This window comes from Giraffa tippelskirchi, chromosome 13 (assembly GCF_054371585.1).
Source record: "Giraffa tippelskirchi isolate mGirTip1 chromosome 13, T2T-mGirTip1v1.2.pri, whole genome shotgun sequence".
NCBI lineage: Eukaryota > Metazoa > Chordata > Mammalia > Artiodactyla > Giraffidae > Giraffa > Giraffa tippelskirchi.
Genome location: NC_137287.1, coordinates 93321292 through 93392479, shown reverse-complemented (window position 1 = coordinate 93392479; position 71188 = coordinate 93321292). Strand labels below are relative to the sequence as shown.

At 46.2% G+C, this 71188-nt stretch overlaps 1 protein-coding gene across 7 annotated transcripts; it reads left to right on the top strand.

The window, feature by feature from the left end:
* The first annotated feature begins 25619 nt into the window (after positions 1 to 25619).
* Positions 25620 to 61622, top strand: SMOX (spermine oxidase). Of its 7 annotated transcripts, none has more exons than XR_014072119.1 (9): positions 25620 to 25803; positions 47643 to 47876; positions 51031 to 51166; positions 51548 to 51774; positions 56835 to 57008; positions 57171 to 57930; positions 58578 to 58738; positions 60450 to 60703; positions 61148 to 61622. XR_014072119.1 is itself a non-coding variant. In XM_081552344.1 (9 exons), the coding sequence occupies exons 3-9, from the start codon at positions 51118 to 51120 to the stop codon at positions 61283 to 61285; spliced, it is 1599 nt and encodes a 532-aa protein (XP_081408470.1). In that variant the 5' UTR covers positions 25620 to 25803; positions 47643 to 47876; positions 51031 to 51117; the 3' UTR covers positions 61286 to 61622. The 7 variants fall into 7 exon arrangements, 5 of the variants coding, with proteins under 5 accessions (XP_081408470.1, XP_081408467.1, XP_081408471.1 ...); XM_081552344.1 differs by having other exon boundaries at positions 60614 to 60703; XR_014072118.1 differs by lacking the exon at positions 51031 to 51166.
* Positions 61623 to 71188: the final 9566 nt, after the last annotated feature.

The following is a 71188-nucleotide window of genomic DNA, read 5'->3' as shown; positions in this document are numbered from 1 at the left end:
AATTTTTTTGGCTGTGCCATGCAGCATGTGGGATCATAGTTCCCCAACTAGGGATCAAACTTGCTCCTCCTGCATTGGAAGCACAGAGTCTTAACTGCTGGACAACTCCAGAAGTCTTGAAAATAATTATTAAAAAATAAAATAATCTCAGGAAAAAAAGTACAAAAACTTGGTGGTATTACCAGACACTGGCATCCCTTGACATTTTAAGATCATATGAGGACTAATTAACTATTTAAGGCTAAATGGAAGAAGCCAATTTGAAATGATTACATACTGTATGGTTCTAACCATATGACATTCTAGAAAAGGCAAAATTATGGAGACAGTAAAATGATCAATTGTTGCCAGGGGCTTGGGAGGAGAAAGGGGTGAATTGGTGTAGCACGGAGATTTGGGGGGCAGTGAAACTATTATTCTGTATGATACCATAATAGTAGATATATTTCATTGTACATTTGTCAAGCCCATAAAATGTACAATGCTGAGAGTGAACCCTAATGTAAACTATGGGCTTTAGTTAATAATGATGCCTCAATATTCAATTATTGGCTCATCAATTATGACAAATGTACCACCAAAATGGAAAATGTTAAAAACTGGGAAAATTAGGAGAAAGGGTGAGGAAGTATAAGACTCTGTTCTTTTTGCTCAATTTTTTTTTCTGTAAACCTAAAACAGTTTTATTTATTTATTTATTTTTGGTTGCACTAGGTCTTATTTGTAGGATTCAGGATCTTTCATTGTGGTGTGCTGGTTCCAGAGTGCGAGAGCTCCGTTGACCCTCAGCATGTGGGGTCTTAGTCTCCTGACCAGTGATTGAACCTTTGTCACCTGCATGGGAAGGTGGATTCTTAACCAATGGACCATCAGGGAGGTCCCTAAAACTATTTTAGAAAGCCTATTAATTTTTTAAAAAGTGATGCAGAAGAGTTGAACTTTAGTTGTGAAGTTTTAGGAGTAATCAATTTTACTTCACTTGAAATTTATTCATAAATTTCACTTGAATACATATAAAGAAAGGATACACATTGAAAGATACACAATAAAAAAGATACATATTACACATTAAAATAGTGATGGTAGTGATAGTTTAATGACCACACATTAAAAAAAAACAAGATACACATTAAAAAATGTGTAAGATACATTTTACACATTAGAAGATACACATTAAAAAAATACAAACCTCTGAATCAGGACACATCTTAAGATAGATGGTATTTTAGATTTGATGAAATATGGTTTGATAAAACATATATGTCTAAATATATCTAAAGGTATTCTTTCAATACATTTAATAAAATAAAATTTAAGATTAGAACATATTGTTCCATAGTTTAATGGGTGCTGTTTTTCTTTTTAAGTGGGGCTTACAGCAGATGATGTCTCAGATTAGGTGAAATATAGTATAGGTGTAATCTATAAAAAGTGGATAAATAATTCATACTTAATTTATCAATTGTTGACTGGTGGTGGGATTAAGAGGGGATTATAATTTGAGTTATAATGTTTTATTTCTTATATTTAAAAATGCTAAAGCAACTGACAAAATATTTATGATGATTAAATCTGAGAAGTAGAAGCATGGTGTTATGTCTTTTCTAGCTATTTTTCATATTTAAAACTTTTAGACAACAAAAATACCCGAAAAACTAAAGTTGAAGGACAACAAAAAGCTCAGAAACTTATTTTATTTACTCTGAAGTATTGGACAATTGGGAATAGTAGAGCTTGAAGGAAAAAGTTGGGCATGCACACACAAATATTGCATGATTTCTCTTAGATATCTGCTGCTGCTGCTAAGATCCTTCAGTCGTGTGTAACTCTTTGTGACCTCATGGACTGAAGCCAGCCCAGCGCTTCTGTCCATGGGGATTCTCCAGGCAAAAATACTGGAGTGAGCTGCCATGCCCTCCTCCAGGGGAAGTTCCTGACTCAGGGATTGAACCCACGTCTTCTGTCTGCATCTCTTGCATTGGCAGGTGGGTTCTTTGCCACTAATGCCCCCTGGGAAGCCCATATCAGATATCTAACAATAGTGAAATTCATAGAAACAGCAGAATAGTGATTACCAGGGCTGAGGCCAGCGTAGGAAGGTGGGGTGGGGGGAAGGGAAGTTTTTACTGAACAGTTTGGGATGATAAAGAAGTTCTGGAAATACATAGTGATGCGGCTGTACAACATAACATATGTATTAATACTTAATGCCACTGAATTGTACACTTAAAGTGGTAAATTTTATGTTCTATGTATTTTCACACCCCCGGCCCTCCCCCCTGACCCCCCTCCCCACACACACTAGTTGGGCAGGGGAAATCAAGAATTTTATTTTAGGCACGTTGAGTTTGAGATGTACAAAGGTAGTTAGACAAAATTCCAGGCACAGGGGAAGTGACCATGGGCTATAGATGCAGATTTAACAGTCAGCATGTTAGAGCCATGGGCTAGAGGGAGTGTAGGGAAGGGAAGATGGTCAGTTCCAAGGCTAGGGCCCTTCATTATTCAGGAGGCACATCCAGTGAGGGAGGTGGAGAACCAGAAGAGGGTGGGACCAAAGAAATCTAGAGTCAAAAATCTTCTCAGCAGGATGCTGGGAATGAGGGAGTGGTTGGGGATTCAGCAGAGTGTGAAGGAAGGAAGGCAGACTAAAGTGGATTGAGAAGGGAGGAAGTAGTGATGGGAACCATCCATCATATTTTGAAGAAGATATTTAAAAAAAATTATTTATATTTACTTATTTGGCTGACCCAGGTCTTAGTGGCAACACGTGGAATCTTTGATCTTTATTGCATCTTGCAGGATTTTTAGCGGCCTCATGGGGGATCTAGTTTCCTGACCAGGGATCGGAACTAGGCCTTCTGCACTGGGAGCTCAGACTCTTACCACTGGACCACCAGAGAAGTCCCTTGAAGAAGTTTTGCTTTCAATATTAGGTGAGGAATAGGGTGGTACCCAGAGGCAGATATGGAGGTCTAGGGAAACTCTTCACCTCTTTTTTTTCTTTAAAGATGAGAAATGCTGGAAGATGTTTGTATGCTTGTGGTAATGATCCAGTATTCTCATAAGAGAGAAAGTAAGGGAAGAAATAGGGAAAGAGGGAGAATGAAAAGAGGAGGGACATGAGTGATGTGAATGTTTTTGATGGACACAGGGTCTCCTCTGTCTCTGAGCAGGGTGGGCAGAGAGAATAGGCCCTGAGGAGGTGGGTCTGATGATTTAATGGTGGGAAGAGGATGGCATCTGTTTCCTCAATAAAGAGTGAAGCCATGGAGAGGATGGTGTGTGTTTCCTCACTAGCTGGGCTGGACACATGAAGAGATTTGAAGACAGAGAAGATGTGAGCCAGTCACGGCAAAGAGTGGGAGAGGCAACACCCACAGGAAGTGCAGTGTGCCCAGCAGGCGACACAGAGAGCCCTGTAGTCCAGGATATAAAGAGACCAGTGCTTAGATTGAGTGACTCTCCCTGAAGCACTAGTTTTCCAAGTTTTCTGGGGTTTGTGCAGAGAGTGCTAGCAGGCACAGCTAACTCAATCAGTTATTCTTAAAGTGCACCTTACCACTCAGCAGAGTGAGACTCACCTGGGAACCTGTTGAAAATGCAAACAATTGGGTACTACCCCAAACCTATTGAATCAGAAACTCTGGGGTTCAGCCCAGCCATCTCTGTTTTTCACAGGCTTTTCAGTTTATTCAGAAAGTTTGAGAGGCTCTCAACTAGAGTTGGGGCTTCCCAGGTGGCTCCAGTGGTAAGGAACCTGCCTGCCAATGTAGGAGACTTAAGAGATGTAAGTTCAATCCCAGGTTCAGGAAGATTCCCTGGAGCAGAGCATGGCAATCTACTCCAGTATTTTTACCTGGAGAATCCCATGCACAGAGGACCCTGGCAGGCTCCAGTCCATAGCATCGCAAAGAGTAGAACACGACTGAAATGACTTAGCAGCAGCAGCGAACTAGAGTTGAGGGCACGACGGATGATCTGCAACTTGCAGGTGAGAACTACCATTCTCTGGGGCAGAAGTTCCTGGTGGTATGAGCTCTAGAGTGCATGTGTTTGTGCTCAGTCATGTCCAACTCTTTGGGACCCTATGTACTGTAGCTCGCCAGGTTCCTCTGTCCATGGAATTCTCCAGGCAAGAATACTGGAGTGGGTTGCCATGCCTCTTCTAGGGGAACTTCCCATCCCAGGGGTGGAAGCTGCATCTCCTCTGCCGCCTGCATTGAAGGCAGATTCTTTACCCACTGAGCCACCTGGGAAGCCCAAGCTCCAGAGTGTCTTCTTTCTTAACTAGTGACAGATCTATAAGCAAACCTTGGAAATTGCCAAGAACAGAATGCTATTTAAAGTTAAGAGCTCTGATCTTTATGATGAAAGATTATTTCACAAGGCAAACATATCCTTCAAATACACTTTTTATTTTTCTGAGTCTGAATTTGAGTGAGTTTTTATATCTTGATTTTTGCTCCTGGCATGGTATTTTGAAAGGACTCCAGACTCTGCTTTCTCTCCCCAGGTCATGTCTTCCAGGGTTGTCACAGGGACGCTCTTGAAGCCTTCTCCGTCTTTCCTTATGACTCAAATCCAGCTTTCAAGTCTGTGGAGAAACAACGATGAACTGGCCATTTTCCTTTGTATGAGGACTTTTCCTTCTCCACTGAAATATAAAGACAAGGATGAGTCAGCCTCTGCCAACCTCCAGAATCTCCCAGTCTTCCCGGTGACTCAGAGGATGGTCTGTTTAATGGGTAAGTGCTCCTCCCAGGAAGTTGGCAGTTCCAGCCTCCCTCTACCTGAGTCACCAGCCTTGAATGCTCCTATTAAGACACAATTACCACTGAGACCCAGGGTTGATGCTGCTTAGTCGCTTCAGTTGTGTCCGACTCTGTGTGACCCCATGGACTGTAGCCCAATGGGCTCCTCTGTCTATGGGGATTCTCCAGGCAAGAATACTGGAGTGGGTTACCATGCCCTCTTCCAAGGGATCTTCCCAACCCAGGGATCGAACCCAAGTCTCCCACATTGCAGGCAGATTCTTTTTTTTTTAATTAATTAATTTATTTTAATGGGAGGATAATTACTTTACAATATTGTGGTGGTTGTTGCCATACATCAGCATGAATAAGCCACGTGTGCACATGTATCTCCCCATCGTGAACTCCCCTCCCACCTCCCTTCCCTCCCCATCCCTCTGGGTTGTCCCAGAGCACTGACTTTGAGTGCCCTGCTTCATGTAGGCAGATTCTTCACCATCTCATCAGAGGTGCTCCTATTAAGACACAAATACCTCTGAGATCTAGGGAGGCAAGCCAAGGAAGGTCAAGGATAGTGGAAAAGGATAGAGGATGAGAGATGAAAGGCTAAGATGTAGGAGGCTAAATTTGTTCCGCATTTGCTGGTGACCCTGGATGGATCAACGAAAGATTCACTGTCCCTATACTGAGTATCCTACAATATGAATAGACTCAGTAGAGGGCCCCAAATAAGAGAAGATGAATCTTCCAGGAGTTTATCTGGCTGGAAACAGACACACTTTGGACCTTTTCTGTACAAAATGAGGGGGAGCCCTGGAGATGGCTTATCCTTGAGGATTTCTAGGACAAGCTATAACTTGAGCAGGGCCTGCAGAAAGATAGGGAGGCCTGCATGGAAGGAGGGACAGGAGGTCTGATGGGGGAGGCAGGCCAGAGGCAAGGGAGCTTGACAAGTAGGGGCATCTTTGGGGGCACAGAGCAGCTGGTGAAAACACAGTAGCCCAAGACCTTTGTTTTGGTACTGCCTACAATGCTGGCCCTGGTTTTCTTCTCTCTCTCTCCTTCACTGCTTCCATGTCCATGTTTGTTTTTCTCTATCCATTTCTTCCCTCTTTCCTATAATACAAAGAGTTGTGAAGGTTCCCCTCCCGATGGGTTGAGTGTTTTCTTTCTTGTTTAGATAGTAACTGGTATTTGCTTACCAAGGCAGCAATAAACTCATCCTGTTTACTTATTGACACAGTGGGTTGTGGTCAGCAAGGCTGTCTGCCAGCGAGGGTGGTGTGGGTGTGGGCCAGGATGCTGACACACACAGGTAGACACGCACACTCAGCCATGACCAGGTCAGCCTGCTCCACCAGAGCTACGAGGTCCTGGGCTGTCCCACTCTGATGTCTTGGATCTTGTGAGACAGTCAGCTGGTCTGAGCTTGGTATGGACTCAGAGCTCAAAAAAGATATCCTGACTGAAGTTGAGAGCATAGTGCACAGCTCCTTGGAGGGTAGTGGAGGTCTCAGAAGCCAGAAGGGCAGCACTCAAAGGGGATAATGTAGAAGGCGTCTTGCTCAGAGATCCCACTTCTGCCTGAGGAGGGCATTAAGACCAGAGACAGCAAAGAGCTTGGAGAATGGATCACCCTAAACCATGTCCCCTCTATGCTCTGCCTTTCTTGACTAGTTCATGTGATTTGGTATACACATTTTTGTTTTTCTTGGTTTCCCCAAATCCTATGCCATGGCTAATATACAGGGGTAGATTGGGGATTGACAAGATCTTCAGGTGTTGGTGGTATGAGTGCGGAAAGGGTGGGAGTAAGGCTAGTCACGTAGGGGATAAATTTTTTGTGGAGGCATGGAGGAATCCAGGCCAAAAAGATGGTGCTCTGTTTTCAAGCTGCTTGCCGGGGAACTGACTTGTAAGCTGTGAATGCGAGAGCCCAAGTAGACAAAGTCTGTCAAACCAAATAAAGCCAAGGAACGAATAAAACACATGTAAACTGAGAATCTAGGTGGATGCCCTTTGATACTTTGAGGGGGTTGTCAGAATTCCTGAAGTCATCTGGAGCTTGCCAGGGTCCTTGTCCAGGCCTGATTGCACACCAACTATGATGGTGAAGAACCAGACAGACGTGGGTTCAGGGGTCCAACTCCAACACTCACTACTATGTGAATGGGGCCCATGCTTCCACTAAGAAATGACTCTTTGTCTGAGACTGAGATTGAACTGGGAGTCTTGCTTGATCTGGTAACACTTCCAAATCCTTCAAAAGTCAGCCTCTACCTCCAACCTGAGACAGATCCTGAATTATTTTTAAGTCTGGGATTTCATTGAAAAAACTCACATAAATTTAAGTTAATCTCCATGTTTCTATCCTTCTTTTGATATAAAACATGTATTGAACTATCTGGGTTAGAAAGCAAACATATTCCACTTATTTACATCTGGTTGTGGACTAGTTAAGGCCTTGTTTTCTCCTGCATTGGCAGGCAGATTCTTTACCACTTGAGCCACCTGGGAAGCAAGGCCTTGTCATCTCAATGGCCAATTTTTCAGGTGGACAGAAGAAGACCCTGGGCTGCATGTGGGGCCCTGGAATTCTTTGCACCAGGCACCAGTGAACTAGGAAAGGAAGAGCAGGAGAGTGGGACTTTCACAAGGTCACATTAGTTCAGTTTTAAGGACTTCATTTTTGTCTTCCTATTTTACCTTTTTGATAAATGGTTAATTGTCTATTCTTTCACAAAATGGGAATTATTTTAGTTGAAAAATATCATATTCTCTTACTTGGTAAAATAAAGGATAGTCAGGCAAGCAGAGAGCCAGAGCCTCCAGAAAACAGGGAGGAGGCAAGAAGTCACAACCCCCCTGGAAACAGCAGAGGGTGCTTTCAGAGCAGTGGCTATACATTGGAATAGCCAGGATGCCCAAGAGGCATCCCAGACCTTCTGCATCAAAACCTTTAGGAGTGGGACCCAGGGGTGGTTAATGTTTTTAAAGCTTCTTAGGTTATTGTGCAGCTAAGATTGTGCAACCAAGGTTGATACCCTTGCTTTGGAGCTTTGCTACTCAAAGTCTGGCCTGGAGATCAGAGGCATCAGTTTCACCTGGTAGATGGTTAGAAATGAAGAATCTCAGGTGCCATCCCAGACCTGCTGAACCAGAATATGCACTTAACATAGTTCCTGGGTGCTTTGTATGGAGTCTGAGAGGACCAGCTTTAGTGGATCTGTCAGGAGCCTCGTCTTGACGGGGTGGTCTTGGCAGCAGCTGGCCTCCTTCAATGGGAACCTGAAAGCCATGGGTGCTGATCCCTCCATCAGTCCGCTCAGTATCTCCTGCTCTTGGGCGTACAAAGTTGAAGACTTAAGTAATGGAACTTATGTTTGTCTGGGTCTGTTAGTGTCTTTTCATTAATGCATCACTATTCCATCAGAATAACCATACAGTGACCAAGGATGTTGGCTGAAGATCAGGGAATCCTGTCCTGGAGGAGAAACCTAAGGATTCCAAGTCAGGGTGTGTGGGGAGGACAGGCGAAGGATACAGTTTGGTTTTGACTTCAGATGCAGTGTTCATTTACTGCATGCCTGGTGCTGAGCCAAGTAATCTCTTATTTTCTAACTCTTTCTTCAATCAGGGGGAATGGACATCACTTGGGCTTCCCAGGTGGCACAGTGGTAACGAATCTGCCTGCCAATGCAAGAGATACAGGTTTGATCCCTGAGTCGGGAAGATACCCTGGAGTAGGAAACCCACTACAGTATTCTTGCCTGGAAAATTCCATGGACAGTGGTGGGCTATAATCCATGGGTTCGCAAAGAATAGGACACAACTGAGCACTTACAAAAGGCTAGGGGGAATGAGGATACTGTTTATTTGTCCTTCTGTTATCAGTAGCTATTGCCATAATAGTGCTGTGTAACAACCATGAAACCTCAGTGGCATATAACAACTAATACTTATTTCTCATGTGTATGTGGGTTGACTGAGGTTACTTTGCTGATCTCATGTATCTACAAATTGGCTGGGTGCTGGGGGATCTAAACTTGCATCAGACAGGCACTTCAAGATGATGGCCTTAGTGAGCTGGGCTTTAAGTGCTGGGCTGAGCTCTGGTTTGCTTCTCTTGTCTTCACTCTGCGGCCCCAGGCTGAAGGGCAGTAATTATCCAGGGGAGAATTTCTAGTGGAGATGGTGAAAGCATAAGAAAAGTAGAAACATGCAGAAACTCTTAAGACTGAAGCTCAAAACTGACACACTACTACTTCTATATGATTTCATTGACCAGAGAAAGTCATATGGTCAAGTCCAATATCAGTGGGTGGGAAAATATACTCCACCTCCCTGAGCCCATGGCAATATTATGGGTACACAGTACTACATAGGGAAGTGAAGAATCATGGCCCATACATCAACTCACTGCATCCTCTAACCAGAAAGTATGCTTCCTTGGGAATATGTGACCCATCCCTTCTAGAACTTTATAAATTCTCCCATGGAAGAGATTACTGGCTGTTCACCAAAAATTAATTTCCTACCCTTCCTGGTCTCCTAGCTAGAACACATTTCCCAGCCTTCTTTGTAGTTAGGTGACTATGTGACTCATTTTGATCAATGGTATATGAGTTGAAGTAGTACCATTTGTCAGGCTAAGGCTTTCCTAAGCTGCAGGCTTTGTGTAGATAACTATAGGACTCTAACAGTCGCTGAAGGTGCAAGATAGAATGGGCCTGGATCCCTGAATCACTGTGTGGATGAAGACAATTATGAAACGGGAACACTTCTTTCTCATGTGGGTAAGATATACATTTCTATTATGTTCAAACCACTGTATTCTTGGGTCTCTTTGTTATAGGAGGCAGTATTATTGTTACTAATACACTTATTTATTTTTTATTAATACACTTCTTAGAGTCCTTTCTTTGAGGGCTCTGTTACTTGTTAAAAAGCTTTGTATTTTGTATTGGGGTATAACTGATTAACAAACAATGTTGTGATAGTTTCAGGTGAACAGCAAAAGGACTTGGTCATATACATACATGTATCCATTCTCCCCCAAACTTCCCTCCCATCCAGGCTGCCACATAACACTGAGCAGAGCTCCATGTAGGTCCTTGTTGGTTATCCATTTTAAATATAGCAGTGTGTACGTGTCCATCCCAAACTTCCTCACTATCCCTTCCCCCACATCCTTCCCCCTGACCCCACCACCAGCGCCCAAAAGTTCATTTTCAGTCTGTGAGTCTCTTTCTGTTTTGTAAGTTCATTTGTATAATTTCTTTTTAGATTCCACTATGAGGGATGAGAAATGGAGTATTTCCTGCCATGTCAGTAAACGACTATGTCACAGTCATCGGTTATTCCAGCCCTTCAATGTGAGTTCCTGAGGGCACTCAGGAAGGAGAAGAATACCTGTGATTTAGCAGCCATCAGGCTGCAGTCACGCCCTGCCATGAGCCCTTAAGGACTCAGGATGTGAAAAACATAGGCTACTGGCCCCAGATAATTGAGATACATATGAAAGGAATGATTTCTGTGAGCCCAGACCCTTGCATCTTCCCATACATAGAAAATCACTCAATTCCTTAACTTGGGATATCTAGTTTCCTTTAGGTAACAATAATCTTTTGATGTTCAGGCTATCTGACCTTTGTTGCAAAACTTCTATACTATTGGCTCCTCCCGTCACCTCCTTTGAGCACTTCTCTCAGGTTTACTTGAGATGCTGTCTCCTGGGCTTAAGTCCTAAAAATTCTCACTGAATAAAACATAATTCTCAACTTTTAGGTTGTGACTATTTTTTAAGTCGACAGGGATGTCAAACAATATTTCTCTTTCTCTGTTTGACTTACTTTGCTCAGTATGACTACCTCTAGGTCCACCTATATTGCCACGAATGGCATTATTTCATTCTTTTTAATGGCTTGGTGATATTCCACTGTATATAGGTACCATATCTTCTTTATCTATTCCTCTGTCAGTGGATATTTAAGTTGCTTCCATGTCTTGGCTATTGTAAACAGTGCTACAATGAACACTGGGGTGCATGTATTCTTTTGGGTCATGTTTTTCTCCAGATATATGAAGGACTCTGTTCTCATAAAACAGAGATCTGACTCCCTGTGATGGTGGGTGTGGAAGTGCTTAGTAAACTGTGTAGTTCTCCACACAAATGAAGTCTTATTATGATTAATGTTTACTAGTGCTTTACTAATGTTCAACTCAAAATGTAGTCTAAGTCAGCTGTATTGATGTGATAGAGACTGATGCCAAAATTATGGCCATCTAGAAGGCTTCCCTGATGGCTCTGATGGTAAAGAATCTGCCTGCTATGTGAGAGACTTGGGTTTGATCCCTGAGTCAGAAAAATTCTCTGGAGACGGGAATGGCTATCCACTCCAGTATTCTTGCCTGGAGAATTCCATGGATAGAGGAGCCTGGAGAGCTACTGTCCATAAGGTTGCAAAGAGTTGGACATGACTGAGTGAATAACACACACACAGAGAGAAATCCTGATAGTTTAGACATTAGTTTTTACATACTTTGTTCTTTTAAATTTTCACCCCCATCCTGAGAGACAGTCTTTTATCACTACTCCCATTTAAAGGATGGCAAACGGAAATCTGGCAAACCTGCTCAAGATCTTAAAGAGGGTCAGGTGCCCGAGCCTGACCTTTTCCTCTTGTAGTTCTGGGAGAAAACAATGAGAGAGTGTCTTAGCTCCAGGTCACATTGCACTAATCAGATTCCAAAGTCTCCCTTGAGGGGAGAGAAAAACAGGTTATACCCAAGGCTGATGCGGGTGGCTAGATTTGTAAGGAGCACTTAAATTTCCAGGCTCCAGTTAAAACTGCCTACCCAAAGAATCTGTTCTTGAAGATAAGAGAGAGGTATTTCTTGGAGCTTCTGCTTTGTGGTAGATATCTGCAAAGATGGTTACTAAGGACTCCTGTTCCTATATTGCACATTTGTTATGGATTGAATTATATCCCTCCTAATAGATATCTTGGATATGTTGAAGTCCTAATCCACAGGACCTCAGAATGTGACCTTATTTGGAGGCAGTGTCTTTATAGAGGTAATCAAGTTAAAATGAAGTCATCGGGGAAGGCCCTAGTTAACTGGTGTCTTTATAAGGGGGAATTTGGGCACAGAGATAGGCATAGGCACACTGAGAGGATGCATGTGAAGATAAAGGGATGAAGGCTGCAATTGCCAGAAAGTAGTCAGAAGCCAGGAGAGAAGAATGAAACATATTCTCTCTATCTGATAAAAGGAATCAACCCCCTGACACCTTGATCTCAGACTCTTAACCTCCAGAATTATGAAACAATACATTGATTAAGCCACACAGTTTGTGTGACTTTGTTGCAGCAGCCCTAGCAAACTAGTATAACATTGTAATCCTCCTGTCAAGAGGTAGAGTAAATTTATTCTTCCCTTGAATCTGAGCTGGCTTTGTGACTTTCTGTAGCCAATACAATGTGACAGAAATAATGAACTGGCACTTCTGGGCCTAGGTTTTGTGTTTTTTATCAGCTTTTTCCTGTAGTTGATATCTAATCTTATAGCTTTGTGGTCAGAAAAGATGCTTGAAATGAGTTCAATTTTTAAAAATTTGCCAGGGCTTGACTTGTGGCCCAAGAGGTGATCTATCTTGGAGAATGTTCAATGTGCACTTGAAAAAAAATTGAAATCTATTGTTTTGGGGTGAAATACCTGTAAATATCAACTAGGTCCAACTGGTCCAATATATCATTTAGAGCTTGTGTTTCCCTACGTATTTTCTGTCTGGTTGATCTGTCCATTGGTGTGAATATAGGATTGAAGTCCCCTACCATTATTGTGTTACTGTTGATTTCTCCTTTGATAGCTGTTAGCATTTGCCTTACATATTGTGGTTCTCGTATGTTGAGTGCATATATATTTATAATTGTTATATCTTCTTGAATTGATCCCTTGATCATTATGTAGTGTCCTTCATTGTTTCTTGTTAATAGTCTTTAAGTCTATTTTATCTGATGTGAGAATTGCTACTTCCACTTTTCTTTTGAGTTCCATTTGCATGGAATATCTTTTTCCAGCCCTTCACTTTCAGTCTGCGTGTGTCCCTAGGTCTGAGGTGGTTCTCTTGTAGACAGAATATATGTTTTTGCATCCATTCAGCCAATCTGTGTCTTTTGGTTGGAGCATTTAGCCCATTTACAGAGGGCGGACACACTAAAACTAAAATTACAGAAAACTAGCTAATCTGATCACACGGACCACAGCCTTGTCTATCTCAATGAAACTAAGCCATGCCGTGTGGGGCCACCCAAGATGGATGGGTCATGGTGGAGAGGTCTGACAGGAAGTGGTCCACTGGAGAAGGGCATGGCAAACCACTTCAGCATTCTTGCCTTGAGAACTCCATGAACAGTATGAAAAGGCAAAAGGATAGGACACTGAAAGATGAACTCCCCAGGTCAGTAGGTGCCCAATATGCTAATGGAGATCAGTGGAGAAATAACTCCAGAAAGAATGATGGGATGGAGCCAAAGCAAAAACGATACCCAACTGTGGATGTGACTGGTGATAGACACAAAGTCCGATGCTGTAAAGAGCAATATTGCATAGGAACCTGAAATGTTAGGTCCATGAATCAAGGCAAACTGGAGGTGGTCAAACAGGAGATGGCAAGAGTGAACATCGACATTCTAGGAATCAGCTAACTAAGATGGACTGGAATGGGTGAATTTAACTCAGATGACCATTATATCTACTACTGTGGGCAAGAATCCCTTAGAAGAAATGGAGTAGCCATCATGGTCAACAAAAGAGTCCAAAATGCAGTACTTGGATGCAATCTCAAAAACGACAGAATGATCTCTGTTTGTTTCCAAGGCAAACCATTCAATATCACGGTAATCCAAGTCTATGCCCCGACCAGTAACGTTGAAGAAGCTGAAGTTGAACGGTTCTATGAAGACCTACAAGACCTTCTAGAACTAACACCCAAAAAAGATGCCCTTTTCATTATAGGGGACTGGAATGCAAAAGTAGGAAGTCAAGAAACGCCTGGCGTAACAGGCAAGTTTGGCCTTGGAGTACAGAATGAAGCAGGGCAAAGGCTAATAGAGTTTTACCACGAGAATGCACTGGTAATAGCAAACACCCTATTCCAACAACACAAGAGAAGACTCTACACGTGGACATCACCAGATGGTCAACACCAAAATCAGATTGATTATATTCTTTGCAGCCAAAGATGGAGAAGCTCTATACAGTCAGCAAAAACAAGACCAGGAGCAGACTGTGGCTCAGATCATGAACTGCTTATTGCCAAATTCAGACTTAAATTGAAGAAAGTAGGGAAAACCACTAGACCATTCAGGTATGACCTAGATCAAATCCCTTATGAGTATACAGTGGAAGTGACAAATAGGTTTAAGGGACTAGACCTGATAGACAGAGTGCCTGAAGAACTATGGACAGAGGTTCTTGACATTGTACAGGAGACAGAGATCAAGAAAATCCCCACGGAAAAGAAATGCAAAAAAGCAAAATGGCTGTCTGAGGAGGCCTTACAGATAGCTGGGAAGAGAAGAGAAGCTAAAAGCAAAGGAGAAAAGGAAATATATTCCCATCTCAATGCAGAGTTCCAAAGAATAGCAAGGAGAGATAAGAAAGCCTTCCTCAGCGATCAGTGCAAAGAAATAGAGGAAAACAACAGATTGGGAAAGACCAGAGATCTCTTCAAGAAAATTAGAGATACCAAAGGAACATTTCATGCAAAGATAAGCTCAATAAAGGACAGAAATGGTATGGACCTAACAGAAGCAGAAGATATTAAGAAGAGGTGGCAAGAATACACAGAAGAACTGTACAAAAAAGATCTTCACGACCCAGATAATCACGATGGTGTGATCACTCACCTAGAGCCAGACATCCTGGAATGTGAAGTCAAGTGGGCCTTAGAAAGCATCACTACGAACAAAGCTAGTGGAGGTGATGGAATTCCAGTTGAGCTATTTCAAATCCTCAAAAGTGATGCTGTGAAAGTGCTGCATTCAATATGCCAGCAAATTTGGAAAACTCAGCAGTGGCCACAGGACTGGAAAGGTCAGTTTTCATTCCAATCTCAAAGAAAGGCAATGCCAAAGAATGCTCAAACTACCGCACAATTGCACTCATCTCACATGCTAGTAAAGTAATGCTCAAAATTCTCCAAGACAGGCTTCAGCAATACGTGAACCGTGAACTTCCAGATGTTCAAGCTGGTTTTAGAAAAGGCAGAGGAACCAGAGATCAAATTGCCAATATCTGCTGGATCATCGAAAAAGCAAGAGAGTTCCAGAAAAACATCTATTTCTGCTTTATTGACTATGCCAAAGCCTTTGACTGTGTGGATCACAAGAAACTGTGGAAAATTCTGAAAGAGATGGGAATACCAGACCATCTGACCTGTCTCTTGAGAAACCTGTATGCAGGTCAAGAAGCAACAGTTAGAACTGGACATGGAACAACAGACTGGTTCCAAATAGGAAAAGGAGTCCGTCAAGGCTGTATATTGTCACCCTGCTTATTTAACTTATATGCAGAGTACATCATGAGAAACGCTGGGCTGGAAGAAACACAAGCTGGAATCAAGATTGCCGGGAGAAATATCAATAACCTCAGATATGCGGATGATACCACCCTTATGGCAGAGAGTGAAGAAGAACTAAAGAGCCTCTTGATGAAGGTGAAGGAGGAGAGTGAAAAAGTTGGCTTAAAGCTCAACGTTCAGAAAACTAAGATCATGGCATCTGGTCCCATCACTCCATGGGAAATAGATGGGGAAACAGTGGAGACAGTGTCAGACTTTATTTTTTTGGGCTCCAGAATCACTGCTGATGGTGACTGCAGCCATGAAATTAAGAGACGCTTACTCCTTGGAAGGAAGGTTATGGCCAACCTAGATAGCATATTTAAAAGCAGAGACATTACTTTGCCAACAAAAGTCTGTCTAGTCAAGGCTATGGTTTTTCCAGTGGTCATGTACGGATGTGAGAGTTGGACGGTGAAGAAAGCTGAGTGCTGCAGAATTGATGCTTTTGAACTGTGGTGTTGGAGAAGACTCTTGAGAGTCCCTTGGACTGCAAGGAGATCCAATCAATCCATCCTAAAAGAGATCAATCCTGGGTGTTCATTGGAAGGTCTGATGTTGAAGCTGAAACTCCAATACTTTGGCCACCTCATGCGAAGGGTTGACTCATTGGAAAAGACCCTGATGCTGGGTAGGATTGGGGGTGGGAGGAGAAGGGGACGACAGAGGATGAGATGGTTGGATGGCATCACCGACTTGATGAACATGGGTTTGGGTAGACTCCGGGAGTTGGTGATGGACAGAGAGGCCTGGCGTGCTGCAACTCATGGGGTCGCAAAGAGTCGGACACGAGTGAGCGACTGAGCGACTGAAATGAACTGAACTGAACTGATGATCCTGTTACCATTTACTTTACATTTGGGGTTTGTTTTGTATGCCTTTTCTTTTTGTGTTTCCTGTCTAGAGGTGTACCTTTAGTGTTTGTGTAGATGTGGTTTGGTGGTGCTGAATTCTCTTAACTGTTGCTTGTCTGTGAAGCTTTTGATTTCCCCTTTGAATCTGAATGAGATCCTTGCTGAATAGAGTAATCTTTATTGTAGGCTTTTCCCTTTCAATCTCTTTAACTATATTCTCCCATTTCCTTCTGGCTTGCAGAGTTTTTGTTGAAAGATCAGCTGTTAGCCTTGTTAGCTATTAGCCTTGTAGCTGTTAGGGATCTGCTTGTATGTTATTTGTTGCTTTTCCCTTGCTGCTTTTAATATTTGTTCTTTGTGCTTAATTTTTGTTTGTTTGATTAACACATGTCTGGCAAGTTTCTCCCCGGGTTTATCCTGTATGGGACTCCCAGGGCTTCTTAGACTTGGGTGGCTATTTCCTTTCCTGTTTTATGGAAATTTTCAACTATAATCTCCTCAAATGCTTTCTCATGCCCTTTCATTTGTTTTCTTCCTCTGGGATCCCTATGATTCAAATGTTGGAGCACTTAACATTGTCCCAGAGGTCTCTGAGATTGTTCCCATTACTTTTTATTTTTATTGGGTTCTGTTTCAGTTATTTTCACCATTCTATCTTCCAAGCTCACTTATCTGTTCTTCTCCCTCAGTCACTCTTTTGTTGGTTCCCTGCAGTGTATTTTTAATCTCAGTTATTGTGTTGTTCATTGTCGATTATTTACTCTTTTCTAAGTCCTTGTTAAACATTTCTTGCATCTTTTTGATTCATGCCTCCAGTCTATTTATCTGTGTCTTCATTTTATTTTCAAGATTTTGGATCATCTTTACCATTATTACTCTGACTTCCTTTTCAGGTTGATTGCTTGATTCCTCTTCATTAATTTGGTCTTGCAAGTTTTTATCATATTCCTTCATCCACCGCATTTTCCTTTGTCTTTTCATTTTGTTTAATTTACTGTGTTTTGGGTCTCATTTCTGTAAGGTGGAAGGTCACAGTTCCTCTTAATTATGGAGTCTGTCCCCGTGGGTGGGATTGGGCCAGGGCTTTGAGATGGTTTCCTGGTTGGGAGGACTTGTGCTTTACTCTGGTAGATGGGGCTGGGTCTTGTTTCTCTGGAGGGCAGTGCCCTGTCCAGTAGTGTCTTTTAGGGTGTCTATGAGTTTGGTATGGTTTTGGGTAGCCTGTCTGCCATATGCAGTGTTGTGCCCCTGTTTTGCTGAAGGATTGGCATGGGGCATTGAGCACTGGAGCTTGCTGTCTTTTGGGTGTTGCTTGGCCTTAGTGTTGAGATGGAGGCCTTTGGGAGGGCTCTTGCTTATTAATCTTCCATGGGGCAAGAGTTCTCTGGTGGTCCAGATTCCTGGACTCGAATTCCTTAGAGTAGCATGAAGACTTCACAGGCCATACAGCACATAAAACAAAAATCTCTAGACTAATGGTGAAAAAACTCTAAATAGCCAAGAACTCCCAAAGAGATTCACACACTTATACAGGGAAACAAAGAGGAAGAAGAAGAAAAAGAAAAAAGATGGGTAAGAAAAGGAGTCAGAAGACAGCAATCAAGATTATTATCAAACCCCTAAGTGAAAATTAATACTAAAAATCAGACTCTCAAAGATACAAAATCAGAAACAAAAGATCAAAAAACAAAGATCAAAAACATGGGAATAAATTAGACTCAAAAATACAAAATCAAAACCAAAACATCAAAACCAAAACATCAAAACCAAAAATCAAAAATATGGAATTTATTTTAAAAATAAAGTGTTTTTTTTTTTAAAAAAGGAAGAAGTAGGTCATAAAAAATTAAGGAAGTAATAAAGAAGCATATTAGGACAATATGAGAAAAAAGGGAATGGGGGGAATATATATAGAGCAGTAGTGAGAGGGATGTCCAAGTGATTCTTCCATTTTCCTGCTCCAGTTGATTTGCCTACTCAGAAAGTCCTCCAATATACCTAGGAAGGTCTCTGGATCTGTTGTGGGCAGTGTGGGATCAGTTCAGAATCAGATCTTCCCTTGCTCCAGCTTGTACTTGTTCTCAAAGTCTACAGTTGTCCCTGAAGTGCAGTCTCGGGCTAACTGCAGGAATTTAAACCGTTGGACCTGCCACTTCCAGGATGGTTTCCCTTTCTTTCCTTTGCTTACGCAGCCCTTGGTGTTCTGCTTTGGTTTTGGACCTACCTCTACTTGTAAATCTCTCTCTAGTGTCTGTTCTCTGTCCAGATATGAGGTGGGTGAAGGTAGCTGCTTATAGGGCTCACTTGCTCAGTTGTGCTGGGAAAGGGTAGAAGTACGGCAAATGCTTCTAGGGTGTGTGGGGAGTGCCCGCCACAGTTGGTCTCTGCAGGAGGTTGCCACAGTCTTAGGTGGGTCTTGCATTTCCCTGTGGGAGTTGGTCCTGGGTTGTGACACCCTTGGCAGAGCTGAACCACTTGGGCTCGCAGGAAGACATGGGTAGCAATCCGAAGCAGCTCACAGCTTGGTGGTAATTGTGATTTCTGGGGTTGGGGCCATAGCGCCGCCCTGCCTTCCGCCGCCTCTGGCATTCTCACCAGCTTCTCTGCCTCTGGGGCTGTAGACTGTAGCTGGCTCACCCTGTTTAGGCATTAGCTGGTGCAGGCTCCCTTTGTTCCGTGAGCATGTGGAGTTAGAGTACTGCGTTAAAGCCTTCCTGCAGGAATGATCTTTTGCTCCTTGGGTGGTTTTCCCTGGTCTGTCTCTGCAGTGTCACGTTAGCCCCCTCAGAGTATTTTCATGGCAGTCAACCCTGGTCCTTCCCTATGGACCGACCCCTGAGGCCTGAGCCTCTGGACTCAGCCCCCACTCGCTGTGGGCAGATGCGAGCATGTAAGCTGCTTCTCAGCTGGGAAGTGCCGTTTGGCGTGATCTCTGTGGTGAATTTTCTCTGTTTTGCCTTCAGAGCACCTGTCTCGCTGCGCTCCCCTCTGAGGTTCTGAAGTTCCCCTCTGACCTTGTCTGTGAGTGGGTAGGAAACTAGGAAAGTGTGTGGAAGGTTTTCTTCCTTCACAGCTCCCTCCCTGGGGTGTAGGTCTCTGTCCTGAACCTCTTTGTCTCCCTTGTTTTGTCTTTATCTTTTGCCCTACCTGACTCTGAGGAGATTGGTTTGTTTTTCTGGAAGTCTGGGGTCCTTTGCCAGTGTTTAGATGTTCTGTGGGAATTGTTCCACGTGCAGATGATTTTTTGATATATTTGTGGGGGGGAAGGTGGCCTCCCCATCCTATTCCTCTACCATCTTGCAGGTCCTCCTGGGCCTAGGTCTTAAGATGCCTAGCACATTCCATTTTCACCCTCTGGGAAGTCAAGCTGCCAAGTTGTTAGTATATTCTGTAGAGAGAAGCCATTTGGATTATTTCAACTTCAGACAAGCTTTCAGTTGATGTCCCTGATCAACACTAAATGCAACAGAAAAATTATCTAGCTGAGCCCAGTGAACCCAATGAATTCTGAGGAAGAAATCATTGTTGCTTTAAGCCACTAAGTTTTGGGGTTGGTTTACTACACAGTAATAGACAATTACACCAGGGGCTTCCCTGGTGGCTCAGATGGGTAAAGAATCCACCTGCAGTGTGAGGGACCTCGGTTTGATCCCTGGGTTGGGAAGATTCCCTGGAGGAGGGCAGGGCAACCCACTCCAGCATTCTTGGTTGGAGAATTCCATGGACAGAGGAGCTTAGTGGACTCAGTTCAGGCAGGGCCCAGCTTCCATGGAAGGCTTGACCCCTTGGACGAAGGGTCACTATGAGACTCTGTCACTACCAGGAAGCCCTGGAGATGCTCACAGGATTAAATAGAATGAAATTGTCAAAGACAATCCCTCCTCCCCACCGCCAAAGTAGAGCAGTGAAAGACTACCAGGGAGCAGAATCTCAAGTAGAAAATAAATGAACAAATAACCTCCAAATCTTTGGGGGTTTTTGTTTGTCTTTTTGTTCTTTAAGGAAGAAATGACCCTCACACTTAGAGTTGCTTTGGGTTTTATTAAATTGAGGATGAGGCAGTGGGTACAAGTGAAAAATATTTTCTTACAGAGGCCACCTCCACTCAAGGTTGTGTACTGTGAAGGGACAGGCTCCAGTGATTGGAATGCTCCCCCTCCCACCCCACTTTCCTCTCCTTTCAGTTAAATGTTTGAGATTGATACCATGCAGGGTCCTGTGGGGCTTCTGGACACAAGGCCTTTCTGTGTCCCCCATTTCTTTGACTATAGTAAATAATCTTCATGCAGCCTCCATGACCTTCCCTGAGTTCCAATGGGTAAATTCAAACAGTTGATAATTAGGAAACAGAGGAGGAGTGAGACCAGGGAGAAACAGTCAAGAGCAGCCTTGGGGCAAGGTCTTTTTTCCCCATCAAGGGATTGTTGTTGTTCGGTCATTAAGTTGTGTCCAATTCTTTGTGGCCCCATGGACTTCAGCATGCCAGGCTCCTCTGTCCTCCACCATCTCCCAGGATTTGCTCAAACTCATGTCCATTGAGTTGGTGATGCTATCTAACCATCTCATCCTGGGCAGCCCCCATTTTTCTTTTGCCTTCAATCTTTCCCAGCATGAGGGTCTTTCCCAATGAGTCGGTCCTTTGCATCAGGTGGCCAAAGTATTGGAGCTTCAGCTTCACCGTCAGTACTTCCAATGAATATTCAGGGTTGATTTCCTTTAGGATTGACTGGTTTGATCTCCTTGCATTCCAAGGGACTGTCAAGAGTCTTCTCCAGCACCACCATTGGAAAGCATCAATTCTTTGGTGCTCAGCCTTCTTTATGATCCAACTCCCACATCTGTACATGGCTACTGGAAAAACCATACCCTTGACTGTGTTGTATGCTATGCTATCCTATGCTATGCTAAGTCGCTTCAGTCGTGTCCGACTCTGTGAGACCCCATAGACGGCAGCTCACCAGGCTCTGCCGTCCCTAGGATTCTCCAGGCAAGAATACTGGAGTGGGTTGCCATTTCTTTCTCCAGTGCATGAAAGGGAAAAGTGAAAGTGAAGTCGCTCAGTCGTGTCTGACTCTTAGCGACCCCATGGACTGTAGTCTACCAGGCTCCTCCGTCCATGGGATTTTCCAGGCAAGAGTACTGGAGTGGGGTGCCATTGCCTTCTCCGGACTGTGTTGTAGGGAAGAGCCAATTCTGACTCCATGATGTATCTGTTTCTTTGACTTTAACCTTTGTTTTCATTGTTTTTGCTATTATAATCATACATAATGACCTGCCTTGGGGGCCAATTCTGACTCCATGATGTATCTGTTTCTTTCACTTTAATCTTTGTTTTTCATTGTTTTTGCTATTATAATCATACATAATGACCTGCCTTGGGGAACCCTGCCCCTCTGCCTGAAGAGATTAATACATCCTTGGGCTTCCTTTGTGGCTCAGCTGGTAAAGAATCCACCTGCAATGCAGGAGACCTGGGTTCAATCTGTGGATTGGGAAGATCCCCTGGAGAAGGGAACGGCTACCCATTCCAGTATCCTGCCCTGGAGAATTCCATGGAGTATATAGTCCATGGGATTGCAAAGAATCAGACGCGACTGAGTGACTTTCACTTTCACTTTCCTTGAAGTTGGGGCTTTCCAGGTGGTGCTAGTGGTAAAGAATCCACCTGCCAATGCAGGAGACCAGGTTTGCTCCCTGGGTCAGGAAGATCCCCTGGGGGAGGGCATGGCAACCCACTCCAGTATTCCTGCCTGGAGAATCCCATGGACAGAGGAGCTTTGCAGGCTCTTGTAGCTCCATTGAGTTATAAAGAGTTGGACTCAACTGAAGCAGCTGAGCACCAGCACACACTTCCTGAGGTTGGCCATTCCAGGAGATATTTGAGAGACAATTGTCTTTACTTCAGGTAAGGCTTTCTTATCTCTCCTTACTATTCTTACTCTCCTTACTCTTCTTTGGAACTCTGCATTCAGATGGGATAGCTTTCCTTTGCCCCTTTGCCTTTCGCTTCTCTCTCTCTCTCTCTTTTTTTTTTATCAACTATTTGTATATATTGCATTTCTTTTTCTTGGCGGTGGTTTTGGTCACTGCCTCCTGTACAATGTTATGAACCTCTGTCCATAGTTCTTTGGAACTCTGTCTATCAGACCTAATTCCTTGAATCGGTTTGTCACTTCCACTGTATAATCACAAGGGATTTGATTTAGGTCATACCTGAACGGCCTAGTGGTTTTTCCCTGCTTTCTTCAATTTAAATCTGAGTTTTTCAGTAAGGAGCTCATGATCTGAGCCACAGTCAGCTCCAGGTTTTGTTTTTGTTCATTGTATAGAGCTTCTCCATCTTTGGGGCTGCAAAGAATGTAATCAATCTGATTTCAGTATTGACCATCTGGTGATGTCCATGTGTAGAGTCATCTCTTGTGTTATTGGAAAAGGGTTGTTTGCCATGACCAGTATGTTCTCTAGGCAAAACTCTGTTAGCCTTTGCCCTACTTCATTTTGTACACCAAGGCCAAACTTGTCTGTTACTCCAGGTATCTCTTGACTTCCTACTTTTGCATTCCAATCTCTTATGATGAAAAGGACATCTTTTTTTGGTGTTAGTTCTAGAAGGTCTTGTAGGTCTTCATAGAACTGTTCACCTTCATCTTCTCTGGCATTAGTGGTGGGGGTATAGACTTGGCTTTTACTTCCTCAAATCCTCCCCCATTCTGTCCTATAAAAGAACCTGGAATCCAGACCCCGAAAAGATGGTTATTTTGAGACATTTGTCGACCATTTTTTTCTGTCAACTGGCTTTCCAAATAAAGTCATATTCCTTGTCTCAATAGCTTGTTGCTGGGTTAACTGGCCTGTCATGCTGCAAACAGACCAAGCTTGGAACTGGAAACAAATATATTGACTTTGCTGGCAAAGTGATATCTCTGCTTTTTAATTCACTGTCTAGGTTTGTCATAGCTTTCCTTCCAAGGAGTAAGGCATCTTTTAATTTCATGGCTGCAGTTACCATTTGCAGTGAGTTTGGAGCCCGAGAAAATAAAATTTGTCATTTCTTTTACTTTTACCCCTTCTATTTGCCATGAAGTGATGAGACTAGATGCTGTGATCTTAGTTTTGTTTGTGTTGAGTTTTAAACCAGCTTTTTCAATGTCCTCTTTCACCCTCATCAAGAAGCTCGTTAATTATTCTTCACTTTCTGCTATTAGAGTGGTATCATCTGCATATTTGAGGTTGTTGATATTTCTCCTAGCAATCTTGATTCCATCTTGTGATTCATCCAGCTTGGCATTTTGCATGATGTATTCTGCATATAAGTTTCATAAGAAGAATGACAATATACAGCCTTATTGTACTTATTTCCCAGTTTTTGAACCAGTCAGTTGTTCCATGTCTGGTTCTTCTCAGGAGACAGGCAAGGTGGTCTGGTACCCCAATCTCTTTAAGAATTTTCCACAATTTGTTTTGATCTCCACACAGTCAAAGGCTTTAGTGGAGTCAATGAGTAGCAGCACATGTTTTTCTGGAGATCCTTTGCTTTCTCCATGATCCAACAAATGTTGACCATTTGATCTCTGGTTCCTCTGCCTCTTCGAAATCCAGCTTGTACATCTCACTTCACTTACTGTTGAAGCCTAGCTTGAAGGATTTTGAACATAATCTTGCTAGTGTGTAAAATGAGCACAACTGCCTGGTAATTTGAACATTTTTTGGCATGATCTTCTTTGGAATTGGAATGAAAACTGACCTTTTCCAGTCCCGTGGCTACTGCTGAGCTTTCCAAATTTGCTGTCATATTGAGTGCAGCACTTTAGCAGTATCATCTTTTAGGATTTTAAATACCTCAGCTAGAATTCTGTCATCTCCACTAGCTTTTCTCGTAGCAATGCTTCTTAAGGCCCACTTGACTTCACACTCTAGGACATCTGACTCTAGGTGAGTAACCATACTGTCATGCTTATCTGGGTCATTAAGATCTCTCTTGTATAGTTCTTCTGTTCTTGCCTCCTCTTCTGCTTCTGTTAGGTTCTTTCTGTTTCTGTCCTTTATCGTGCCCATCCTTGCATGGAATGTTCCCTAGATATCCCCAGTTTTCTTGAAGAGATATCTACTCTTTCCCAGTCTATAGTTTTCCTCTATTTCTTTTCATTTAAGAAGGCCCCTTTATCTCTCCTTGCTATTCGAGGGATACACACAACAATGTCTTTGAGATGTTTCACAGATACTGAAACCTGCTCCAGGTGGGGGAAGTTAATGATTAATGACCGTAAGCTCCCACAAGCGTGTAGACCCCAGACCAGTTGGACCTGAAGGTTAATGATGCTGACTCCTGCTTACCTAACCACCAGCCCAGCAGAAGAATGTCCAGGAGCTGATCATGCCCTCTTTAAACAATTAATATAAAACTTCTCATTGCTGCTGCTAAGTCACTTCAGTCGTCTGACTCTGTGCGACCCCATAGATGGCAGCCCACCAGGCTCTGCCGTCTCTGGGATTCTCCAGGCAAGAATACTGGAGTGGGTTTGCCATTTCCTTCTCCAATGTATGAAAGGGAAAAGTGAAAGTGAAGTCGCTCGGTCGTGTCCGACTCTTAGCGACTCCATGGACTGTAGCCTACCAGGCTCTTCTGTCCATGGGATTTTCCAGGCAAGAGTACCGGAGTGGGGCGCCATTGCCTTCGAAACTTCTCACTATCTTCCCCAAATTGGGACACATGGTTTTGAGGGCATGAGCTAGCTGTGGCCTGCTTTGCGGGCAAAGCACTAAAGCTGTCCTCCTTTCCTACTTCACCCAAGACTCTGTCTCTGAGATTTGATTGGCACCAGTGTACAGAGATGCTGAGACTTCCGCACCAGTATTAATGTGAGGTGGCATGGGAGCGGGTGGTGGCGGCTGGGTGCGCAGTGGTGTTGCAGACAATCTGTAGAGGTAGCCCCTTAGGGAACCCCATCCCCCCCTTCCCACCCCCAACTGAGATCCAGTGGATCTGCGGAAGCGAAGGCAGCTCTGGGAGGAGAGAGAGGCTCCTCTTCCTTTCGATGGTAGGGTTTAGAGTTCTGCGGGTAAACTGAGTCCAGGGGCCTAGCTCTGCTTGTTGCCTGGCAGGCAGGTTGGGCTCCACCTTACCCCCAAGCACAGGGCAGACAGGGCTGGACCAACTGCTTTTCTTTTGGGGGACAGGTGGGAATGTTAGGTGCCTAGATTGAGGAGGGGACGTTGGAGCTCAGGTGGGGAGCGCTGGGTCCCGGTTCCTCTGCAAGAAGGGACACCGAGGTCCTCTGCCAACGCGGCCTCCAGCCTCCCCGCCCCTGGCCAGCCGAGCCCGGGAGGAGCTCGGCGCGTCCCCGCCTAGAGGCGGAGCGGGGGCTGGGCCTGAACGGACTGGGCGGGGTGGGTCGGGGACGCGAGGCTGAACGGGGCCCCACACAGGCCGCGGCGGCTGGCTCCGGCCCCTAAGGTCCCAGCGGCAGCTGGAGGAGGAAGCCAGGCGGCTGAGGAGAAGGGGAGGCGGAGGAGGCCGAGGTGGAGCGCCGCTCGCGGAAAACTCTCTTCCCCGGCTCAGCAGGGAAAGGTACAGCGCGCGCCTGCTCCCCGATCCTCGACCCCCGGCCGCCGGCCCCATTCGGGCGCAGGCTGGGGCTGAGTCGACCGCGGGAGGGTGAGGGGCCCGCAGCAGCCCCGAGGGCTCGGCCGGTCCGGGGCTCCGGCAGCTAGAGCGGCGCTCGCGCTGGAGGGCGAGGGTGTCCGGCGTTCCCGGAGGCTGGCGAGGGCGGTGGGTGCCGCGCCCCTTTGCTCGTGTTGCGGGAGGCGGCGGTCCGACCCGGTGGCGGTGGTTCCCGGGGCAGGGGCTGCGCTGGGGTGGAGAGCAGGCGGGACCCTGGGGCTGCGTGCGGCAGGAGAGCACCCAATGCGCCCGGCGGGCGTCCTCGGTGGGAGCAGACAAAGCCGAGCGCTAACGCCCCGCGACTGCTCGGGCAACCCAGAGGGTGGGCGCTGGGGAGGGAAGAGAAGGCTCGGGGGCGACGGTCGGGACGCTGCAAGAGGCTGGGCCGTCCTCCCAAGGGGCGTCCAGGTAGTCTTCTCGCGGGGGGCATGGGGGAGTCCCCCGGACAGGGTGGGGAGCAGCTCTCTCCGAAGAGCCAACTAGAGGCTCACAGGCTGCTCTAGGCTAGGCTCCCTACCTTCTCGGAAAGGGGTAGGGAGTGTTGAGTGCTCAATTTGGGGGAGGGGCTTAGAGATAGTGCCGGCGGGAGGCCTGGGGACCCCCTCGGAGCTTGCACCAGGAAAAGGCATGGCCTGATAAGACAAGCGCTGCAGCTGGCACCTGTGGTGAGTTGTGCCCACAGGTTGGTTGCAGGATTTGCCGGTGGTGGCACATCCCGTGCCAGACCGCAGAGTAGGTGGGTAACTTGTCTGTGTTTGGAGCAGGCAGCAAAACGGCAGGTGTCTAAGGGGAGGGTCATTGGAATGGGTATGCATGCATCTGAAAGTGTGTAGTGAAGGACCCACATCAGCATTTTGCATCTTTGCCCCTCCTCCCCTTTCCTCCAGTTAGCTGGGGTCGAAGCATCCCAGTTCCTGCCACAGGCTAATGCCTCCACTAGGATTCCAAGGTAGTCTGCTCCCTGTCCCTCATTCTTCAGTTACCTCTCCTCCTGGATCATTCACAACAGTATGTTCTTAACATGCTTTGGCACCCCACCGCTTGTATTTTATGACCCCCCCCTTTTTCTTCATCCCTCATTCTGCCCCAGCTACAGATGACCTCACTTCCCTTCACAGCAAAACTTCTCCAGAGAGCTGCCTGTACCTATGGTCTCTGTGTTCTTCAGCTCACTTGACCTGGCTTTGGTCCCACAGCTTCATTGAAACTGTCCTAGTAAAAGTCTGCAGTGGTTTACACTCCCCTACACGCAGATCTTCCTTGACCTCCCTTGGTCTAGATCATTCTTTGCAATGTTCTCTCTTGACTTTTGGTTTTCTTCCTCACAAACCCCCTTTCCTCCTACCAAAGCCCTTCCTTACTTGTCTTTTAAGGATGACTCCTTCATACAGTTGTAAATGTTGGAGGATCCTGGGCTCTGTTCTTAGTCCCCTCCTTTCTCTGAGTCCCTTCTATTTACGTACCCCTCAAGCTCTCATTTTTTTCTTATAATTTTTAAACTCATTAAAATCAAACATTAATTTACAAACATAGATCTTAAATGTACATCATTTTCATTCTCATAATTTTATGTAGCAAATTTTATCTTCAGTTCCAACCTCTCTATCCAGCCACAGTCTAATGATTTATGATGTTACAGGTATGAAAACTTAATATGGATGAAACAATCCTGACTGCACTCCCCAAGCATGACCCTCCACTGGCCTTCCCATCTCAGCAAAGGCCCCATAACCCACTTGCCGACAAAGACAGGAAACTAGGTGACATCTTTTTCCTTCTCTCCACAGCTGACACTACAGCAAGTTCTTTTGCCAGATCTATCTCAGGCCTATTCTTCATACTCTGACTCCATGCTACTGCCCTAGGCTACTGCCCCAGGCCAAGCTACCTTTTCTGTCTTGCCTGAATACTGTAGTAGCTTCTGCCTGCTTTCCCCAAGTCTGCAATTGCCTCCACAAATCCATTTTAACAGCAACAAGAACAATTTAGAAAAATATTGAGTAGTCTCATTCCTCTAAGACCCTCAACAGCTCCCTTTTGCACTTGGAGTAAAATTTCAACGCTTTCCCCTGGCCTTTCATGTCTTCCATGATCTGGTCACTGCTGACCTCCCCTAGGCTAATCCTGACCACTGTCTCCTTTGCATTTTTCTGATAGCCACACCTGAATCAATTCTGTCGCTTGAACACCTAAGCTTTTTCCTGCCCTGTGGCCTTGCCTGTGCTGTTTTCTCTGCCTAGAATGTACTTCCAAGGTTTTCTACTGAACTGGCTCTGCTCCTTCTTATTTTTCAGGTCTTACCTCAAATATGCCTTCCCATCATTCTTTGTAATTCATCATAGCACGTGGTTTACTTTCTTTATTGTGCTTATCACAGTTCATAACCATTTGTTGCAGTTGTCTGTTTACTTTGTGTAGTGTCCTAAGGACTGGCCCACTGTTGCATCTGGAGCATCTAGCAGAGTGCCTGGAATGTAGCCGATATTCAGGAAATCTTCAGCCAGGTGGGAAGGTCAGGCAGTGCAGGATCCCCCTGTAAATCTCAAGTGATCATAGGACTTTTATTTTCTTTCCTTGAAAGCAGTTGTGCAAATCATTGCAAGAATCTGAGGGGGCCAGTGGGAAAAAGGGAAGTAGAGACAGTACAAATGGCTTAAAGGCAGGCCTGTACACCTAGTAGGAGATTGGATGGATTTGGGGGGTGTGGAGTTGATGTGGATTGCTGTGGGTTGGGGATCAATGATTTCCTTTGCTCCCTTTGGTGGAAATCCAGATTAGGTCAACAGAAGGATATGTACCTGTGTGCTTGTGTGTGTTTTCTAACTCAGGAGATAGAGATGGCCTGGGCAGCCAGGGCTTTATTTCAGGTCACTTTCTTGGGTGACTGCTGGGTACCCAGCCCTGGGGGCAGAGAGTTGAAGGGGAGGAAGAAGCTGAGGTTGGGGAGTCTAGTCCTTTATCTTCCCACCCGAAGCTCTCCTCTTTGCACAAAGGAGCCTAGCTGAGAATTGAACTGTTTGGCTAGTGCTCTCAGAATGGAGGGCTAGGAGCCAAGGGTCCTCAGATCTGGGAGTGGGAAGCTCAGCCCTAGACAGGGAGACTGGTGATGGACCAAGGTAATACTGTGAGGTGAGTGCTAGACCTAGGGGCTTGGGGCTCAGATCACAACTGGGCTGGCATGCCTAGGAAAGGCTTTGAGCTGGGATAGAGTAGGGAGAAAAGAGGGTGTCCTGGGTGGGAGAAATTGAGCAGAGGCCCAGAGGCTAGTCCAAGGCCCTGGTATACTCACTGGGTGCCAGGCAGTATTCTAAGGACTTTGCAAATATTAACTCCTTTCATCCTCTTAATAGCTCTATAAGGTAGGTCTTATTCCCATTTTACAGATTGGAAGACCAAGGCACAGTCATACAGCTCAATAGTGACAGAGCAAGGATTTGAACTTAGGCAATCTGGCTTCAGAATCCATGCTCTAAGTCACTCTACTCTGTCACTTCTCTCTTATCTCTCAGATATGTGAGCTGAAGTCTTTTTAACAAGTGTTTTTTTCCTGACTGCCAAAGGTGCTTGGCCTTGGGGCTGGAGCGGTAGGAAAGAAGTCAAACCCTCTAAGGTAGATGGGGTCCTTACTCAGAGTGGGTGATTGAGTCCGTCTGTTTCATGCCTCTCCTTTTCTTCTAGGAGGGGCACTGTGCCCAAGCCAAGTAGGATGTCATGCATAATGTGATTTCGGGGAGCTAGGGAGGACATTTTCTTCTGGTACAAAAACAGCTCCCTGCTTGAGATGCCACCATTAGAATGTCACTTCTTTGATTCAGCATTGCCCCATTGCCCTCTTCATCTGCCCGTGGTGACTCCAGAGAGGTCAGATAGGAGCTCTGCAGATAAACTAGCCTGTTTTGGATTCCATCTAGGATGTTATGAGGTGGAGGTTCATCCTTGGCCTTGGGAAACCTGGATGGGGGTCTAAGTAGGGCTGGGTTGAAGGTGGGAGCAGAGCTGGGAGAACAGAGAAATGGGAACTGAAAAGAGCTTAATCTACTTCAGTATTGGCCCTGTCCTTACTTCTTTTTGTGTCTGTAAAATGAGAGTCAAGAGATTTTTTTTTCTTTGATCCCCAGAGGTTGTGGAAGCCAGGAACTCCTTGAGGTCCATGCTTGAATACTTTCTTGCAGACCTAGGGTAAAGGAGCGAGGACTTCCCATGGGATGCCAGCTGCAGGAACTGGGCCAGAAAGGAGGGAGTGGGCAGGAGGGTGTGGCAACCTTGTCCTTTGAGGCTTTCCTGTTTGGTCATGAGGATGCCTCAGGGCAGGTGACTTGGCCTTCCAGGGGCCTGGCTAATAGGCAGAAAAAAGGTTTGTTGACCACACAGGGATGGAGTCTCCTTGCTCCACATTCTGACACCAGGTTTTGGGGATCTGCTTATCTATCTCAGCAGACCTCCCAGTCCCCCAGGAAAAGAGGGAGATTTGGTGGCATTCTCTTCTGCATTTTCCACATTGCTGCTGGAAGCTCACTAAGCCCATGTTTCTGAGGAGTGCTTCTTCTCTGAAGTATGCAATGGGCTTGTCCACCCTGCCTGAGTCCTTGTCTGCTGAGTTGAGGTGAAGACAGGCTAGAGCTGAGGTTGGACTTCCCAACAACTGGCACTGGGCCTTGTTACCTGGAATTGGCACCTGACATCTTCTGTGCCCCATTCTGGTGCTTGGAGCCACTGGGAACACTGGACAGGGTCCCCACTCATCAGGAAATAAGAGGGAGCCAAGCCAGATGAGATATAGTGGGACGTGGTTCAGAACAGCTTCTTGGAGGAGGTGGTGCTTTAAGGGGGCTCCGAAGTCCTGGGTGGCTTTGGCCAGCACGGGAGGGGATGGTTTTCCTGAGGTGGAGCGGGAGCTCAAGCCTGGACAAGTCAGTTGAAACATTGATTGCCAAGCCACTGAGTCTACACTTGATTCACTAGGCCCCCAAGGAGCCATCGAAGCTTGCCATGGGTGCAAGGACTTGATTACATCTGTGGTCTAAAGAAGTATTTCTCAAACTCTAGCATACATGTGGGTCATCTGGGCAGCTTATTAATAATATTCAGGTTCCAATTCAGTAGGTCTGGGATGGGACCCAAGACTCTGCATTTCTAACAAGCTCCTGGGTGGTGTGATGCTGCTGGCTTATGGGTTATCTTTGTGTAGTGAGGGTTGAGACTGGGGACTTTGGGCCAGGCAGATGCAGGGATGGGCACAGATCAGGTGAGACCTGAAACAGGTAAAGGAGACTGTCATGGCTCCTGTGGACTGTGTTGGGGGAGGTGTAGAGACTACTTGTATGAGGGCAGGGCAGAGGGGAGTTATGAAGAGGGTATGGGATAGAGGGGGTACTCTGTTGGGAGGTGTGGCCAGGTGAGGGGCTTCTGGGGACTTGGGTCTCAGATTGGGAACACAAGCCTGATTTCTGGGTTGCCAGACTTTGAGGAGCTCCCAAAACCATGAGAAAGTGTCTTAGGTGACTGTTCCAGGGCAAGATGACATGCGGGTAGCATGTAGGGCATCTTATCTCTCCCCACAGCCAAGCCGGCCTATGGTTAGCCAATCTGGGGTGAGCACCCTTCCTCCAGCCAGGGTGTGGCCAAGGAGATTAGGGAAACAGCTGACTCCAGCCCTAGACATGCCATCTTCTCCTCAAAGCCCCGAAAGTCTCCCCAGCTGCTGAGCCATCACCCCCCAGCAAGTAACCCTTATCCCCGCCTGGCCTGCGTGAGTCCTTGTAGCTGTCCTGATGGTTGCATGAGTTGCTGTTGGGCCACATGGGAGTGGGGAGGCCTGAATGCTTCTCTCTGCTCTGCCCCTGGCTGGGTCACTACAAGCAAGTGTCTGCTCTGCTTTGAGGCCTCAGTTTCCTGTAAATTGAGGGATTCAGTCCCCTCCCTGGGGAGCAGTGGGGAGAGCTGCAGGGTTTGTTGAGTGGAACACTGCATCTTCCCAGAATGGCAGCTTAATACATTTTAATCCTGGATTACTATTGAAACTCATGTGCTAATGATGGAGTAGAGTGAGCGATTTGCTTAGAAGAGCTGTCCAGCTTGATTTGGGGGAATCTCCCAAGACCCCTTGTTCTCTGGGCTTTGCATAGCCTGAAGGGTAGTATCTGAGGCCACTGGTCAAATGAGATTCCTCTAGACCCAAGCAGAAGTGTAGGCAGTCACCTCACCCAAAGGAAGGTAGGAAGAGCAGACACTGAAGACACTGGTTCTGCTGCCCTGGGCAGTGCCAAGAGGGGCTTTCAGGCTGAGTTCCCAAAATGTTACTCATAACTCCTAAAAGGGGACCCCGTTCTCCCCTCCTTGATCCCTACCCATGTGCTCCCTGCTGTGCAGGCTGTCCTGAAGGGGTGGACTGTTGCTATTTAGTCACTGTGTCTAACTCTTTGTGACTCCATGGACTGTAGCCCGCCAGGCTCCTCAGTGCATGGGATTTCCTAGGCAAGAATACTGGAGTGGGTTGCCATTTCCTTCTCCTACGGATCGAGCCCACATCTGCTTTGGCAGGTTGATTCTTTACTGCTGAGCCACCAGGGAAGCCTGAGGGGATGGGAGGAGTAAGTGTTTCTCAAAGACTGTTCTGAGAAGCCTCAAGGTTTCAGGGGACAAACAAGGGTAGAAACTGGAAAAGCCACTCCACAACTCTGTGGGAGATGCAGAATGCATTTAAAAGACTCTGACTAGTCCTGTAGAAAAGAAACTGGTATTTCCTAAAGTGATTTGATCATAGAAAGAAAATTTTTTTGAAGACATCCTAATAGTGACTAACTGACCAATAAAACACCTGGTGGGAGGGGCTGATGTGGGAGGATGTTGTTCCATGAGAGACTATAAACATGGGTGATGGGTGGGCCCACAAGTGCCAGGGAGGGGTGGTAGGATGGAGCAATAGCTTCCTGGGATAGGTGGACTTGGTGGTTTGGGTTCAGTTTGGACAGTCAGTGGAAGAAAAGGGCCCTGTAGAGGGAGGGATGGCCAGGAGGGCACTGGGGCCCAGAATGAGTCCTGGGTTCTAGGACTTGGGTTCTAGGAAGCTTTGCTTCACTTGGTGGCTGGGCAAGGGACCCAACAGTAGCCAGGCCTGAGTATTAGGGATTCTGGGAGGGCCTCCTACCCCATCATTCCCTGCCATCTTCTTACCCTACAAGTTCTCTCCCATCCTTTCATCTCAGAGAGTGGGATTGTGATCCTTGGGCAAGAAGCTAAAACCTCTCTATGCCTCAGTCTCATTGGTACTGTGAGGATAATGCTATCTCCCTTATAGGGTTGTGTGACACCCAGATTCTTGTTGCCTGCTCTTAATGTGATTGACATGGCTGCAGGCAGTGTCTCCAGGAGGATCCCAGGGAAGCTGACTGTCAGCGATTTGGAAGGCACAAAGGTCAGGAGAGAGCATTGATAGGGCCCACGTGGGGTCTCATTGTTAAGATGGCTCATTACGGTGACCTTGCAAACAAAGAATAAAATCACAGCGATCCTTGAGATGACCAAATGCCCAAATGACATTCTGTTTTCTCACTGGCCTACCTTCTCAAAGCTACAAGACCACCAGATTCCAGACCTCCGGCTACGTGACCACAGGACTCAACTACAGGCTAAAAATTAACCATCCCTTCAGAGAATTTTTCATTGGTGGGGTATAAGAAAGACCCTGTCAGAAAGGGAAGACGCTGGTTCTCCTTAAGGGCCAGTCACCCTCTCGTTTCGCTCTAATAAATTTCCCTTTTCTTGCCTGATGCCCGGCTTGCTCTCTTTTTCTTTGCACTCACCTTGAGGCTTGGGGCAGGGTCTTGATTAGAACAGAAGAGTGATCTGGAAGGGCGAGAAAGAGTGAGGACTGGCTTTCTGGGGTAGTGGGTAGCAGGGTGGGGAGATCTGGGCAGAAGGTGGAGGTTTCACATGCCCTGTGGGCCAGGTCTGGGTGTGGGAGTCTTGAGGTCCAGTGGGTGTGTGCAGAAGACAAGGGGCCTGAAGGCAGGGAAGAGGTGTCAGGGACCTGTCTTCATTCATTAGACCACTCGGAACCATCGAAGGTTTTTGGGCAGGGCAGTGGTTTGATCAGAACAGTGTTTTAGTGAGAAAAGTGGCTGGGTGTGATGGTGGGTTAGGAGTATAGCACTCCCCATTGGGCTGCCTAAGAGAATTGCTGTGCCCTTTCCTGTCTCAAGCATGGGGCCAGGGGTGAGTGAACTGCTTATATGACTCTTAGGTTATCAGAGCTCTGAGTCATTTTTCGAAAAGGTTAAGAATCTCACTTTTGTCACCTTCCCGGAAGGGGTGTCTAAAGTGTAGGACAGGGGGAATCCCTGGGCCTGTGCTCCTCTTGCCTCGCCTGTAGCTAGGAGAGATCAGTGAGGTCACCCTGCCTTGCCCCTTGCCACACTTCATTTCCTCTGAGGTGTGAGGACTCTGTTCAGCAGCTCAGGTGAAGGTGATGGAGTGTGGCATTTCAAACAACGATCCAGAAAAAATTGACGTAATAGTGCATGTGGGTAAGAGCCCTATGTACTGACAACAGCCCTCAGGGAGGCCCTGGGGCTCAGTGAGCTTTCTTACCCAGTTCAGCTGCACTCTCTTCTTCCTTTGCCCCTGTTTCTTTCTTCTTCAAATAGGCAGGAACCCAAGGTTTCTCCTGCTCTCTCTAAATCAGGAGTCAGTAGGAGGGGATGAAGAAAAACATTTGAATTCAGCCAAACCAGGGTGGCTTAGCTGTGTTGGGGCAGGTAAATTCAGTACCCCTGCCTCTCAGTCCAGATTCCATTTTTTAAAAATTATTTAATTTATTTTTGGCTGCGCTGGGTCTTCATTGCTGCATGGCCTTTTCTCTAGTTGTAGTGACTGGGTGCTAGTCTGTAATTGTGGTGCCTGGGCTTCTTATTGTGGTGGCTTCTCTTGTTAGAGCAGGGGCTTTAGGCATGCAGGCTTCAGTAGTTGCGGCTCTTGGGCTCTAGAACACAGGCTCAGAAGTTGTGGCATTTGGGCTTAGTTGCCCTATGGCATGTAGAATCATCCCAGACTAGGGATCGAACCCATGTCTCCTGCATTGGCAGATAGATTCTTTACCAATGAGCCACAGGAGAGGCCAGTCCAGACTCCTTTTATTGTCTAGCTGCTTCTTGGGGGATGGTGTTAAGGAAGGTGTGATTTAAGGCCAAGAGAAGTAGCCCTTGGAAATGAGTTGTAATTTATTGGGAAACAGAACAAAGAACCCAGCCACCTTCCGTAGCCTTGTCTGAGGCCCTGATGGACACATAATTCCTCTCCTTGTGGTACATGGGGCATGAGCTATTTCCCAAAGATGGGAATGCTGGCAGTGCCAGCAAGTGCATGACTGGGTCTCAAATCTGGGTTCTAGGACATCTGGTTTGATGCCCTTTTCTCAAGTCACAGACCCCTCAAAGCCTGTCTCCACACCTTCAACTATGCCTTCCTACCCACAATCAGACCTCTTCCCCAGGCCAGTCCAGCCCAGCCCCCTCAAACTACTGACTCCAGGGAGAGAGGGCTAATGGGTACTCTGAGTGGACAGGCAAATAGCTAGACCTTAAGTCAGCTAAGTAGGAGACACGCAGGACCACCACTAGGCAAATGTTCATAGGAAAGATTTTTTAAGTGAGGTCTTTAAATGTTGAATGCACATATCTCTTTAACTTTCTTCTGTTTTGGAAAATTAAAAAATCATATACAATTAATGCAAAATTTTGAGTTAACCTGAGAAAGTAACTCAAGAAAAGATGATGAATTTGATTCATTCTCTGGCTTTAAGAAAGAGTAAAATCTGAGCCTTAATATCTTAGTATATTTTGAATTGCCTTATGTCAGATGACAGGTTGTGGAACCTCTCTGAAACTCACTCAGTTTTGTCCTCTGTACGAGGGGAATATTGACATGATTAACCTAAACATTCCATGTGAAATGCTTAGCATTGCTCTCTGTACCTCAGACATACTCAGTGAAAAATAGTGGTAACAGCAATGATAGAATTATAAGAACAGACTTTTCTTGATTCTAAAAGCTGGTGAGTTTTTAAGTTTGTCTTTGAACTCAACAAAAGAACTTGAAGAATATGTTTATTGTCTAAGCTCAGTGTTTTAACTCTAGGTGTTTAATGGATTAAATCATGGGGCCCACATATGCATTTTGAAATGAACACCATTGGCTTTTCTGACTTGGTTCCAGCTCTTTCTGAGGCTGGCAGGTGCTAGCAGGGGTGGAGGGTGGTGGTGTTCTGCTTCAGGATTGAACTTTATGAAGAGCTCTTTATTGGGTGACCCTGTATAAGGAGAGCACAGTTAAACCACCTTGGAGTTACCAGGAGAGGAAAATCTTGGGCCAGAGAGAAGAGGTGACTGTTTACAAGGAATTATCGTTTAGCTGCTCTTAGAATTTTCTTCTGTGCTACCAAAATCACTATCCTTGTCACTATTTATGGAGGGTAAAACCAAGGGCAAAGGGCTATGGTCTGGCAAGCCTTAAGTCAGTTCCCATGGGACCCACAGCCCACCTGACTAATGCCTTGGCCAGGAGGCGAGTGGCCTCTGGGCAGCAAGTTTTGGCAGTGTAGCTAGGGTAAACTGCCGGGCTGGGGACACCTCTTGCTAGCCCTGGCTGCCTGGTACAGTTTGTACAGTGTCACTGTGTGGGGAGGGGTAAGACAGAAGTGCCAGATTGATGACTGTCCTCAGGCCTGTTGCCCCGGGAGGCTGACCAAGGGCCTGAGAGGTGGGCAAGTGCGGGGTAGAGAGCTGAGCTGGGCATTGACAAGCCTGCTTTGCCCTTCACTCTGTCTGGGTGGCCTCCATCACACCTGTGAACCTTTCTGAGCCAGTTTCCTCATCTTTTAAATGGGCACCAGGGTGTTTGGGAGGATTAAATGATACCATGAATGGAAAGTGCCCAGCACAGGGCCCGGCACACAAAGGGCTCAATAAATAGAGATTTGCTCTGGGGTTTATTTAGTAACTGGACTGTGGAGGGATGTTTTCTTCATGATCATGCATGCCACCTGTGCTCTGTGATAAACCATGTTGAGTTTGGGGGGTGGTGAGCATAGAAGAGGGAGCTTTGCAGGAAGGGAGCTTAGAATGAAGGGGAACCTCTTCCTGCAAATGCTGCCTGAACTAGCAAAAGCCTTGGATAGCCCAACCATGCCATTAGGAGCCCGAGTCCTGGGCTGAGTAGAATGGGGACCCCACCCGTGGCTCCAGAGCCTCTCCTGGAGAGGAAAATCTTTCCTTGAGGGAGCCACGGGTGGGGTCCCCACTCTACTTAGAGAGCCCCCCAACCCCCCGGGGCTGGAGCTGAAGCACAGATCGGCTTTGTGCAGAGTCACAAGGGGCAGGCAAGGGGGGACCGTGCCTGGCCGAGCTGTCTCACAAGCCTCAGTTCTTGTCAGTGATTTTGAAAGAGTCAGTGGAAACTGCTGACTGTGCTGTCTTCCTTCCCTCCAGAACTGTGAGGCTGCAGCTCCTGGCAGGGAGAGGGGAGAAGTCCTGCCGGGAGGCTACCTCTTCATCTGCCAGCTCACACCTCCCTGGCCTCAAGTGCCCCATCTTCTGAATGGGTGGATCTCCATGTGGGGACACTAGCTCAGGTCAGGCCTGCTAGTTAAGGCCATGCCTGCAGGTGATGCCCTATGCAGTGGGGCTGGGAGAGGGGCCTGTTTGGGGGCAGGCTCAGCTCTGCAATGGGAGGTGGCCCGGAGAAGCATTCCTAACTCTCCTGAAGCCCCAAGGAAAGAAGAACTGGGCTCTGGAATCAGGCCACCAGGGCCCTTCTCCTGCCTGGGGGTCCCTGAATCAATTTTTGTCTTTCCTACTTCACAGGCTTGTTGTGAGGGGGAAAGGAGATGACCAGTTGACAGAGAACTTGTAAGGGTTGGTCCTGGTGTCATAACTGGCCACCCAAGTCATCCTGATCCCATCCTTGCTCTTACTCCCACATTCCTTCATTCAGCAAATCCCTAGGAGGTCACCACAACACTTGTAGGCTCTGGTTCCCTCTTGCCTCTCACTTCCTCTGCTCCGGTATCACTCTGTCAGAGAGGCTTCCCTGACCTCCCCATACAGAGCAGCTGCCTCTCCCCTTATCTGCTTTGCTTTGTGGCACCTGTCACCCCTGGTGACTCAGACAGTAAAGAATCTGCCTGCCAGTGCAGGTGATGTGGGTTCGATGCCTAGGCTGGGAAGATTCCCCTGGAGAAGGAAATGGCAGCCCATTCCAGTATTCTTACCTGGGAAATCCCATGGGCAGAGGAGCCTGATTGACTACAGTCCATGGGGTCACAAAGAGTCGAACACAACTGAGCAAATAACACACACACAGACACAGACACACAGGCACACACACGCATGCAGGCGCACACACACACACACACACACACACACACACACACACACACACACACACACACCTGTCACCCCAATCCCTGACGGGCAGGCATCTGGCTGTTTCTGTATCTCAAGAGCCTGTCACAGAGTAGCACTCACTCAACTTTATTGTTGTTGTTAAATACACAAAAATTTTTATCATTTTATCCATTTTTGAGCATACAGCTCAGTGGTATTAAATATATTCACATTGTTGTGCTACCATCACCACTATCCATCTTCAGAACTATTTTTCATTTTTCAAAACTGAAATTCCGTACCCTTTAAACCCTAACTCCATTTTTCCCCACTCCCTTGTCCCTGACAAACTCCCATTGTACTTTCTGTCTCTGTGAATTTGACTACTCTTCGTACCTTATATAAGTGGAATCATACAGTATCTGTCCTTTTGTGACTGATTTATTTCACTTAGCATCATGTCTTCAAGGTTCATCCATGTTGTCGCATGTGTTAGAATTTCCTTCCTTTTCAAGGCTGAATAACATTCCATTATATGCATGTAGCACATTTTGTTTATTCATCCATTGATGGATGCTTGAGTGGATTCCATCTTTTGGCTATTGTGAATAATGCTGCTATGAAGAGGGGGAAGCTGCATCTTGAGGGAAGCAAAACATATATTCCTCCAAAACCTTGAGTGGGAGCCCAAGATCCATTAGAGAACAGATGTGATGGCAATACCCATTTTGCAGATGAGAAAACAGAGTCTTCCCTGGGTCACTTAGAGTTAGACCTCATCCCTGCACTTTGGGTCCTCTCTTGAGGGTTTTCCCTCAGAGGAGGTTTTCCATGAAAACCATGGTGCTTAAGGTAGTTCCAAAGGAGGAAACTGTTGAGCAAGCTGAGTCATTAAGGGAAACATAAAAGTGTGTGTGTATGTGTGTGATGGGGGGGAGGCGTTGGGGAGAGAAAGACAAAAGAGGATGAGGAGAGGAAGAAAAGGTGTCTTCCTGGGGTTCCCCAAAGGCCATGGTGATTTGGGTACCTCAGAACAGGGCTGGTATGGTCTTGAGGCTGATTTTCTCTCTCCAGATTCAGCCCTTCCCAGGGTAGTGAGTGACTATGAGTACTATCTCCCATCAGCCCTCCCCTGCCCATGGCCTGATTGATGTCACCAGGGGCAGTCTCACACCAGTGTAGTCACTGGCATAGTAACCAGCTCTGTGGTCTCTTACACTTCTGTAGTTAATGGCTTCCTAGAGAGGTGGTTAGAGTTGGGGTGTCAGGTCCTGCTCAGAGGGAGGGAATCCAGGCCATGAGGTCTCATCCTAAGGGTTGCTAAAGGGAGCCACAGTGAAACCTCTGCCTTTAGGACTTTGCTGGGGACACAGGACACTGGCTAATAGGGTCTGGGGTCCCGGCTGGCCTCATTCAAGGTATGGGTTGTGGATGTTGGCAATTTGATCTCTAGTAGTTTGATGTCAGAGCATGATCCACTCATCTTTGCTGAAGGTGGGCGGGATCTCTAGGATGGATTCCCTGGTTCCACTGCCAGCTGAGCTTTATGCCCATCAAAAGGACCCTACCCCTTCTCTGACTTCTCCCTTCCTTTTTTCCCCTCCTCCACCCCTTCTCAGGTAGTCCCCGGTTTCTGTCTCTGCAGGCAGCGATAAACTGGGTTCCTGAAACAATTCACTTAGTCTATCCCACCTTGCGGAGCATCAAGAGAAATAGAAACTAGCCAGAGCGCTGACCTCCCCAGGAATGCCTTCCCATCCTGCCCACCAGTGCCTTTGTGGGTCATGCCTTTGGCTCTGACAACCCCCTAAACACTGAGTTTAGGGCTGTCTTTTTTCCATGCAGTGCAGGCTCCCTACTTCTCTTCTGAAAAAGGCTTACAAAGCCTTTTAAAATTGTGCTTTTAGGGAATTTACGCATTTGGTTACAGGGAAGAAATGTGGGTAATAAAGACATTATGCTTGGAGAAAAGTCTAAGTGCCAAGAAGGAAGATGGGGCCCCTAGAGCCCCTTCCCCATCTTGGCCTGTGAGGGCCAGAGAACACTGCTGGTGGGAGGGCTCTGCAGAATGCAGCCCACATGCTTTGTCTCTTTCATTGATTGAGCTTACAGTTGGCTAATGGCCACCGTATCTGATGCCTACTCCCCACCTACTCCCTGGCAAGGCTGGTGGGATAGTCAGGCTGAGTCAAGGTTGGGGGGTCAGTCATACACAGGCTGTGGGATAGTCTGGTTGATGCCAAGGCTAAGGTCAACTCTGATATTAGGGCTGGGGCCAAGGTTGAGGCTGGAGTCTAAGCTCAGAGGAAGATAGGTTCTTCCATACATGAAATGGAGCTCTGGGCCCTAGCAGAGGTGGCTCCCTCTTCTGTACTAATCTCTTTGGGGATCATCCTCTCTTTCCCTCCCTCTCTGAGGTGACTCTGGCAGGTGGCCCCACCTTTTTATCTGTGCTATCATTGAATTCTCCCAGCAGTCCCACCAGGTAGCTGTCTATCCCCATTTTACAGAAGGGAAACTTAAAGACTGAAGGAGGCAGGCAGTTTCACATCAGATGGGGCTTAGATAAATATGTCCAGAAGATGGGGTACAGATGCTATGCCTTTGGGGTGAGTTCAGAGGTATTTGTAGGTGAGACCCAGAGAAGGGAAGACACTAGTCTGGGGTCACTGCCAAGAGAGACTGAGCTGGGGCCTGAATCCAGGTCTCTGGGATCCCAGGCCAGTGTTCTCTCCCTTCCCCTTGTGTCTTCTTGGGTCACAGACTGCTCTTGCCTTGTCCCCACATTTACCCACCCCAGCCTACCTTCTGTGACTGGCCAGACCGGGCCCAGCAATCCTACTTCTTTCACTTCCTGGCTGGCTAGCCTGGGTGAGGAGGGTTGGAGAGGGTCTGGCTAGGAGGAGTTCAGGCTCAGTCCTTCCCTGGGGTTGAGGGTGGGAGGAGCCTCATGGACAGACACAGAGCCCCATTGTCAGGGCCGCTGTGCAAAGCAGCTGGTCTGGGATTTCTGGGCGTTTTTTACATTTGAAGAATAATTGCATTGTCTAGGGGGCCCTTGAGAATCCAAATCCCTCCCCAGACTTGTCAGGCAGTCCAGAGAGAGTCCTCAGGACCAGTATCCCAGCTTCTGTCCCCCTCCCTCCCTCCTATGAGGAGCCTGAGGCAGAGAGGGGTTCCTTCAGAGAAACTGAGGTAGGGTTACTTCCCCAGGGCACTAGGAGTATCTGTTGGGAGGAGACCCTTTTAAGTCCCTGAGTTTGCTTAAGGAAGGTTCAAGTGGCCCCCAAAGCTCTGGACAGAGCTCACACGAGCAAGCATGTGGCTTAGAGAAGCCTGCTTATTGGAAGGGGTAGGCTCATTTTGGAGTGCTTCAGCTGTTGGGAGCCTGGACTCTAAAGGGTGACAGGAGGTGAGCCAGGTGGGCTAACTGCTTTGGTCATACAGTTGTCTGGGATATGGTCATTCATCCTGGGGTGACCCTGAGAAAAGGACAGGGAGACAGACCCATTTGGGAGCCTGAGCCTGTATTCAGAAGGGAGCCAAGGATAGGTAGACTTTTGTTTCTTCTGAGAGACAGTTCTGGAAGGGTGAAGGGCTCCTGGGAGGCTGGTCCCTTGTGGCATTGTTTTTGTTGCAGTGGTCACTATTAGGGAGGGAATTAGCCAGATAGGCTGAAGTGGGCTCCAACACTGGGGGGGATGGGGCGTCTTGCACCAACCTGGGTCATTGACACTCCTTGTGATTCACTCCCAGGGCTTGAGGAGGGGGTCACCAGTCTAGTCTGGGACCTCAGCCTGCTCAGTGATTGTGCAACTGCAGCCTCACTCGAGTAATAGGCAGCAGAATTTCCTGGGGGTGAGATGCTCATGCTTTGGGAACAGGCTGGGGTTGGGTGGTGATGGCTGCAAAGAACTCTCATTTCTAAGATGTCTGTAGCTTCAGAAAACATCAGTGGCGCACGCCTTGCTGGTGGTTCAGTCAACACAGAGTCGTGCAGTCATACAGTTGCACAAGTTCTGAGTTCTTCAGAAGGCTGTACATGTGTTAAGAGAACCCAGAGCCCTCTTCTCTAATGTGTGGGGAGTGTTTTCCACAGGCCTTCAGAGAGGCTAGGCTGGGGATACCTGAGTCTTTGGTGAAGTTGGAGTATGTGTATATGTTTGGAGGGGGGACGGAGTGTGTGTGAGTGAAAACTGAAACCAGAAAGAACAGCTGGGTTCACAGGGGTCAAGGGCTGACATGCTGAGGCCATCCCCGTAGAAGTACATAGTAGATGTTCATGAATTGTTAGATTTTATCCCTGGCTATGCTTGTCTTGGTTGGATGGCATCACCGACTCAATGGAATGAACTTGGGCGAACTCTGGGAGATAGTGAGGGCCAGGGATGCCTGGTATGCTGCTGTCCAATGGGGTCACAAAGAGTTGGACACGACTTAGTGACTGAACAACATGCTTGTCTTTAAGGGATGGAACTTGGAATAGGCCCAATAATTCTCCAGGACTGTGGTTCAGTCGGAGGAGGGAGGCAGGCAGGCACCTGGGGAACAGTGATATGGGGTATGGGGTTGACAAGACTTGACCTGAGGGGTAAGGGCAGAACTTTTACTTAGGATGTTTTTGAGCCTTGTGAGTGCTCTGGCACGTCAGTGGTTTTACTGTGGTTGAGAAAGCATAAGGAGATGCACAGTGTCCCCAGTTCAGTTCTGGGCTCAGTGAAGTGGCTCAGCGAATTTCGATGTTGGAGGCCAGGACTAGAACATGTTTTTAGTATCTGGCAATTAGGAGATTCTTCTTGGAGGGTTGGACAGGACTATCACTTTTACTTTTTTAATTTCTTGGAGGGTAAATTTCCAAGGGTGACAAAATGAAACTAGTAGTGAATATGTTGAGAGAAGGTGGGTGGGAAAGTGGCAGTGGACATATGCTCGGTGGCTAATGCCCATTCTTGGCACCTGGCCTCATAGTCTTCACTCATGGCATGGTGACCCTGCCATGGGACAGGGCCTTTCTTCCCTTTTTCCTCTCTTCTGTCTGCTTTCCAATTTGGCTACTTGGGTGGGTTCGGTTGGGGCAGTGTTGGCTCTGGCCTGCAGGGGGAGGTGGTGGCCTGCAGGCCAGAGAAATGGGAGTGAGGATAGGAGGGGGGTGGGGGTTGGGTGGGGAGACAGTGGGGCATCTGGATATCTTGAATGGGGGTGGACCTAATTTCGTGAAGCTACTAGGCATGGCCTGCCTGGGGACATGGGGGCCCTACCCTCCTACCCCTGTTTTGCCTTGGAAACAGGAGCAAGAAGGCAAGAGTCTTTCGCCCTGTCCCTGCTCCTTCCCCCGCCTCCTCCTCCCCCTCCCCCTCCCCCTCCCTGCCTGGCTGAGCCAGCACTTTTTTCTTCTCTCCTTTATCTGCTGGAAAAGTACAGGGTGTTCTGTTTCTCCTGTGCATACAGATCAAGGAAGGGTATGTTATTTATTTATTTATTTACTGAAGGCAAGAGAAGGAGAGGCAAGCACCAAGGAGCATTAAGTGATTTTTCTTCCCCAGTAAGGCATTTTCTCATAAAATTAAAAAATTTCAAAGGGAGATGGCACAAACCAACAGAGAACAAATGTGCTCCTCCCAATCTGAGATAACAGAGGGTCCAAAAGTCCAGTTCAGCATTTAACTGAGGGCCCAGCACACAGTAGGTGTTGCTACGCATAGTTTTCTCTCTTCCCTTCAGTTTGGATCCCAGGGTAGATTGGATCCTATGGGAGGATGGAGATGCCTCATTTTGCCATCTGTGGACAGTGCTTGTGGCTTCTCTGGCTTAAGGGCCCCAGGTGTTGATAGGCCCATCTGGGACAAGGCTTGTGGAGACACAGAACTAGGGTTAGGAGTGAGGGCCAGTGGAATAGGTGACCGACATGGCCCCTGTTTACCTGTTTCTACCATGACTTCCCTATAGCTCAGATGGTAAAGAATCTGCCTGTAATGCAGAAGACCTGGGTTTGATTCCTGGGTTGGGAAGCTAGGGAATGGAAACCCACTTTAGTATTCTTGCCTGGAGAATTCCATGGACAGAGGAGCCTGACGGGCTACAGTCCATGGGGTCACAAAGAGTTAGACATGACTAAGCAACTAACACACACACCACGGCACCCTATGTATGATGTCTCTTTAAGTTGAAGGTCTCTGATACGTTGGGAACTTGGGATCCTTTCTGTGTTCATCTTAAAGGCAAACTGCCTGCCCACATTTCCCACAATCCATTCCTGAAGCCTATACCAAAGGCAGTCTAATAAAAATTTAGTTATTATCAATTTTCTCGTTTTTGTATTAGATGATGAGTTCTTAGATGCTTATTTTAAAATAAGTAAATACAGACAATCAAAATAAATAAATAAATATCTTTTAAAAAATTTAGCTCCAGAACTTTACAAATGATTTTCCTGAACAAGGCTCTTAAAAATGCTGACAATCTCTAGACATCCATATAAGGCCTTATTTAACTGTTATAATAATGTAGGTTAGGACAAGCTGGACCACTTGAGAGAGAAAGAAATGGAGATTGGAAAGCCAGGAAGTTTAGGTATCCCCCACCCCAATGTGCTGCCCCAAGCGTTTCTTCCCTCTACAGGCCCCAAGGCTGAAGTTATCCTACTCCTCCACGTTTTCAGAGGTGGTGCTCCAGGGAGCATGGGAGTTCTGCCAGGAGACCTTATGGACTTGAGGGAGTAGAGAGATCCCGTTTCATCCCAGTTACACCTTGGTCTCCCCAGGAGCTTTTCGAGAAGGGGTTCCATCTGTAAGGTCTGAGAACCACTGCAGTAATCCCACCCCTTTACAGCGTAAAAATGGTTGGTTTTGGGGGGCAGCCTCAGGTTGGGGGTGGGGCTGGAGGCCTAGGGAGCAACACCCAGGCAGACCCCCCAGTCTTGGAGAACTGGGGAGTCAGGGCAGGGTGGGCAGTCTCCATACTCGCGTAGCATAGCAGGGTGCCCAGTGTGGTGCCCATCAGCAGCAACTCTTGAGCTCCCTGCGTGTTTACAAACCTGACGTAGAACACACTCCCTGCCTGCGCCGCGGGGCGGACTCTTCCTCTCTGTCGGCTGCTGGTACAGGCAGCCACACCCTCACCTCTAATTTTAGTCCTCCCAAGTAGAACCTGGGGAGGAAGCAGAGGGAGGCAGAGGGGGAGCGGAGGAAGGGTAAGGGGGAGGGGAGGAAAGCGCTTGAGCCAGCTCTGACCTCCTTGCTCCCAGGAGGCGGAACCGAACCTCACTGGGGTGGGGGTGGGCGAGACCGAAGATGCACAAGGAGGAATGTGGAAGCCGGGATACAGGTTCTCCTAGGAGGACGGGAGTCCCTGTCTCTGAAGGTCTCCGTGTCTCGGGCGCCACCTTCCGGCCCTCTAGGGAATAAGTCCTCCACCGAGTCGGGCAGCATGGGGATGGAGGTGGGGTGCAGTTTGGAGAGAGTTTGGGGCCAGGAATGGGGTGACACTCCTGTCCGTGCCCAGGTGTGACATCGGTAGGTGGAGTGGGAAGAGGAGTTCAAGGAGCAGCTTCTCAGCCTGAGCATATTTAGAAAAATAACTCTTTTAAAATCTGTGATAAAAAATGTTAGTGGTGGGATGGAAACCTAAGTGGTCACGCCTTGAAGTGTGGGAAGAACGTTGTTAGTGCACAGCTTTTATTTTTTACAGTGAGCCAGGAATAGTCAGTGAGGTGTTTATGCATACATATATATATAGTGGCACTAACCACCATTCACAGAAAGATACATTTGCTTCCAGTCCAGAAAGTTTCACTCATTCCCCTCCTCCCAATCTCTCTTCTATCATCACAGATTCATTTTACCGCTTCATGAATTTCACATAAATAGAGTCATATAATACGGTGCTCTTTTGTCTCTGCTTCTTTAGTCAATGTAATGTTGTTGAGAGTAGTTTGGTTCTGTTTATTGCTGAAGAATATTACCTTGTATGAATATTACCTTGTATGAAATAGCACAATATACTTATTTATTCTTCTGTCGATGGACCTTTGGGATATTTGTTTTTGGTTATCATGAAGAAAGCTGTCATGAACATTCCAGTGTATATATTTGGTGGAGTATACCCTGTTTCCCTTGTGTGTTTTCTTCGGAGTGGAATTGCTGTGTCATAGGAAGGGTTTTTCTTAGCTTTATTAGATTTATATGCCCCCTGTCTATTGCCCAGCAGCTACTTTCCACTCATGAATTCACTTCCCTGTTGTTAGGTCTTGAATACTATGGATAGTATGGATAAGTAGACAGTATGCAACTTCTGCCTCTGAAACCTTAGCAAAGGCAGCTTGGGTCAGGAAGGAAGTGGGGACAGGATCAGAGCTGAGTGGCCCCTTGGGATGGCCCAAAGATACCTTCAAGCCCTTGTAGTCACTCTGGGAATAGAAGGGCAACCTCTCCCAGCCCTGGGGCCAGATTCAGGGACCCCTTTGGCCTCTCATCAGCTCCCTAGACTGGCGTCTCTGAACAAGCTGGCTTAGTGTAACTGTCAATTTGATGTCTGGCCTCTGGTGCCACAGGTCCTCACGGTCCACTGTTTCCTGGGCTCTTTGCTGCTTTGTGGTGACTGAGGGGTTGGGTGGCCTGGGACAAAAAACCGGAGTCCTACCCGGAATAGCAGAGGTTCATTCAATACCAGCCTCGTGGCACTTTCTTGGGGGAAGGTGGGACTGTGTCCTGCCCACCAAATTACCACCTCATTTAGGCTCTGAAAGACTAACAGAAAGCAGGAGGAGAAGAGAAGACAGCGCAAGGGAGAGTGAGGGCCAGGGAAGGGCCTAGCCAGGGAGGGAGAGTAGAGGGTCTCGTGCAGTGGGTACAAGTATCCTGGGGTTGGTTCCAGCACCCTGAGGTCTGTACAGCATCCTGGGGTCCATGTGAGCATCCTGAGGTTGGTGTGAGCCGGACCACAGCAGTGATGCTGGGCTGTGCTGAGTTGTGCTGGTCCAGGGTCAGCAGCACCAGGGTCAGTTTCTCCTGATTTTGACCTTCTTGATCATCCTCTTTCTTGCTGACTCTTGTCTCATCCTTGAGGAAGAGGCAGTACCTAGTTGATTTGGGGTGGGGTTGATGGATTTCAGGGGTTTGGGGTGGGCCCTCAGCTCTCCTGTTTGCTGATGAGGGCCCACAGTTCATAACCTCCCTCCTGTTTCCTTCCTTATGGCTCCCTCTTTTCCTCCCTCCCCACATCCTTTGGAGATGGCTCTTCTTGTCCAGATCCTCAGAAGAGAACGAGAGGGCTCAAGGTTCCCCCTTGAGGGCAGGGACTGGGAGCATCTCTTGGGGCAGGTGGGAAGTGAAGGCAGAGCAGGTGAGCTGTGACCCACCCCCGCTTCAGGTTCCTAGGAGGCGAGTGTGGACGGTATGCAAAGTTGTGAATCCAGTGGCGACAGTGCGGATGACCCTCTCAGTCGTGGCCTACGGAGAAGGGGACAGCCTCGTGTGGTGGTGATCGGTGCTGGCTTGGCTGGCCTGGCTGCGGCCAAAGCACTTCTGGAGCAGGGCTTTACAGATGTCACTGTGCTTGAGGCGTCCAGCCGCATCGGGGGCCGCGTACAGAGTGTGAAACTTGGTAAGTGCCTCATTCACCTCAGTCCAGTCCTCTCCCAAGGCCATCTCTTGTCTCCCAGTGCCCTGGTCTAGCCTGAGATCTTGATATTTTAGCTTTGTCCCAGGGTTTAGTGTTCTATCATGCATGCTGCCTGGGCATTTTCCAGAAACTTCCTTTGCCCCCTCAGCACCCTTCTGAGGTGTGCAGAATGGGAGTCTGGCCTCTGTTTTTGGAACAAAATCTAAGGTTCAGAGTGTTTAGGTGGGAGAGGACACCCAGAACCAAACTGTCTTTGTAGTGGGTAGACTGGTTTCTATTTCACAAGAAGGGGAATTGTGAAAGTTTCTGTTAGTTGTTAACTTTTGAATATGACTTAGTATACCATTACTAAGAGCTAGCCCTGGGACTATAGGAGCTCAGCACAGTGGAGGTTGAAGAAGACTTTGGGCCTCCTTGTGAGTGATGGGCAGGTCTTAGGATTGTCTGAGAAGAGGATCTGTGTAGGTTGCAGAGTATTAAGGCTTCTGGAGAAAGCAGATACCGCCCCCCCCAGGAGTGGGCAGATTTTGCCAGGGGTCCTAGAGGTTGGAGGATTGCCTGAAATGCAGCCAGAGGTCAGGGTTTCCTAGCCAAGGGGTCTGACAATGAAAATGGCCCAGTGGGACTACCCATGGTGGCCTGGCATATGTGGGCTACTCTGACTCTCCATAGGATTTTGCGTCTATTGTTACTTGGGCTGCAAGGCCAAGCAGATTCTGTGTATTTACTTTTGACGAATGGGGCAACTGGTTCAGAAAAGTAGGTGGTCAGGCTTAGAACAAGCAGAGGTTGAGGAGACATGGGAAACTTGTCATTTTTTAAAAAACTTTGATCACATTAAAAGTCTTCCTTAGAGCATTTCCTGGAAGGTATATGCGAAGTTATGTCTGTCTTCCCCTGGCAGACACAGGAGTATGTGTTGGCAGTGAGGATGAAAGTGCGTCCCAAGGCACATGGAAACCTGAGGACAGTCAGCTGGGGGAACTCCTGGGGGAAGCCCGGAGACTGCTCAACACCTGATTGGCTGGCTAGGAGCCTTAGGGATTGGCTGGCTAGGAGCCTTAGGGATTGGCTGGCTAGGAGCCTTAGGGATTGGCTGGCTAGGAGCCTTAGGGATTGGTTGGCTAGGAGCCTTAGGGATTGGCTGGCTAGGAGCTTTAGGGATGGGATGGCTCCATCTGTGGTTCTCAAGTCTTGATGAGACATTCAGGGTCTGACATAAAAGCGGAAGACGGGAGGACAAATGGCCCAGTCTCAGTGGTAGTTGACAACTGAGATGTGCTTTGCAGGGAAGATGGTAGAGGGAGCGAAGTGGAAGGGATGGGGCTACAGGAGGCTGAGGAGATGCATGTGGCTGGAAGCCTTCCTCAGAGGGGAGGGAGCTTGGGTGGGCCTTAGGTGATGAGAGGAGTTGGATAGGTAGTCAAAAGAAGGAACGGATGATGTATATGAGGAATCAGATCAAGGCAGATTCTGCTAGAATATGGGAGAGCAAGTCTAGGCAAGTGGGTATGTGTTGTGTGTGCAGACACTTGGGGCTGAAAGCCCAGGCTGCAGTTGGACCTGCAGCAGTGTGAGATGCTAGCTGTGAATCCTGGTGGTAAGGGCAGCAGTGATGACCAGAAGCCCCAGGGACACTGTGGGGTAGTTGTGGAGATGGTGCTCGGTACCCTGTGGTTACAAGGATGACAGAGGTGAGAGGCCTGTGGGGGAGGACAGGAAACATCCTAAGACTGAGGCCTGCTCCGGGTCACCCCACCTCCTTGTAAAGCTTGAGGGATAGGGTGGAACACTGATATTGCTGACCTTGCGCTGCTCACCTCATTCCTGCTTATGCCTGGATATCCCATGCCTGGACATTGCTGCCCAGTGACTATGACTTGGAACTCCCTGGTGTACCCTGGGAAGGGTCCATGATGCAAGCCCCTTTTGCTTCTTTTGGAAGCTCAAAAGAAGCAAAACAAAAACAAAAACAGAAAAATACCTTGGGGAACTTGAGGCTCTAAAGGATAATTAGTGATAAATGTCCCCAGTGACCAGCCCCCTCCCTTATGGAAGAAGGGCACTGGGTTTCCAGCTTTTCATACCCTCTAGTCTGCCCACTTTCCCTGGACAAAGGGACCGATACATTCCTGCCCCTGATTCCAGAGTCACCAGGAAGTTCTATCTTACTGGCTGTGGTTTGAGGTTGATTGTTTTTTCTCTTGCTCTGTGTTTGGCACATAGATACATACAGGGCTACAGGGCTTTTTTTTTTTTTTTGAACTGATGGTTTAATTAGAAGCAGCCCAGGAAAAAGAAGGCACAAAAAAAGAGGAATGCCCAATTCCTGGGGTGAGGGGTGATTGTTGTCTGTTATGGTTTATAAGATAGCTATTGCTGCATAACAGACCAGCCTGAAATATAGTGGCTTAAAACAACATCATTTTATTTGCTGATATTTTGTGGCTCCAGAAATTTGAGTTTCTCTTCATGGTGGTCACAGTCTAAGAGGGTGAAAATAGAAGGCACAAGGTTTCTTGAGGCCTAGCCTCTGAAGCCGCAGCATTGCTTTCATTGCATTCTATTAATCAGAGCAAGTCACAAGGCCAGCCCAGATTCAACGGGTGAGGAAAGACTCCATCTCTTGATGGGAGGACTGACAGTCACGTTGCAAAGGACCATGTGTGTAAGGATAAGGAGGAATTATTGTGTCCATCTTGGCAAAAAAGTTATCATACATGATATCTTGAATCATGCCTCCAAAAACAAAACAAAACACCAAAAAATGTTCCTCTATATTTTCCTTTCTTTGTTTCAACTCTCCTGGGAGCTAGGCAGGGGAGGAGACAACTGTATCACAGGCTCTGCAGCGTGAGAAAAGGAAACTGAGCCCCGGAAGAGGAAATAGGCCCAGGCATAGTGGGAACTTACCTCAGAGTATCTGGTCCCTTGGCTATGGATGGGGTGGTCAAATGAGCCACCAGCCTTGTCCCAGTTTGGGCCCAGGAGTTTCCCTTGTCCCAAACAGTCTCTTAAGGTTTTGGCACCTGTGCCATAGGATGAGAAAACTTAGTTTTCTCCAGAAGTCTGTTTTAGACTGCCTGGGGGAGGAGTCTTCAAAACTGGAATGTTTTCCCTCTTTCTTCTGCCCTAGACTGAGTTAAGAGTTGGCCATTTTCCATCTGGGTGAGTGGCTTAGAATCCTGAACCACTGGATTTTGAGGAATTGGAATAAGGCCAAATGGGGACCTTGGGTCTGGAAGGCTGGGCCTCCTCACTGAGTATTTCAGGTACCTGTACCATGGGGTACCCTCTGGTACCATAGAATTTCTCCTAAGAGGGAGGCATCCATGAGGAGGGAGGGCCTATTGTCTGATGTTATCACAGAAGGAGAATCTTCTAATTATTCCAGTGAGGCGACTTGGTGTCGTCAGAGTCACTGAGGGTGGAAGTCACCTCATTTATAAAGTGGAGTCCATTTTGTGCTGCATGTGGTTTCTTACTGGGAGCTTTTCACTGAAGACTTTGGTTCATTGCCAGAGGGGGACCTAATCCCCTTCCTTGCCCTGTTGTTGGGGATGGAAGGATCCCCTTGGAGAAGGAAGATGAGGCGATGTTCTGGCCCTCTTTGAAGAGTCCTTGCTGTGCTAAGAGCCTGTTGTTGCCATCAGGACACGCTACCTTTGAGCTGGGAGCCACGTGGATCCATGGCTCCCACGGGAATCCTATCTATCATCTAGCAGAAGCCAATGGCCTCCTGGAAGAGACAACTGATGGAGAACGCAGTGTGGGCCGCATCAGCCTTTACTCCAAGAATGGCGTGGCCTGCTACCTCACCAACCGTGGCTGCAGGATCCCCAAGGACGTGGTTGAGGAATTCAGCGATTTATACAACGAGGTGAGGTATTAGGGGAATAGTTGAGCACAAGGGTGTGGGGGACAAGGAGCACACTGGCCCTGTGTGTGTGTGTGTGTGTGTGTGTGTGTGTGTGTTGGTGATGGGGGGCTAGGCAACTTGCTAGGGTTTTCTGTGATCCTGGTCATGTCTGTACATTCTCTGGGCCCCAGTTTGAGGGTAGAATGAAGACAATGAGTGGAGAAGTACTCAGGAAGAGATTATTGATACTTATGATTAAATATTTTCCCAGAAAGTCCTTAAATATCTATTAGATTTGTTACTAGGTAAATGTGTATGATTACTGTTGTTAATGTTCTTAGACACTCTGGTAAATGATAATTTTTAAAAAACCCTTATTTTCTAATTGTGCCTGGTACATAGAATTATAACTGATTTTTTAAAATTGAAGTATAGTTGATTTACAATATTACATTAGTTTTAGGTGTACAGCATAGTGATTCAGCATTTTTATATATTATACTCCATTTAAAGTTATTACAAAATAATGGTTATATTTCCCTGTACTGTACAATCTATATTTGTTGCTTATTTATTTTTATACATAGTAGTTTTTATCTCTTAATCCCATACCCCTGTTTTACCCTTCATTCCTTCCTTCTTTCCACTGGTAACCACTAGTTTGTCCTCTATATCTGAGTCTATTTCTGTTTTGTTATGTTTGTTTGTTTTATTTTTTAGATTTCACATATAAGTGATGATATAGAGTATTTGTCTTTCTCTGTCTCACTTATTTCAGTACATAAAATACCCTCCAGGTCCATGCATGTTGTTGAAAATTGCAGATTTTCATTCTTTTTTATGGCTGAGTAAAATTTCAATGTGTGTGTGTATATATACATATATATAACAATATATTTTATATCTATCTATCTAACATGTATATAAGTAAGTAAGTGTTAGTCGCTCAGTCGTACCCGACACTTTGCGACCCCATGGACTGCAGCCCACCAGGCTCCTCTGTCCATGAGATTTTCCAGGCAAGGATACTGGAGTGGGTTGCCATTTCCTTCTCCAGGGGATCAACCCAGGGATATGAACTCCAGTCTTCTGCACTGCAGGCAGATTCTTTACCGACTGAGCTACAAGGGAAGCCCAACATGTATATAAAACATGTATATATATACTACATATATAACTATGTTTTATATCTATATCTATCTAACATCTTCTTTATACATTCATCTGTTGATGGGCACTTAGATTGGTCCCATAGGTTGGCCATTATAAATAATGTTGCAGTGAACTTTGGGGTACAAGTATCTCTTCAAATTAGTTTTTCTTTTTCTTTGGATATATACCCAGGAGTGGAATTGCTGGCTCATGTGATAGTTCTATTTTTAATATTTTGAGGAACCTCCATATTCTTTTCCATAGTGGCTGCATCAATTTACATTCCTGGCAACAGGGCAAAGGGTTCCCTTTTCTCCATATCTTCACCAACGTTTGTTACTTGTGTTCTTTTTGATGACAGCTCTTCTGACAGGTGTGATATCTCATTGTCATTTTTAACTTCGCATCTGGTCCCATCACTTCATGGGAAATAGATGGGAAAACAGTGGAAACAGTGTCAGACTTTATGTTTTTGGGCTCCAAAATCACTGCAGATGGTGATTGCAGCCATGAAATTAAAAGATGCTTACTCCTTGGAAGGAAAGTTATGACCAACCTAGATAGCATATTAAAAAGCAGAGACATTACTTTGCTAACAAAGGTCCGTCTAGTCAAGGCTATGTCATGTATGGATGTGAGAGTTGGACTGTGAAGAAAGCTGAGCGCCGAAGAATTGATGCTTTTGAACTGTGGTGTTGGAGAAGACTCTTGAGAGTCCCTTGGACTGCAAGGAGATCCAACCAGTCCATCCTAGGGTGTTCATTGGAAGGACTGATGTTGAAGCTGACACTCCAATACTTGGGCCACCTCATGTGAAGAGTTGACTCATTGGAAAAGACCCTGATGCTGGCAAGGATTGGGGGCAGTAGGAGAAGGGGACGACAGAGGATGAGATGGCTGGATGGCATCACCGACTCGATGGACATGAGTTTGAGTAAACTCTGGGAGTTGGTGATGGACAGGGAGGCCTGGCGTGCTGCGATCCATGGGGTCGCAAAGAGTCGGACATGACTGAGCTACTGAACTGAACTGATGATTAACTATGTTGAGCATCTTTTCATATGCCTACTGGCCATCTGTATTTCTTCTTTGGAAAAATGTGTATTCAGGTCTTCTGCCCATTTTTTAATTAAGTTGATAGCTTTTGCTTTTTTTTTATTGAGTTGTATGAGCAGTTTATATATTTTGAATATTACCCCTTATTGGTCATATCATTTGCAAATATATTCTTCCATTCAGTAGGTTGTCTTTTTGTTTTGTCAGTGATTCCCTTTGCTGTGCAAAAACTTTTAGATTAAATTAAATTTGTTTTTGCTTTTGTTTCTTCTGCCTTAGGAGAAAAAAAGTGCTTTAATTTATGTCAAAGAGTGTTCTGCCTATGTTCTCTTCTAGGAGTTTCATTATTTCCATTGTTACATTTAGGTCTTTAGTCCATTTTTAGTTTATTTTTGTATATGGTGTGAGAAAATGTTCTAATTTCTGTCTTTCACATATGGCTGTCCAGTTTCCGCAGCATCACCTGTTGAAGAAATGGTCTTTTTCCCATATATATTCTGCCTCCTTTATCATAGACTAATTGTGTGTGGGTTTATTTCTGGGCTCTCTAGTTTGTTCCATTGATCTGTGTGTCTGTTTTTGTGTCAGTACCATGCTGTTTTGATTACTGTAGCTTTGCCATATAGTCTGAAGTCAAGGAGTGTACCCTTGTCTTAGTCCGGCTTAAAAAAAAGTTAATACCTTTAGCAACTTTGTTGTGAACTGCAAAAAACAAGCAAGGTAACATGTAGATCTTACCTTCTGATAGCTTACATTTATAGTGTAATGACCCTTCACTTTAAGTTAGTAAACTGGTCAACACTTAACCTATTATACATTTTTTATGTCTCTTGGGCATAGGAAAGGAGAAATGACCCTTGCTTTGTGGTTGTCCCTGCCCCGTGGAAGGCAGGAGCACTCATTGTCTTATGTGTGTGCACTCATACAGTATGTTGTGTACAATCCTATAGTGTTGTGTGTTCTCACTCAATATTAAGCAAGTAAGAGTTAGTATTCTTGAAAGTAGACCTTCTTGGTGTACTGAGAATCAGTCATGTCCTGATTCCCATGTTACTGTGAGTGCTTCAAGCATGGATGCCTCTTGAGAATGACATTCAGGGTCCATGACTTACTTGTTCTTTTAAATGTCCTTGAAGGTAGATCATCATCAACTTCTGCTTGTGGGTCTGATTTTTGAAAGTCAAGAGTGTGAGTCATGGAAAGTAGGATAGATAAAGGTAGGTTATCATTGGAGAAGGAAATGGCCACCCACTCCAGTATTCTCGCCTGGAGAATGGACAGAGGAGCCTGGTGGGCTACAGTCCATGGGGTCACAAAGAGTCAGACATGACTGAGCGACTAACATTACATTATTATTATTATCATTCTAAGTGGTGCTGTTTTGAGTCAGAAGGAAAAGGTGTTAACCATGAGGTCAAGAAAGATTTCCTTATATAGCTCTTAGACAGTGCTGGAGGCCATTCTGAAGAGGTGTGCTCTAAGTATGTGAAGCCTTGCCTGAGAGTGGCTTCATAATAAATATGTAGCCTCCCTCCCAAGGCGATGACTTTGAAGGGCTACTCATTTGAATATGTTATATTTGTTAACAGATAGAGGAGTTTGTTCGGTAGTTATCATATAGAGCTTAATCTCTGGAGCAAGATTACCTTGACTCCATGTAGAATGGTATATACTTGTATATTCATGAGCTAGTTATTGAGCCTCTCTGAGCTTTACTTTCCTCATCTGTAAAACAGACACAGTTATACCTACTTCATAGTGTCATGAAGGGTAAATGAGATCCCAGTGAAAAATGTGCTTAATGAGAAATGGGGTGAATATTGTTAGCTCTTACAGACCCATCCCATTTCCCTTGGGTCACATTAGGAAGATGTCATTTAACCCAGGACAGGAGACTACCCACATGACAAATGCATGTTCAATTACAGCGGTCCTAGTCAGTGGTTGTCACAAAGAATCACATAAATCTGTTAGTCCTCAGCTGGGCATTTTGGCCTTTAGTTAACATAAGCTGACTGGCTGTTCTCTTGCTTATTGCCAAGGGGAAAGATCTAAGGGGGAGGAGGCTAGTTGAAAGCCTGACTCCTTGGCAGTGGTACTAGGTGAGGAATTTGCTGAGGACTTCAGTTAGAGCCAAACACCCAGCATCTTGTGACTGTTGGGAGAAGAAAAAAGAACAATTTAACTTGCTTTCTTCTTTGTATTCAGAGAAACGTTTGATTTATGTTTCTATCTTATGTGGAGGCTTTTCCCTTGAGGGAGTAGTGGGGGTTGGGCCATACCACCTTTCTTCCTCAGCAGTCCTAGAGCTGGGTTGCAGGGTAGACACATTCCTGTCAATGTATAGGCCCCTTTTGCTCTTTCCCCTGCAAAACACCAGCCAGGACACAGCTCCATACAGCCCTCCTGGGAGAGGGTGAAGCAGATACACTTGGACAGGAATGTCAGGGGAGAGTCTGTGCATTTGGTTCTTGAAAAAGGGTTATTTGTGTAGACGTGGGTTCTTTAGTGGGCAGTACGCTTGGCTATGTAGAGCGCTTGAAAGGGCAGTTTCCCACACACAGGCACCAGACATTTTACTTTGTTCTAAGCAGGGGTTCAGTAAGAGAGCTTCTGGGCCCATCCTACCTCCTGTGTCTGGAGGCAAGGAAGCTGACTGCCCAGGTTCATTTTGCCATCCCCAAACCTCCATTTTGTTGGTGCAGCCTCAGTACAAAACTGAGTACCACATTAATTCACCAAGGAACAGGTGCCACGGGCTCAGCATATCCGGGAACACTTTGGAGATGGTGAGTATTGAGTTAGAACCCTTAGGTCTGAGATGGAGGTGGGCTGAGTGAATGTGTTTTCAGTCTCCTGGGATCTCTTTGCAGGTCTATAACTTGACCCAGGAGTTCTTCCGGCATGGTAAACCAGTTAATGCTGAGAGTCAGAACAGCGTGGGGGTGTTCACCCGAGAGGAGGTGCGCAACCGCATCAGGGATGACCCTGATGATCCAGAGGCCACCAAGCGCCTGAAACTCGCCATGATCCAACAGTACCTGAAGGTATCTTTGCCATCTCGGAGCTCTGTTGAGTACAAATGCCAGAATGAGAAAGACTGACCCTGGGGAAGTTGGGTCCGAGGAGGGCAGCACTGCCCTAAAGTCCTGCTTCTATCCCTGCCCAGCCTTGGCGGTCACCTGGCTCCCCTCTGGCTCTTCCCACAGGTGGAAAGCTGTGAGAGTAGCTCGCACAGCATGGATGAGGTGTCCCTGAGCGCCTTTGGGGAATGGACTGAGATTCCTGGTGCCCACCACGTCATCCCCTCTGGCTTCATGCGGGTTGTGGAGCTGCTGGCTGAGGGCATCCCAGCCCACGTCATCCAGCTGGGGAAACCCGTCCGTTGTGTTCACTGGGACCAGGCCTCATCCCGCCCTCGGGGCCCTGAGATTGAGCCCCGGGATGAGGGTGACCATAATCATGATGCCGGGGAGGGCAGTCAGGGTGGAGAGGAGCCCCGGGAGGAGAGGCAGGATGAGGATGAGCAGTGGCCAGTGGTGGTGGAGTGCGAGGACTGCGAGGTGATCCCGGCAGACCATGTGATTGTGACCGTGTCGCTGGGCGTGCTCAAGAGGCAGCATGCCAGCTTCTTTCGGCCAGGCCTGCCCGCCGAGAAGGTGGCTGCCATCCACCGACTGGGCATCGGCACCACTGACAAGATCTTTCTAGAATTTGAGGAGCCTTTCTGGGGCCCCGAGTGCAACAGCCTACGGTTTGTGTGGGAGGACGAGGCGGAGAGCTGCACGCTCACCTACCCGCCCGAGCTTTGGTACCGCAAGATCTGTGGCTTTGATGTCCTCTACCCGCCTGAGCGCTACGGCCACGTGCTGAGTGGCTGGATCTGTGGGGAGGAGGCCCTTGTCATGGAGAAGTGTGATGACGAGGCAGTGGCCGAGATCTGCACAGAGATGCTGCGGCAGTTCACAGGTGCGTCCCTGTCCTTGTCCCGCTGCCGGCTCAACAGGCCTCGCTCCTCTAGACCCTCTGAGTCTCCTGAACCAGTACTAGCATCCTCATCCCCTGGTTGTGAAACTGAGTGGTGTACCCCTTGGAAGAGATGCTGTAGGGCACTGTGTCTTGGCTTTGGCCTCCTAAATTTCAAGCTCTCTCCATTTGGAATTTGAGACACTCAAGATCACAGGCTCTGTTTCTAAGGCTGATGGTGAAAAACTCAGATATCACCCCAAAACCTCAGATTGCCCACTTCCTACTCATGTTGTCTTGCTAAGAGATGGACTTGTGGTTGTTTTGTCTGATTTTTAGTTGAACATCTTTCCTGCACTATCTCAGAAGAGCCCCACAAGAACCCCTGAAGTTGGAAGGGGGAACATGATTATCTGGGATGTTTTTCAGATGGGAAAATTAAGGCCCACGGAGAGGAGGTGTTTTTCTGGGGGATTACAATGAGACATTGAGGGGTATACAGCTTGAACCCCAGCCTCCCTCCCCCCCTTCTTCATGCCTGGCCTTCCTGGAGCCCCCGAGGTACAATGGGAGCTGTCTGCTCAGGAGTGTCTTCTGTTTGCAGCCATTTCTTATCCTCCCTCCCCTTGGCTCTTCTCACTCCCCAACAGGGAACCCCAACATCCCAAAGCCTCGGCGAATCCTGCGCTCGGCCTGGGGCAGCAACCCCTACTTCCGAGGATCCTATTCATACACCCAGGTGGGCTCAAGTGGGGCAGATGTGGAGAAGCTGGCCAAGCCCCTGCCGTACACAGAGAGCTCCAAGACAGCGGTGAGTGTGGGTGTGCTGGGTAGGTGAGGGGTTGTGGGGTGAGGGGTCTGTGAGGGGTGGGTGTTTTGTATGTGTGTTTGGTCCAGGGGAGGAGTGCCAAGGTAAGATAGGTGGAGTAGCTCCTGTAATGATGGAGAAAACAAGGAAAAGTACGCTTAACATCTGGAAGAACAAGCACAGTCACACTAGGATATCTTAAATGCTTTCTTGAGGTTATAAAAACTGAGCCTTTTAATTCTATGCTGTCCAATATGGTAGCCGTTAGCCACATTTAATTTAGTTAAAATCTAAAGTAATAAATACAACATTTTGTTCCTCAGTTGCATTAGCCAGATTTGAAGTTTGAGAGCCACCTGTTGCTCATGGTTGCCACGTTAAGAGTGTGTCACTATAGAGCATTTCTGTCATTGTGGAAAGTTCTGTTGGGCAGCACTGACACAGTACGTTTTGCTTATTTCCCCCAGTTTGTTTTAGAAAATAAAACAAAATACTGACCTTCCCCCAAATTATAGTAACTATGTAGTAGAACATATAGAAAAATAATAAATTGAAATTATCTATATATATTTCTGCTCCTATAAAGTAGATTTTGAGTTCCCTCTACCAAGCCTACCCATACAATAAATGTTAAAACCCCAACAGAATTATATTTAAAATAATTCTCTGGTGTAATTGATGAAGAAGATTGCAGTTAAACAATGTGTTGTGCCTGTCCTGGCTGTGCTTAGGAAAGGCTGCTGCTATAGCCATCCTCCTTCTCTTGTCCCCTGCTTCATTTAGGACTAGTGCATATAACAAAAAGCAAAACAAACTGTGGTTTAAACAAGACAGAAGTTTACTTAGGTCACACAAAAGGAAATCTGGAGGTAGATGTTGGGGCCCAGCATCAGTAGCACCTGGCTCCATCTTCCAGACCACCTTGTGATCCAAGAGGGCAGTGGAGGCTGCTGCTCTCATTCTCATGTCTGTATCAGGCTGATGAGTGAAAGAAGGGAACCCTTGGGAGGAGTCAGTGTCCCTAAGCAATAGTGCACTTGAAGTTGATTGGCTAGAACTTAGTCACATGACTCTACCAGCTGCTACAGAGACTGGGATACATCTTTTTTTTTTTCCTGGATGGCAGTGGTGGTGGTGGTTTGGTCGCTAAGTCATGTCTAACTCTTGCGACCCCACGGACTGTAGTCTGCCAGGCTCTTCTGTCCATGGACCCAGTTAAAGGTCAGGATTTTTGTTACTGAGGAGAAAGATAAAGGATGTGGAGTAAGTGGCTTGCCCTCTGCCAAAATATGTGCCCCCCTTTCAGCTTAACCACCTCTGCAGGCTGTTTATTGGTGGATTAAAACCTCACTACTGAAGGTGGGTGGTCCATGGGCCAGCAGCACTGGCGCCATATGGGAGCATATTAGACATGCAGACTTGCAGCCCCACCCCAGACCTGATGAATGAAAACCTCGTTCTACAAGGTCCCCAACTGGTACCTTACACATTCAGCTTGAGGTATATTGGAATAAAATCCAAACTCAAGCTTGGAATGCAAGCATTTGTTCTATGCTTGGACCCCACCTAAACAGCCTGCTTTCTTGATGTTAACCTTGGCTCTCACCAAGATGGTGATGATTCTCACCATCTTCTAGACAAGGCCTGCTTTGGTGCATTTCTGCCCCCATTTTTCCTTCTTCCTGAAACATCCTTTGCCTGTTTATTTATCCAGCATCTTCTGAGAAGAAGCCCAAAGGTCCTGTCCTCTGGGAAGCTTTGTGTGATCTCCCTGACAGAGGGCCTCTTTTCTGGGCTCTCAGCACCTCGCCCAAACACCCATCACGTCACATATGATGCCATTTAGTAATTGGGTTTCGTGTCTGGCTTCCCCACCAGCAAGGAAGCTCCTCAAAGCAGCTGCCTGGTCACCTTTTATCTTCCAAGTGCCCAGAACAGTCCCTGGAACCTAATAGGGGCTCCATAAAGGTTTGTTAAATTACTGCCTAACTTTATCGAGTTCTTATATTCTTTCAGGTTCTGAGTCCTTTAGATACATTATTTCACTTAATCCTTGCAATCACCTTCAGAAGTAGATGGTATAAACTCATTTTGGAGATGAAGAAATCAAAGCTTAGGGAGGTTAAATCTTTCCCCAAGTTCAGTAGTAAGAGGCAGTGTGAATTTCTGAAATTGTAGAACCAGGACTCACAAAAACCTCAGAGCAAAAACGACTGAGGCCCGGATGTTTGGGGAAGAAGCAGGGGAAGATGGGCCGGTGGGATGGGCAGCTCCTCATCCTGTGGAAATAGCAGTGCCTGCATCTCAGATGCCCGCTTATTCCTTTCTAACTTGTAGTATGGATGGGGGTTCTGGGGCAGACAGGTAGCCTTTCTTGCTCCTCCATCTTCACTTCCCTGTCCCCCTGCCCAGCCTATGCAGGTGCTGTTCTCAGGTGAGGCCACCCATCGCAAGTACTATTCCACCACCCATGGTGCTCTGCTCTCTGGCCAGCGTGAGGCTGCCCGTCTCATTGAGATGTACCGAGACCTCTTCCAGCAGGAGACCTGAGTGCCTCATTGCTGCCGAGCGTTTCCTTAAAGAACCACTAACTCGTGACTGCCAGCCCTGCCCGTTGCTGCTGTGTTCTCCTCATTTCCTAATCCTCTGTAGAATGGATTTGTATCTTTTGTAGAGCTAGACATCTAACTGACTTCAGACCTGGCCCTGTAGCTTCTTCTTTTCTCCTTCCTGGGTGGTGACCAGGGTGGGGTCCGTTGATTTACCTCTGTGCTCTGATCTCTGACCTCCCTATGCTTCCCCTCATCTCTAACCTTGTTATTGTAAGTGCCTTCGATACTTTGCATTTTGGGATAATAAAAGAGGCTTGCCCTTCCTGTGCTCCTCAGCTTCTCTCTCCCGTTTTTCTTAGCCTCGTGTGTGTGTGTGTGTGTGTGTGTACATGTGTGTGTATGTATGTCTTTATGTGTTTGTCATATCTTCTTTGAGGGGATAATGGGGCCAGCTGTGGTCTGGTTATACCCCCAGAAAGGAAGATGTCTGCCTTTAGTGGAAGGGGCATCCTCTCACCCCAATCTGTTTGTGATTGTTTCCCTTCTGCCAGTGAGACCCTTTAGGAGTAAGGGCCCCTCATTACCCAGCCCCAACTCCTTCAAGATAGTCCTGGGTCTGCCTGCTGGCCTTTTGTTGGACTTCTCAGAGCCTGATTGGGTAACATAGCCACATGGAGTGAAGGTGAGTTTTATGGGAGGGGACACCTGTTGTGGCTCCATGCCAAGCTCAGATGTGTTAATTATTAATCAATGTCATCTAGCCAGAAGGCCCTGGTTCTGCCCTTGGGATGCTCCAGTTTACTTTTGGGAAGTTGGGTAGTACAGCCATTTTTGGTGAGTGAAAACATACACACTCATATACACCCCATATATATCCACACACACATACATCACTCCTACACAGATACACTACCCTACACCCTTACACCTGTACACAAGTACAACTATACACACATGCATAAAACCTTAAAGAACATTTAGTCATTTTCTTACTCCAGATTTCTAGCGACAGAGTTTGAATTCTACAGAGTTGAGGGGTTGGGTGATGGAGGATGTGATGAAAAGCCGGGTGCACCCCCTGGTTTAACTCTGTGTGAGTTTAGGTTGGGTTAGCTCTTCCGAAGTTTAGGTCACTGCCTTTCATATGACTCTATATCCTCTACTCCCTCACCTTAGGCTGTGGTGAAGATGTCCAACACATGGATATGCCTCTACACTCCTCCCTGTGCCTGTCTGCACACCCCTACATGCACACCCACCTGCATGCACATACACCCTGCCCTGCCCTGCCCCCAACACCTACATGCACACGTCAAAGAGGCATCCTTGTTTTGTGAAGGTTGACCTACCCGACATCCTTCATGGAGTTTATGTTAGGGATTCATATTCACCTTATGGGTAACTTGAAAAATTGTAAGTATATGTTTAAAATATTTTTTGAATAGAGGATCTATCAATGTAGTTCAGGCTCAAAAGTCATAATAGGATACACTGAACAACCTCCTCCCACAGCTGTCCCCAGTACCACTGCCACTCCCAATGGCAGTGTTATTATATTATATATATTAGCATATTGTGTATCCATTTCTAGATATGTTATTATAAATATATACCCTTCACTCTTTTTATGTGAAAGTGACAAAGTATCCATCCTGTTCTGCATTTTGCTTGTTTTAGTTAACATAATTTGTCTCGGAGATCTTACCATACTGGTACTTAAATGGACAATGTAAATTTGGATCTTACTTTGGTCAAAGGGTGTCTGTCTCCCTCCTGGCCAGAGTTGTGTTGCAGGAAGCACCTCCTATTAACTTCACCTTTGGAGGCACTGATCCAGTCTTGACCCCTCCCCATGTCCTGGATTTTCCCCACTAACTGTGCTGGGATGGACAGAAGTGGCCCATCCTATAAGTATGAAGGATGAAAATAATACGTAGAATTTCCAAATCACAAGTATAGGAATTTAAAGAACTCTATGAGGATGAAGTTTATTTGGTGATTGCAAGTTGGGGAGCTTCAGGTGTGGGCAAGTCAGGAGGGTAGTCTGACTTGCCCACATCTAAGGGCTAGACGTAGAGTCTCTTAATTTAACATGGATGCCACCTCAGACTGGGGAGAGTGATTCATCCCAGTGAGAAAACAAAACCTCCAGAGAGTTATGTAATGCAAATAAAGCACCTACGTTCACTCAGATAGGTGGTGTGAGACTTGATCCAAGGTCTGTTTGGTGCTACGTGCATGCTAAGTTGCTTCGGTCGTGTCCGACTCTTTGCAACCCTATGGACTGTAGCCCGCAAGGCTCCTCTGTCCATGGAATTCTCCAGGCAAGAATACTGGAATGGGTTGCCATTTCCTTCTCCAGATCTTTCCGACTCAGGGATTGAACCCACGTCTCATGTCTCCTGCATTGGCAGGCAGGTTCTTTACCACTAGTGCCACCTGGGAAGCCCAAGTGCTATACTATTTGGTGCTGCAGTGTAGGGTTATTCTAATTATTGTGTGATAGAAAGAAGAGGCTGGTGCCATTAAAAAAAAAAAAATCTTAGGCCATTATGGACAGAGTGGAACTGGGTGCAACCACACTAGGAGACTGTGTGGCTGATTCTACTAAAGCTGGCCTCGTGCCTGGCAGCATTTCTACTGGCTATACACCCAAGAGAAATGAGTGGATGTGCCCACCTGAAATATGTACCAGAGACTAGACGTACACAGGATGAGTTCCTTGCTGTGACTAGGTTTCTTAAATAGCTGTGGCATTGATTGATACTCAAATGACTCTTATTAGGGGTGTCTAGTATGGCATGCTCAGGCCTACACCCTGTGGCAAAACTGCTACACAATTCTTGTCACTTGTGGGAGGTCACTTGAGAGGGAAGTTCTTTCCTGGCACTGGATTCTGTGTAGAACTGGTTTCATGGTTTCTTGTGCTGTGGGCATCAGCGAATCCACGACCAAGGTGTTTGTTTTGTGGCTTTGTGGAAGCCTCTGAAATGTTCCTTCAGGTTCCCTGAGTGAAGTGCCTCTGGTTTGAGTCACTCTGAGCTTGCTTGGGCCTGTCAAAATGAGCCCATGGGTGATCCCAAGGTGCAAGAGTGAAGTGGGCTGTTGGTTCCGTTCTAGAGAACTGCCTGTCTAACTAATGGTCTGCCAAACATAATGGTAGATTCACATGAAGCGTGTTTTCTCATACTGACCAGCTGGTGTCCCTTCTTCCATGCTTGGCCCTTTTAGCCTGTTCTCCACACAGGAGCCTGTATGATCCTTTTACCAATATGAATCCAGTTATGTGCTTCCCTAGTTCCAGTGACTCCCATCATACTGAGCATAAAAGGTGCTTTCCAGCATCCTGTGTGACCTGTTCTTTGGCCCCACTTCCTTCCATGGCCCCCTTCTGTTGGCCCTGGCTGTCCCGTTTATCTGGAATGCTTGCCCCCAGTAATGCAGGTCTCACTCCCTTGCTGCATCCAGCCCTCTAATCAGCTGTGACTTCTCTAGGAAGACTTCCCTAAGCACCCCATTCACAGCACTCTCAGCACTCCCTATCCTTCCCTTTGCCTGTTTCTTCATAGTCCTTCTCTTTCCATGATGTCATATTTTTTGTTTATTTATATGTCTATTTATTTGTCTATCTACTCCCCTTGCCCCTTCCCCCAGGATATAGCTTGCATTGTCCAAAATAGTGCCTGGTATAGTGGGTTATCAATGAATATTTGCAGAATGAATGAGCAGGTGAATGAAGAAGCTGAGCTGGATAGTATTATCCCCCAGACCCATGCTTGGTGCTGGCCAGCGGTCCTCATGGGCTTCCCTTGTCAGCACCCCTTCAACTCTGACACTTCCCTTCCCCTACCAACTGTCAACAGGCAAAATGGTCTCCTGCTTCACAGACAAAATAGAAGCCACCTGGAGGCAACGTCCTTGACTAATTTACAGACTGCTAGCCTTCACACCCATCCTTTTAGACCCTTCCCAGACACAATGGAAGTGTGTGATCCATCATTTGTGTATTCCATGCCCCAAACTCAGGGACTTTGCTTGTCATTTGCTATCCCATTCTGTCTATTCCATCCTTCCCACTTGAATTTCAGTTTCCTCATGTCTTTCCCATCCCCAGCCCTTGTCTTGCTCCCACTTTTCCTTGCCTTTTTTTCTGGTCAAGCATCACACTAGCATTTTCTACACTTGCTCTCTCTGCATCCTCACTATCCTTACTCTAGCAGTGGTTGGTGGGGGGTCCTCAGGCCACAGAGGGGAGGACTAGGCTGGCTCTCCTTTCCATGGCTGGGAGAGGTGAGGAGGACTCCTAAGCTTTATGAAAGGACAACCTCATGGGCTGAACCACATCCTCTGGTGCCATCTGCTGGCCATGTCAGAATGCAGCCCTCTTGCTGCACAGAGAACATCTGTGTCTGGGATTCTGTGAGCTTTTCTGAATTAAAAAAAATTTTCAACAAATCATAGAATATACCTTAAGTTAATACTGAATAAAGTTAATAAAGTAATATTGCAACTTATTCCAGAGCATCATTTATTTTTCATTCTTAACCTTTTGTAAAAAGAGGCTTTGTTGGCCTCCAGTATGAGACCACCTTACCTGCCTCCTGAGAAACCTGTATGCAGGTCAAGAAGCAACAGTTAGAAATGGACATGGAACAATGGACTGGTTCAAAATTGGGAAAGGAGTCTGTCAAGGCTCTATATTGTCATCTTGCTTGTTTAACTTCTATGCAGAGAACATCATGTGAAATGCCAGGCTGGAGGAATCACAAGCTAGAATCAAGATTGCCAGGAGAAATATCAATAACCTTAGATGTGCAGATGATACCACTCTAATGGCAGAAAGAGAAGAGGAACTAGAAAGCTTCTTGATGAAGGTGAAAGAGGAGAGTTAAGAAGCTGGCTTAAAACTCAACATTGAAAAATTAAGATCATGAAAAAAAAAAACTCAGAATGGGAGAAAATAATAGCAAATGAAATAAGTGGCAAAAGATTAATTTTCAAAATATATAAGCAACTCATACAAGCCTATATCAGAAAAACAAACAACCCAATCAAAAAGTGGGAAAAGACCTAGACAGACATTTCTTCAAAGAAGACATACAGATGGCTAACAAACAGATGAAAAGATACTCAACATTGTTCATTATTAGAGAAATGCAAATCAAAACTACAATGAGATATCACCTCATGCCAGTCAGAATGGGCATCATCAAAAAGTCTGCAAACAATAAATGATGGAGAGAGTATGGAGAAAAGGGAACCCTCCTGCACTGTTGGTGGGAATGTAAATTGATACAGCCACTATGGAAGACAGTATGGAGATTCCTTAAAAAACTAGGATTAAAACCACCAAATGAACCAGAAATTCCACTACTAGGCACAAACCCTGAGGAAACCAAAATTGAAAAAGACACGTGTAACCCAATGTTCGTGGCAGCACTATTTATGATAGCTAGAACATGGAAGCAACCTACATGTGCATTGACAGATAAATGGATAAAGAAGCTGTGGTACATATATACAATGGAATATTACTCAGCCATAAAAAGGAACACCTTTGAGTCAGTTCTAATAAGGTTGATGAACCTGGAGCCTATTATACAGAGTGAAGTAAGTCAAAGAAAAACAAATATCGTATACTAACGTATATACATGGAATATAGAAAGATGGTACTGATGAATTACTTGCAGGGCAGCAGTGGAGACACAGACATGGAGAACAGACTTATGGACACAGCAGGGGGTGGGCGGGGGAGTGGGAAAGGAGAGGAGAGGATGGGATGTATGGAGAGAGTAACATAGAAACTTACATTACCATATGTAAAATAGATAGCCAATGGGAATTTGCTGTATGATTCAGGGAACTCAAACCAGGGCTCTATAACAACCTAAAGGGGTGGGATGGGGAGGGAGGTTCAAGAGGGAGGGAACATATATATGCCTGGTTCATGTTGATGTTTGGCAGAAACCAATAAAATTCTGTAAAGCAATTATCCTTCAATTAAGAAGAAGAAGAAAAAAAGCTAAGATCATGGCATCCACTCCCATCACTTCATGGCAAGTAGATGGGGAAAAAATGGAAACAGTGATAGAATTATTTTCCTGGGCTCCAAAATCACTGCAGAAGGTGACTTCAGCCATGAAATTAAAAGATGGTTCCTTGCTGGAAGAAAAGCTATGACAAACCTAGTGTATTAAAAAGGAGAGACATCACTTTGCAGACAAAGGTCCATATAGTGAAAGCTATGGTTTTTCCACTAGTAATGTACAGATGTGAGAGTTGGATGATAAAGAAGGCTGAGCACCAAAAAATTGATGCTTTTGAACTGTGGTGCTGTAGAAGACTCTTGAGAGTCTCTTGGACAGCAAGGAGATCAAACCAGTCAATCCTAAAGGAGATCAGTCTTGAATATTCATCAGGAGGACTGATGCTGAAGCTCCAATACTTTGGCCACCTGATGGGAAGAGCCGATTCATTGGAAAAGATCCTAATGCTGGGAAGGATTGAGGGCAGGAGGAGAAGGGGGCGACAGAGGATGAGATGGTTGGATGGCATCACCGACTCAGTGGACATGAATTTGAGCAAACCCTGGGAGTTAGTCAAGGACAGGGAAGCCTGGTATGCTGTAGTCCATGGAGTTGCAAAGAGTTGAACACAACTGAGCAACTGAACAAGATATTTTCTTTTCTGTTCCTTCATTCTGTAATTCATTGATTGTTTCGTTCATTCATCAGACTTTTTTATTCCAGCTTCTGTGCTAGGAAGATTTAATTATGTTTCAGTAAGTAAGTTTACTAAATAAATAAATCGGAAGTGTGAACTTATTTTATTCCCCAAGTGAAGCTGAACTGTATGATTTCAATTCTTTTAAATTTGTTGAGGTTTATAGAGGGATGGGAGATGGGAGGTGGGAGGAAGTTTCAAGAGGGAGGGGATATGTGTACCTAAGACTGATTGATGTTGATGTATTGCAGAAACCAACACATATTGTAAAGCAATTATCCTTCAATTAAAAAGAAATAAAAAAATTTGTTGAGGTTTGTTTTATGGCTCAGAATATGGTCTATCTTAGAATATCATCTATTGTGCTTAAAAAGGATGTGTATTCTGCTATTGTTGGGTGCAGTATCCTACAGATGTTGATTAGATTCTGTTGGCTGATAGTGTTGTTGATTTCCTCTATATCTTTGCTGATTTTCTGTCTAGTTCTTTTGATTGTTGAGAGAATAGTTCAAGTGTCTAAATATAATTGTGTATCTGTTTATCCTTTCAACTCGATCATTTTTTTGTATTAATAGCTTTGTAAAGAGCAGCTTTAGACTTATAGAAAAAGTGCCTCTACCCCATTTTCCCTATTAACATCTTACATTAATATGGTCTATTTGTCATAACCAGCAAACTGATGTTTTAACCAGTGAACCGAAGTTCATAGGTTAAACTAAGGAAAGATGAGTAAACTAATGTCCTTTTCTGTTCCAGAATTCTGTCCAGGACGCCACGTTACATTTAGCCATCACGTTTTGTTAGATTCTTCTTGGTTGTGATGTTTTCTCAGACTCGGCTTATCTTCAGTGATCTCAACCATTTTGAGTAGTATAGTCAGGTATATTGTAGGATGCCCCCTATTGGAATTTGTCTGATATTTTTCTCATGACTAGACTTGGATTATAGGTTTTAAGGAGGAAAACCACAGAGTTAAAGTGCCATTTGCCTCTCATCATATGACCTTGCGGAGAAGGCAGTGGCACCCCACTCCAGTGCTCTTGCCTGGAAAATCCCATGGACGGAGGAGCCTGGTAGGCTATACAGTCCATGGGGTCGCTAAGAGTCAGACACGACTGAGCGACTTCACTTTCACTTTTCCCTTTCATGCACTGGAGAAGGAAATGGCAACCCACTCCAGTATTCTTGCCTGGAGAATCCCAGGGATGGTGGAGCCTGGTGGGCTGCCGTCTATGGGGTCGCACAGAGTCGGACACGACTGAAGCGACTTAGCAGCAGCAGCAGCAGCAGCGTATGACCTTGATCACTGTGCTGAGATAGACTTTGTCAGGTTTCTGTGCTGTGAAGTTATCCTCCCCCATTCTCCTGCCATCATACTGTCCTCTTTGGAAGGAAGTCACTTTGCAGCCCACACACTTAGGGAGTGGGGAGTTATGTTCCCCTCCTTTAGAGAAGAGTATCTATATAATTTATTAGGAATTCTTCTGCACAGGAAAATTGTCCCTTCTCTTCATTCCCCTTTCATTTATTAACTTGTTCAGTCATTTATTTATATCAGAATGGACTCGTGCATATTTATTTTATATTTTGTATTATAATCTAATATTACTCAATTTTGTTGTTAAATTATTCCAAATTTGGTTGTTGGGAGCTCTTTCAGTTGGCTCCTATGTCTCTGACATGCTGCCATCAATCGGTGGATTTTTTTTCTTTCCTTTTGAACACTTCCTGACTTTCTGGCACTATAAGGTACTCTAGGCGTATCTTGTATATTTCCTATCTCTGTCATTGAAACAGCCACTCCTTCAGAGAACCCTGATTCCTTTTGATAGAGCTTGGTCTAGCTTGGGGCAAAAGCTAGATTGGTATTGCCACTTGGGGTTTGTAATGGCAAAAGTGACCTCAGGTCTTTATTTCTGCTTGCTTTGCTATGTGAACTTACATTTCCTCTCATTAAAGAGGTTGCTATTGGCTGAATTGTGTCCCTTCATATTCATGTGTTGAAGTCCTAACTCAACTCCCTGAGATGGATTAAAGATTATCAGGAAATATTGATATCGATATTCATTGAAACTGATATTCAGCAAATATCAATCATTTTTCTTCCTCTGGGAATAGAGTATATTTTCCTCCCTTTTGACTTTGGGCTTAGCCATATGACTTGTTTTGGCTAACAGAATGTGAACAGACACATTGTGGTATGAGCTGAAGCTTTCAACATGTTTGCGCAGTTGGGTTTCTGCCTCTCATGTACTTGCCATTTGTCATAAGAACAGGTCCCTGATAGCTGATGTTTCAAGGAGAATATGGAGAAAGGGGGAATAGATCTGAGCTTATAGAAGTCTGGAATCAAACCTAAGGCCTGTAGACAGACACATAAACAAGAAAGACAAATGCTTGCTCTTATAACGTATGAATTTAGGGGTGGCTTGTTTTGCAGCATTATCACGGCAGTAGCTAACACCACTCTTTGGGAGAGTCATCCAGCCCAAGAGGGATATTTGTTGGCACTAGTGGTAGGGTGAACAATGGCCCATGCATTGGGAAATCACCCAGGGTACAAAGGTGACAGAATTCCAGCAAAGGGGCCTGGCAGGAATGGGCCAAGGGATTCAGATTCCTGGAGGATTCATTTCATGGCTTGACTCTGGCTCAAGGAGCTGGAAGAGACAGAAGCTCTTTTTAGTTCTGTCCTACCTGACTGAGGAAAGATCTAACCACAGCCTAGTTCTCAGCTCATTGTTCTAAAAATTCAGAGTTGCTGTGACTCCTCTTCCAGCAAATGGAGAATTTGAAAAATTACACTGTTTCCCTCCACTCTCAATGTCCTTTCTGACCCAGACCCACAAGCCTGGACAGTGTTGAAGTCTTTGCTAAAGGTAGAAAGTTCCTGCAGGGAATCAGGATGATGGGTGATAATAGACTGTATTCTTGGCTTCTGAGAAAGCAATTCTTGGCAGTAGGACAGTGGTTGGAGATTAGATGACTGGGCAGGCTCTTCCTGGAGTTAGGAGTAGGCTGTGAGGGGCTATGGTTGAAGAGGGTAGAGCCTTTTCCTTATTCACCCTCAGCCAGTGGTGCTTTTGATACAAGGGATAGAACTCTGGCTAGCCTTTTAATTCTGTTTCCTTACCTTCGCGTTCCCACTGTTAGCCAAATGATTGGCTGATATCCTTA

Excerpts from the sequence above, each read along its gene's own strand:
- SMOX (XM_081552341.1), top strand. The coding sequence starts at position 47,669 with ATGCAAAGTTGTGAATCCAGTGGCGACAGTGCGGATGACCCTCTCAGT. Across the intron at positions 47,877-51,547 it reads CGTACAGAGTGTGAAACTTG|GACACGCTACCTTTGAGCTG; the intron begins GTAAGTGCCTCA and ends TGTTGCCATCAG. Across the intron at positions 57,009-57,170 it reads TGATCCAACAGTACCTGAAG|GTGGAAAGCTGTGAGAGTAG; the intron begins GTATCTTTGCCA and ends CTCTTCCCACAG.